This window comes from Myotis myotis, unplaced genomic scaffold (genome assembly GCF_014108235.1).
Source record: "Myotis myotis isolate mMyoMyo1 unplaced genomic scaffold, mMyoMyo1.p scaffold_m19_p_3, whole genome shotgun sequence".
In the NCBI taxonomy this organism is placed as follows: Eukaryota; Metazoa; Chordata; class Mammalia; order Chiroptera; family Vespertilionidae; genus Myotis; species Myotis myotis.
The window spans coordinates 52546756-52618844 of record NW_023416335.1 but is presented as its reverse complement, the minus strand read 5'-3'; positions in this window follow the sequence as shown (position 1 = coordinate 52618844).

The window sequence follows — 72089 nt, the reverse complement described above, 5'->3', positions numbered from 1 at the left end:
AAGAGTAATTTTATTTTATTTTAAATATATTTTTATTGATTTCAGAGAGGAAAGGAGAGAAAGAGAGAGAGAGATAGAAACGTCAAAGAGAAGAGAGAATCATTGATCGGCTGCCTCTTGCACACCCCTACTGAAGATTGAGCCTGCAACCCAAGCATGTGCCCTTGACGGGAATCAAACCTTGGATCCTTCAGTTTGTAGGCCAACGCTCTATCTACTGAGCCAAACCAGACAGGGCCGTTTCTGTCTTTTAATGAAAATGTTTTTTAATGCAGTCCAATTATCAATGTTTTCCTTAATGTTAATAACATTCTATGTCTCAATCAATAAGTTTTTCTACTCTAAGTTTATGAAAATATTCTCTGATCTGAAAGATTTATTGATACTTCAGATTTAGACATAAAATAGTGGTTTGAGGTAGGTATAAATTTTTATTTTTTTACATATGGCTGTCTAATTGACCTAGCAGCATCCTCAGCACTGCAATATACCTTTGTATTAAATGAAATAGGGCTCTTTCTGAGCTAGCTATCCTGATCCATGGGTCTCCTTGCCTATCATTAGGATATAAAATAGAGTACTTTACTAGTGCTATTTTATAACAACATGACATATCTACTAGAGTTAGTACACTTCTCTATTTATCTTTAATTCTCATTATTGTTCTTAGTCCTTGAATCAACTTGATTTACTAAAACAATAAAAATAATAATAATACATCTTTAGTTGTCTGCGTTTATATTGAATTTGTAGATCAACTTAGGTATTTGTATATTTTAACCATTTAAAGAGCTCCAATTCAATGGTAAATGGGGAGAAATGGTAACATATGTAATACTTTCAACAATAAAGATTTTTAAAAAATATATTAATAACTAGAGGCCCAGTGCATGGATTTGTGCACCAGTGGGGTCCCTCTGCCTGGCCTGTGGGAATTGGGCTGAAACTAGCTCTTTGACATCTCCCAAGGGGTCCCGTATTGTTAGGGGGTGCAGGTCGGGCTGACAGACCTCACCGGTGCACAATTGAGGCTGGGGAGGTACAAAGGGAGAGTTCCAGGTTGTGTCCAGCCCATCCCACCCAGTCCCAATAGGCAGGACCCCAGCAGCAAGCTAACCTACTGGTCAGAGTGCCTGCTCCCTGGTGGTCAATGTGCATCATAGCGACTGGTCAATGGGTCCAATGAAAGGTTGAACACTTAGCATATTATGCTTTTATTATATAGCATTACGTAAAGCACTCTATTTCAAGATTATATTTGTATCCCATTTGTTAATACACTCTTCAATTTTACTCAATAATATAGATTTCTTACAAATATTTTTAGATTAATTCTTGGATATTTGAAGTATTTTGATTTTATTCTGTTATTGCAGGTGTTCTTGATCCAGCATCTAGATGGGTTCAGCAATCTGGAGAAGGGCTGTGTGAAACTTAATAAAGAGTCCAGAGACGAAGCATAATTTTGAAAGGCATTTGGCTGTCAGAGGAGCCTAGCTAAAGAAACTAAAATCTGCCCTAACTGGTTCAGCTCAATGGATAGAGCGTCAGCCTGCGGACTCAAGGGTCCCGGGTTCAATTCCAGTCAAGGGCATGTACCTTGGTTGCGTGCACATCCCCAGTGGGGGGTGTGCAGGAGACAGCTGATTGATGTTTCTCTCTCATCAATGTTTCTAACTCTCTATCCCTCTCCCTTCCTCTCTGTAAAAAAATCAATAAAATATATATTTTTTTAAAAAAAGAAAGAAACTAAGATCTCCTTGTCTCAGGACCCCTTGCTATTTATTAACACAATTTGTCCTAAGGCAAGGTGGAGATATACACTTCAAAGGGTAGGGTTTCATACAGAATCCATTGTCAGATTGGAAGAATTTGCCTATGGCTGTTCAGGTGTTTGGCCAGTAGGAGGCAATAACATGTAGATTAAGATGCCCTGAGCTGTCTGGCAGCAAGCAATCATCCCTTTTCAGGTTTGGGGAAATGCCCTTAGCCATTCCCAACAGGTGACAACATATGTGACTCAGCCCTTGTTGAGTCCCCAAGTTCTATCAACCTTTCGATGAAACTCTTGCAATTATGACATGTTGGAATTGGCTTCTGGCATGTTATGTTTTATTTATATTTACAACTGTTTGATGTCATTTATATAAATACAATTGATTTTGCATATTGCAGTTGCATATTGATTTTAGTATATTGATCTTGCATCCAAGTACATTGCTAAATTTACTTACTAGCTCTGATCATTTATTTTCATATTTTATATGGCACATACTAGTACATCATGATGTCATCTGTGAATTATTAACAAAGCTGTATTTATTTATTTAAAATTTTATACTATTTAATATTTTTCTCTTCTTTATTGACTAACAACTTCAATGAAAGTAGTGAATATTTTTTAATCTTTATTGAAAGTATTATATATGTCCCCTTTTTTATCCCATCAAACCCTCCAGCCCATCCCTGCTCCCTGCCAAAGGCTCTTACCACCCCACTGTCTGCATCCATGGGTTATGCATATATGCATAAAAGATAAAAGTAGTGAATATTAATCATTTCTCATTTATGATCTCAGAAAAAAATGAGTTTCATATTTCAGATTAAGTATAATATTTACTATAAATTTTGTGTATATACATTTTATTTTAAAATAAAACTTCTATATTAAAATTTCTAAGTGTTTTAATCACAATGAATGTTGAATGTTTTCAAATAACCTATCTATACTGCTTGAGATATAATATCTAAACTACTAAGTTATTGTTTCTTCTCTCTCCTTATTTTGTTAATACAACATATTTACTGATATTTATTTTAGAGTCTTTTATTGAAGAGCACAAATCCTAGATCTGCAACTCACGGAAATATTTATGCACTTAACAACCCTATGTAATCAGTATTCACATTAAGAACTTAACTAAGCCCCAATACCCTCTAACTTGCTCCAAGTGACTAACTAAACTATGCTTTTAGCTCCATGTATAATTTTGTCTGTTTTTAAACTTTATGTAAATTCAGTCTTAATATGCACTCTTTCATTTTTCCATTTTGTCATTCAAAATTCTTTTCTGGGATTAATTTCCATTGGTGCATGTAGTTGCAATTTGGACCATCAATTTTAGGAATTTTCTGTGTGTGCATACACTTAATTTACTATCTTTCCTACTCTGATGGTTATTTGAGTTGTTTCCAGTCAGAGAGTTATTATAATAGTGCTATTATTACTATATGTAGTGGTGGCTGGAATGATTGGTTGACCTTATCTTCTGTTTATAATTCTTAAAATGGGAGCCTTCCTGAATGGCAGTCATGTCTTCCAGATTAATCAAAATGGACAATGGGGTGAAATGTTCATTGGAAATTTTTTCCAGAAAACATGACAATGTAGAAGTGAAGAGTATGTGTTATTTGTGGACAATTCTCTATAGTATTTCTACATAACTTCAGTAGATTTCAATTCATATTAAAGGAGGTTTACCTACTAGACAACATTGGAAGATAAAGAGTTCCTTCCCATAGGGTAGTAGAAAGATTTGTTTCCTGACAAAGATAAAATAGGTACTACTTTCTCTAGAGCAAAGTTGGGCAGCTTGCTTGCAACTTTCTTTTAAGAATAGGGATTTTCACCTAACCGGTTTGGCTCAGTGGATAGAGCATTGGTTGCGGACTGAAGGGTCCCAGGTTGATTCCGGTCAAGGGCATGTACCTTGGTTGTGGGCACATCCCCAGTAGGGGGCGTGCAGGAGGCAGCTGATGGATGTTTCTCTCTCATTGATGTTTCTAACTCTCTATCCCTCTCCCTTCTTCTCTCTGTAAAAAATCAATAAAATATATTAAAAAAAATAAGAATAGGGATTTTCTAAACTAAGAGTTCCTCAAGGGGTGAAATAAATCCGGTATCTACTTGGATCTACATTAGCACCTACCCCATGGAATTTGTGGGGTGTGGGGAGAATATTGGATAAGAACATAAAGATCACACTGCCTGTTGTGCTCTCTAATAAAATCCGTTGTTTCTGTCTAAAGAACCTAGTGTTTTCCTGACAGCATTTATAAAATCAAGACAGAATAATTTGTTAACTTGCAAGCAAGGTATAATCTCAAATCTCTCACAATTTTTTTTACATATCTCTATTTCATTCTAGGTATTTATTTAGTTATTTTTGGTTTCCATTCTAGTTTAATAACCCCTTTTTCACCACTATCTCATCTTACCTTAAATGCATTTACTGAGTTCTTAATTTCATGTATTATGACTTTTGGTTCTTATTTATTTATTTATTTATTTATTTATTTATTTATTTATTTTAGATTCTGGTTTTCTGACAATATTCTCATTTTAATTTAATTTATTTATTTGTGTGTGTGTGTGTGTTTTAGCTCCTTAAGCATACTAATTACTGCTTATATTAAAAAGGTGACATCTATAATAATTTCAACAATAAAAATATATTTAAAAATAAAAATAATAAAATGATAAATAAATAAAGTCTGTGACTAGTGACTGCATTATCTGTATCCTTTATGCACCAGTGCCTTTGGCCAGTTGCTTCTCTTGGTTTTCATTCACATTTTGTTCCTCATATGCCTGGTTAATTTTGATTGAGTGCTTACCATATTATATTATACCTTCTTAAGATAATTTGAGGCTCTGGATTATGTAATCTTCATCGGAGAGAATTTATCTTTGCTTGTGACAATATTATGAATTTGAGATAGTCTGAACCTGACTTCAATTTTAGCTAAGACTTGTTTGTTTAGTATGCTTTTATTTCTTTACTAGAGGCCCAGTGCATGAAATCATGCATGGGAAGGGGGGGTCCCTCAGCCTGGCCTGCACCCTTTCCAATCCGGGACCCCTTGGGAGATGTCCAACTGCCAGTTTAGGCCCTATCCCATATCTTTAGGCCTGCAGGATCTGGATTAAACCGACAGTTGGACATCCCTCTGGCAATCTGGGACTGCTGGCTTCTAACCACTCACCTGCCTGCCTGCCTGATCACCCCTAACTGCCTCTGCCTGCCGGCCTGATATTCCTACCACTCCCCTGCCAGACTGATTGCCCCCTAACTGCTCCCCTGCCAACCTGATCATCCCTAACTGCTCCCCTGCCAGCCTGATCACCCCCTAACTGCTCCCCTGCTGGCCTGATAACCCCCTAACTGCTCCTCTGCCCACCTGATTGCCCCCATCTGCCCTCCCCTGCTGGTCTGATCGCTCCCAACTTTCCTCTCCTGCTGGCCTAATCACCCCTAACTGCTCTCCCCTGCCGGCCTGATCTTGCCCCTAACTGCTTGCTCCCCTGCCAGCCTGATCACCCCTAACCACCTCTGCCTTGGCCTCCACCACCATGGCTTTGTCCGGAAGGAAGTCAGTTATCCGTAAGATGTCAGGTCAATCCAGTCTAATTAGCATATTACCTTTTATTAGTATAGATGATAGCTATTTGAGGGCCCATTCCAAATTCCATGATTTTTTTTCCCCCAGGTGGCCTTGGAACTCTATGCTTGGCCCTCCAAGGCCTGTGAGTCTACGGGAAGTTTTGCTCAGCTTCCCGACCTCTCAGCTGCTGCTTATAAATCACTGCACCTTTCTAAAAGAGAAAAGGTACCACATGTCCATTTCACTCATTTAGGCTTCTTCTCTCATCCAGACTCTGATTTCACAATTCCTCATTGCCTTGTTTTCCTCTGATGCAATTTTACTTGGTTCAATAAGTAGTTGTTAAAAAATTATTCTTAACAATTACTGGGATCAGATATCTCTTAATCTTTCTTTTAACCCAACTATTTATCCCTCATCTTATTATTTCCTAAGGATGAAATATTGCCCAGTAGATCTCAGTATGTCAATTACTTAAATTTCTTTTGGTTCTCTCTGATCTATTCTAAAGTTATTTTTAGTCATGTCCACATCCTACCATGTATAGTATTTATTTTCAAGCAAGAAAGTCTGCTTTGTTTTAATTGTGAAATACTATATGTGTTAAATATCATAGAGATAAATATATACCAAAAGATATGGTATATATTTGACATAGGTAGATATAGTAAATAATAACAGAAAAAATAAACTACCAAGCTTTTATCAAGACTGCAAAATTATCATTGTACTTTAGCAAGGAAATCAAGCACTGGAAAAGAGAAAAACTAGAAAATATCAGGACTCAGAAAAGAATGCTCTGAGCTACATAACTGAGCAGAGATCTAAAATATCACAGTCATGAATTGTTTGAAATATAGACTTATGGAAGGAAAGGTATATAAATGGAATTTGACTTAAAACTAACACACATTTAACTTACTGAAATTCTGAATCCGTCTAATTGTAACATTAGCAAATTTTAGGTGTAAGATTATAAAAGTTATCAGAAATTGTCACAATGATCTTGTCTTCAGTGATTCCTGTTCTGAAGAGTAAGGATTTTATAGTAAGTTGAGTGCAAGTCTCTGGAGCTCCCTCTCACAACCAAAATAGTTCATCAAAGGCAATTACCTCTCTTTGTGTTGTTAAAATGTAGAGGCTTTTACTATATGACAGTGATGGCGAACCTATGACACCCGTTTCAGAGGTGACACGCGAACTCATTTTTTTGGTTGATTTTTCTTTGTTAAATGGCATTTAAATATATAAAATAAATATCAAAAATATAGGTCTTTGTTTTACTATGGTTGCAAATATCAAAAAATGTCTTTATGTGACACGACACCAGAGTTAAGTTAGGGTTTTTCAAACGCCGAACTCAAAAGGTTCGCCATCACTGCTATATGAGGATAACAATTGTTACTATAAGCCTACTAAAATCACTTGGGTCTGAATTGAAATTTAAGAAGTCTTGGAGAATGATAATGCATTAACAAGTAATTATAGTTTCTATTCTGAATAAGATCATTTCATTTCAATATCAAATCAATTCATTCCCTACAGTTTTTCATTTCATTGTTGATATGGCAATGCCCCCCCCCCCACGTGTCCTTAAAACATAGAATATCACAGTTTGCTTTAACCTAATAGATATATCAATATACCTTACCATCTTTCTCCAAAGCTAGGTCATTTCTCACTCTTGGTACCACTTCTTGATATTCAGAGATCTTTAGTATCTACTCATTTCAAAGGACATTAACACCTGGATTCAGTATGCTTATTTGTCATGCTGATAGGACTATAGAGTTCAAATTAATAAATAATTTACGTGACATGGTAATACATTTGTCAGAGAGTAAACAAATCTATTCCACAAAATATATAGGATTTTCAGTTTAGGGAAGGTTATGTGATTCCCCAGCATTATATAAAGAATTGCTGCACCATTTGCTCACCAACACCAAACGAACACACAATTTGACTCAGTCTGTTTATTTTGTGATCTGAAAAATAGCCAATCTTAAGAGATTTACAGCAAGATAAACTTCTCTAATGAACCATTTATAATAGTGAACTGAGTGTGTGACTTGGTTCTTTGACCCAGCCATTCCACTTCTGGGTACATATCCAAAGAAATCCAAAACAGTAATTTGAAAGAATATATCCACTTTTATGTTCACTGCAGTATTATTTACAGCTAGAGGCCCGGCACAAGGATGCATGCACTAGTGGGGGTCCCTTGGCATGGCCTGCTGGGATCAGGCCAAAACTGGCAGTCCAACATTCCCTCAGGGATGTAGTAGTGCATGAAGTAGCAGACGGCCAGGGAGGAGCCTGAGCTCAGGCTGGGCACCACCCCGCTCCTGCTCATCTTGCCCCCGCTGCGCCTGCTGCTCCGCACGCCCGTCCTAAGGCAATACCAGGGTAACCGAGAAGTGGCCACAGGCTCGTGCCTAGTCAGTCAGTATGTCGGTCCGAATCCCAGTACCGGTCTGGACGGGGGAGGGACACACAGGGGGAGTGTCTGTGGGAGAGGCTCATGCTGCTGCAGTTGGACTCACCAGCTGTGAGCCAGGTGTCTGGCGCCTGTCATTCAGCTGACCAGTGCTCCAACTGTGGGAGCACACTGACCACCAGGGGGCAGCTCCTGCATTGAGCATCTGCCCTCTGGTTGTCAGTGCGCATCATAGCAACCAGTGAAGAATCAAATCATCAAACAGCCACTTAGGCTTTTATATATGTAGGTGAGAAAGATATAGAAGCAACCCAAGTTCCCATCAATAGACAAATGGATAACAAATTGTGGTACATATACACAATGGAATATTACTCAGATATAAAAAAAGAATGAAATCTTACCATTTTGACACCATGATTGGAGGGTATTATGCTAATTGAAAAACTCAGACAAAGAAAGGCAAATACTGTATGATTTCACTTTTATGTAGAATCTAAAGAACAAAATAAAAGAACAAACTAGAAACAGAGCCATATATACATAGTATAGACTGGTGATTGCCAGAGTCCAGGGGGGCTTGGGGGCTGGGTTAAGGGATTAAGAAGTACAAATTGGTAGTTACAAAATAGTCACAGGGAAGTAAAGTGCAGCATAGGAAATAAAGTCAATAATATTGTCATAACTATGTATGGTGACAGGTAGGTATTTGAAGTACCAAGGGCATTACCTTTGTAAAGTATATGATTGTCTGATAACTATGCTGTACACATAAAACTAATACACAATAATATTTAATCTAAAATGTAATTAAAAGGTACAATTTAAAAATACATGCTCTCACCCTGAGCTTTGAATATTGAGGAAATAGCTTAAAAATGAATGGCCAATAGTAACGGTGGTGTATAGATAAAGTAGAGGTGATGTTAGGAGCCAATAAAGTGGGGCTATGGGAAGTATCCGAGAGTCAGTTTCTATGATAAATGCTGTTGTCAAATTTCACATTGCCTGTTTTCCTTTTTCCTGATAATTTGCTAAACTTTGTTCTCTAGTCTTTTTGAGTAACTAGATATCCTTACAAAAATTTCTTTCTGCTTGTTAGCTAAAATTAGTGTATCTTGTTTTCAAACCAGAACACAAACTGATATAGAGGAAAAAGCATGAAGGTTGCCAAGAAACTAAAGTAAATGCCAATATGAGTGTCCAAAATCAATTTTATCTTATATTATACAGCATATTCAAACAAAAATTTAATTTCACAAAGTTTTACCAGCATGCTGAGTATCAGAGAAACAAAAATATTAGAAAAGAAGCACAGTTTAAGGAACAAGAATTTGTATGAAGGACACAGGCAGAGCATGAAGATACTGAAGTAGACTGAGGAACAGATTAATCAAAGGATAGATGTACTTCTGGTCACTAGTCATTGGTTGAAGGCAAAGTGGAGGTAGAAGACATCTGCCTTAATATTATATTAAGACCAAATAAGTGTTTCACAAACTTGCCTGAGTATGATTACTTTGGGGCCTTATTAAAATTTTGGATACAAGACTAGCTACTATAGATTGTGACTGGATTAGAGCTGGAATGGGTCCAAGGATATCTACACTTTTATCTAAATTCCCAGATAATCTCACAATTCCAAATGCCTAGGAAAATTTTGGACTAAAAATGATTTTGTACAAATAAGAGTACAAATTATCAGCAGATGTTAGAAACTCGAATAATTATAATTTAAAGGATAGTTTTGCTTATAATAATAACATAATCATACTTTTGGAAAAGTTTCAAAAATGAGATTTGACAAAGGCACTCAGATTCAAAATGTTGTCTCTGGCACAACAAACTGGAAAGATGTAAGTTATTTTATTATGCTGCTTGTAAGTAGCTTGGACTTAAAAGTGCAGAAAAGGAGAGCTGATTGTCTGCAGCTCACTGAAACCCTCATACATTGCTTTCAAATTCAGTTGGCAAGAGTTCAGTCAAAACATCTGCAAGAATTTAGCACTGAGCCATGTATGCACTGATCTCCCTACCTGTTACTCTAATTGCTACAGTATAAAATTTTTATTTTTATTCTAACTCCCTTTGATGTTGCTGGAAGATAAGAGTAAACAGCAGGGATAAAAAAGCAATGTAAGAAAATAAGGCAGGAAACAGAGAAAATGAACTTGGAAGCTCTGTGTCTTTATGTACGGAATAACAAACAGTCTCTCCACATCCCATGGTTTCCACTTCCAACATAACCTCAAAAATAATAAAAATTGCATTAAAGTCAGCTAATACAGTTGACAGGACACCGTGGCACCCAATAACAAACTGAGTCAGTGCATATATATTAAAAGAGGGGAGATCAGTTTATTATTATACTCCACACTTCCACACATTTCTTTTACTTCCTGCTCATTTGCTTTTTAAACTATATTGCAAGCAGAAGATATTCCAAGGTCTCTCAATATCATATTCAGTTTTTCCTAAATCAGAATGTGTTTGGATCAGCTTCAGTAATAATTCCTTTCAGGATATAACTAGCACTATCAAAGCAGTAGGATATTTTATACACGTATAATTTTGAGGATCTATATTATAATCCTTCAGTAGCAGGAACTGATAAAAGGAATAAAAAAAAGATGGATAGCCCTAACTGGTTTGGCTCAGTGGATAGAGCATCGGCCTGCGGGCTGAAGAGTCCCAGGTTCGATTCAGGTCAGGGGCATGTACCTTGGTTGTGGGCACCTCCCCAGTAGGGGGTGTGCAGGAGGCAGCTGATGGGTGTTTCTCTCCCATCGATGTTTCTAACTCTCCCTCTCCCTTCCTCTCTGTAAAAATATCAATAAAATATATTTCATAAATAAATAAATAAATAAATAAATAAATAAAGGAGGGATAAATGGGAGACAGGACAATGCCCCAAATGATATTTAAACTCATAATCTTATAAGTTTATCTTTTAGTTGTTTATTGGAGTCTGAAGTTTCTGACTGATGGATCCTGTTTGCTGTGTTTAAATACAAGTGAAGCCTGGTCAGGTCGCTCAGTGGTTGAGTGTCCACCTATGAACCAAGAAGTCATGGTTCTGTTCCTGGTTAGGACGCGTGCTTGGGCTGAGGGTTCAATCCTCAGTGTGGGGCGTGCAGAGGCAGCTGATCAATGATTCTCTCTCATCATTGATGTTTCTATCTCTCTCTCCCTCTCCCTTCCTCTCTGAAATCAATAAAAATATATATTTAAATACAAGTGAAAAGAAAGCCCAGTGCAAAGTTATGTAAGAAAAATTAAACTTAGAAGTTATGCTGGTCAAAATCCAGAGTTTAGTGAAACTGGAACTATTTAAAGGAGTTGCTTTTTTATGCTTCAAGTACAAATTTACTGTTTTGATAGTAATAAATGCATCTCAAAATTAAAGCCATTTTTTATTAAAAGAAAGGAAAACGGAGTCTTGTTTAAACTAAAACTAAATATATTGGTATTCTTGTTTGCAAGTAATGGCAATTCTGTTTAAAGTAGCTTCAAAAATAAGAGAAATGTATCAAATCTCAGACTCCAGGGAACATTTTAGAAACCATTTTAAGAACCTTTGACAAAATATGACTTGTATGTTACCATTTCTAAATATTATTTTCTGTTTAAATATGTTTCTTCCTTTACTGTGTTAAGGTTTGCATTATGCATATGTCAAGGGAGATACCAAAAACTCAAGTTTTATCTTTAGTTTATTTTTTCCAGTAAAAATATTACTTTCAGTATTAATCTACTTCCATAATCTGAACCCTGTTGCGTCAAGTACCACCCTTGATCCAATCAAGTTTTCTAACAGGGTTTTTCCCTTATTAAACCTCTGAGAGAACTGCAACAGTACAAGAAAAGATGGTCAGGGTTACATGTTCCAGGTCTTACAGGAATAATTTAAGGTGGCACCCAACTCATTTTTACCACTTTCTATATTATCCTTACTCGTAAATAATATACATGAGAAAGGTGAATGAACCCTTTCAGTTTATCATGGATTTGCTCAGCTATTTCCTAAAATTTGCTTCTGTAGGTTAATTAAAGAGGATTCCAAGTTAAATTTTAATAAAGCCAAACAGAATTAAACCCAATAGCATTTTATTTAACTTTCATTCCCTAAATTATTGCCTATTTTTTCTCTATGATATTTGTCTAATTTGAATATGTAAATTAAACTCTTTTTTGGGGCAAAGAAATCTTTCTCCGGACAAAAATGTCAGAGTGGTAAAGGAAAATATTTAAAGTATTTATTACCTAATTGGGCATACTGGTAATTTTCCCATGCAAAGCTATAAAGTTAGTGTTTTCTGTTTAGCACAGAAAATCGCATTCCCTATGCTTCACATTTATGCTTCATCTAAAAACAGGTGGAAGAAGTCTGAATGCCAAGAAGCCTCCCATGGTGTTCACAGTTTGAGAGCTTGAACATAAAAGAGCATTTGACTTGTAAACAGTTTTGCTTTTCATATTATTGACATGAAACTGGCAATATACTACATAGGTATGCCCTAGAATGTTATCCTTCACACAGTGCAACTTTCTTAAAACTGTTGCTTGTAATCTGAACTTAGAACTTTAAAAAAATAAGACAATACATTGTTAATACCCAAGCATATGCATTTTTTAAATCAGTAAATTCGTATCGTTGCACTGATCACAGCCAAATCTTAATATCATGAATGGTTTTCTTTACATTTCATAATGGTTCTTGGCATTCACTTTACATCAAAGGAATTATTATGATAAAGACTTTAGTGGAATTATCACTTAAAGAAACTATTTCTAAGCCTGTTGTTTCAGTATGAAAGTGTAGATGCAATAGTCTCTTAGTAGAAAATAGGATCAGAATAATCTCTTATGCTCTTTTCTATAACCTGGCCTTAGGTTCCTTATGGAATGTTATTTCCAGAAACAGAGCTGTTGTACCTAGAGCTATGTTGGAAGAGGAAAAATAGTGATAGTCACATGCTCTTTAAAATTTATTTCACTCAACAAAATATTAACTAATTGACTCCAAGAATGTATAAAGAGAATTATATACCATGACTAAGTGAAATTTATCCCAGTCATGCAGAACTGGTTCAACATACGGAGATCATTTAATGTAACCCATCATATCAATCGGCTGAAAAAGATCACATGGCTATATCAATAGATGCAGAAATAGCATTTGACAAAATCTAAAACCCATTAAAGATAAAAATATTTTTCAGTAATATAAGAATAGAAGAAAACGTGCTCAAGAAAATGTTTGCTAGATTTCTTCACAAGAAATCTAGAAAACAAAACAACAAAAACACAAATAATAAAATGCTGCTAAAATCATACAGCATGAGAAAACTCTTCCACTACTTTTCAACATTGTACTGGAAGTTCTAAATAATTCAAAAGACAAGGGAAAAAAGGAATACAGATTGGGGGGAAGAAATAAAACTGTCTTTGTTCACAGATGACATGATCATCTATGTAGAAAAACCCAAAGAACTGATAAAAACAGATTGGAACTAGTAAGCGATTATATCTAGCTTGCAGGTACAAGGTTAATATATAAAAATCAATCACTATATGTTAGCAATAAACAGCTGGAATTTGAAATTAAAAATATAATATCATTTACATTAGCACCCCAAAGTAAAATACTTAGGTCTAAATCAAACAAAATATATACAAAATTTATATGAGAAAAACTATAAAACTCTGAAAGAACTAAATAAATGGAGAAATATAGTATGTCCATGGATAGGAATACTCAATATTGTCAAGAATGTCAGTTCTTCCCAAATTGATCTATAAATTCAATGCAATCCCACTCAAAATCCCAATGTTGTAGATATCAACAAATTGATTATATGAAGAATACAAACTATAATATTGAAGAAGGACAAAGTTTTTGAGGACCAATGCTACCAAACTTCAAGTCTTACAATAAAGAGTAAATGTGATATTGGCAAAAGAATAGGCAAATAAATCAATGGAACAAAATAGAGAGCCTCCCAAGTAGATTATAATTATGTATTTACATTATACACACATATTCTATGTAATAAAAGCGTTGTATGCAAATTGTCCCCTCAACCGAGAGTTTGTCTGGGAGTTCGAGCAGGGGGCAGTGCTGGCAGGGGGAAGGGAGGGAGTACCTTGCCAGCAGCTGGCACGAAATTTGTGCACTGGGCCTCTAGTACATATATAGTTAACTAATCTTTGACGAAATTTCAAAGGTAATACATGGAGTGGAGATATTCTTTTTAACAAATGGTGCTGAAAAACTACACATCTACATGTAAAAAAAAAAAATAGCATTTAGGCACAGACCTTACATCTTTCACAAAGATTCACTCAAAATGAATCACAGACCTGCTATAAAATGTAATATTCTAAAACTCCTAAAAGATAGCTTGGGAGAAAAACTAGATGACCATGGGAATATTGAAGCCTTTTTACTCATTTCAGCTGCTCCCCTATCTGCTCCGGGACAAGGCACGGGACACGTCTGTCTATACTGCCTCCATTTTGTCTCCCTGAAGCCTTTTTATATACAACATCAATGGCATAATCCATGAAAAAAATAACTGATGAGTTAAAGTTCATTAAATTGAAAGACTTTGCTCTGTAAAAAACAATGCCAAGAGAATGAGAAGACAAGCCACAGACTGGGAGAAAATATTTACAAAAAAAACCCGATAAAAGATTGTTATCCAAAATATACTAAGAACTCTTAAAACTCATCAATAAGAAAACAAACAACCTAATTAAAAAATGGAATGAAAGTAACAAATTTATACAGGTGGCAAATAAATATATGTAAAGATGTTCCACATCATATATAAGGGAAATGAAAATTCAAACAACAGTTGGCCAAAATTAGAAACACTGACAATATCAAAAGCTGACAAGGATGTGGAGCAATAGGAGCCATCAGACAATGATGGTGGAAATGCAGCAATTACATTCCTCCATATATACTCAGAAGAGTTGAAAACCATGTCCACACAAAATAGCATGTGGCTGTTTACAAAAGTTTTATTTATAATTGCCAAAACCTGGTGAATGAATAAATTGTGGTACATCCAGACAATGGAATATTGAACCTTGTATCCTGCAACGTAGCTATAATCATTTAAAAGGAATGTTCTATCAAGCTCTTAAAAGACATAGAGGAAAGTTAAATATATAACTAAGTTTAAAAAATCTATAATCTACATACTGTCTGATTCCAAATACATGTCATTCTGAAAAATACAAAACTATGGAAAAAATAAAAAAATCAGTGGTTGCCAGGGTTAGGGTTCAGGGGAGAGTTGACTAGGCAGAGTGTAGAGGATTTTTTGGACAGTGAAAATTGTCTGTAAGAGACTATAATGATGGAAACATGTCATTATTCATTTGTCAGAGCTCACAGAATGTAAAACATCAAAATTGAACCATAATGTAAATTATGAACTTGGGGTAGTTATGATGTGTCACTGTAGGTTCCTCTCTCTATATAAATGCTAATATGCTAAGTGTCCGATCGTCTGATCGGTCACTATGACACACACTGACCACCAGGGGGCAGACGCTCAATGCCGGAGCTGCTATGACACGCATTGGCCATTTACAGAGAAACGGCACCGTGGACCTGACACCACAAAGCAACACTCGGCTTCCCCCAAGTGGGACACAGGCCCCGCCACCACCCCAGAGTGACACCCCACCAAATTTCTGCCGACGCTGCCAAGACCCCATGTCACAAAATGCAGCCCACGGCCCAGCCCAGCCTGGAAATGGTGGCTGTGGGTTCTGGGTAATGATGTCACGTAGCAACACCTGGCTTCCTCCCCCTAGCGACTCGCCCCCTTGGAGTTTTTCCAGCCCAGGAACACAACTTGCTTTATAGCCAGGTGGAAACATTTTAGACTTTAACCAAATATCAGTGAAGCATTTTCTCATGCCTCATCTCATTTGATCTTCACAAAAGTCCTGGAGTAGGTAGATAGGAGACTGGGTGGAATCCTACTTTCTTTTCATTAGATGGGAAATGGAGATTTAGAAAGTTTAGAACTTGGCACAACTGAAAAGAAGTAAGAAATGGTGGACCTTGAAAATGATTTCAGGAATGTAGTCAAACACTGCTGAAGTTAAATATGTTACCCTTTGTTCTCCCTGCATGATCTACAATAATAATCTGTTTCATGTTGATATTTGCTGCTGTGTTGCTGACAATTACCTGAAAGAGAAGTTGGGGTACTTCATTAGACTGAAAAAAGTTTAGCTAAATCAGAAAGCAGGTCTAATTAGGCAAGTTAATTCTATATCTATAAAAGGCTAAGTTGACTTGTGCATGCATGATACATATAAAGCTCTCACTGGTGCCAGTCACGCATATGTGTTTTGATCTATCATTGTCAATCATGAATTTGGATGAAACCTCTATTATAGAGAAAGGGCGAATAGCGATATTAAAATATTTCTTTTAACTAATTTCCTTTCAATATGCATGAATTCATGCACTGGGCCACTAGTCAATTACAACAAGTCTGAGGAAATGTTGATAATGGGTTATCAACCCATTACCAGTGGTCAGCAAACTGCATCCCCGAGTGTGGCTCTTCCACAAAATACCACATGCGGGCATGCACGTACAGTGCAATTGAAACTTCGTGGCCACACTGAAGGGGCCAAAGAGTCACATGTGGTTGGCGAGCCGCAGTTTGCCGACCACGGGGTTAGACAATGCATGCATGGAGGCAGGGAGAATATGGGAAATTTCCATACCTTTCTCTCAATTTTGCTGTGAAACTTAAACTGTTCTAAAAAATAGTCTTAATTAAAAAAAATATTAAAATTCTCACAATGTGTCTTTCAAACAATTTAGGATGCAGAATTGGCAAAAGTATCAGACTTCTCTTTATTTATGGTTGTACCTTTTTGTTGTAATTTTTAAAATGCTCTTTCCTTTCAAATACCCTCTTCATCTTAGAATTCTTGTCGGGCAATAATTTTGGGGTTAAAGATGAGCTTAAGGTAATTAAATTACATCATTTATTATTCTTTTCTGTTTCTTTTAATGTTCTATAACCAAAAATGTATGTTACAATTCAAGTAAGTGGTAAAGTCATTTAAAACAAACAAAATAATAATAATTTGCGCTAATAGTTGTCAATCCTAAACATACACTAGTACCTCAAAGGGGGCTTTATTTAAAAAATGCCAGTGGACAAGTCCCAACAATAAATATTGCTAGACATTGTGTTAGGGCAGGGGCACTGGTGTTAAATAAATTTCTCTGCTGTTTCCGATGTTCAGTAAGCATGAAAAACATTGCATTGCTCCATACTTTTATATAATTCCTAATATAATTTGTTACCAAGACTGTTACTTTCTCTTGAAGGCACAGAACTAGCAGGTGCCGTTAGCACCTGACAACGATTCCTTGACCAAACTTCAGATAGTTTCCTCTGAGCCCTCTTTTTGGCTATACCTATCCCTGGGCCTTGTCCTCAAATCTTCCTAGTCTGGTTGTATCAGGAATCCTCCCAAATCATTTTAAGGAGAATTCCCCACCCTATTAATCTGATTACCCCCTGATCTGATTATATGTTTCATACCCCACCCTGATCTGATCACATTGGCTGTCTTCAGGAAGAATGCTGCTAAGTCTGTTCAGCAATAACTCTCCTGATGTTTTACCTCTTACCTAAATTTCTGTTTCCTGACTCTCCCACCTGGCTCCTTGGCTATAAATCCCCATTTGTCCTTACCATATTCAGAACTGAGCTCATTTAAATACTAAATTCTCTGTTCCTCTATTACAATAGTTTCTTAATAAAGTCCCTCTTTATTGACTTAACTGCTGTCTGGCTCTGGCTCTCTTTGACACTCCCCCAACATCACTCAAAATTTCTTTCTAGTGCTAATAGTTTCATAGTTGTAGCTACAAAAAGAATATACTAGTATATCATAAAGTGGCTTTCTTTGAATAAGAATCAGAGAATCTAAAACTGGTGTCTCAAATAATATGCAGCCCAGAAACCTTATTTTATACTTAAAAAAACACAGAAGGCCTCAAAAAAATATTGATGTTCTCAAGGTCAGATAATATATTTGGAACTAGATCAAGAACATAAGTTAAAAGACCTCCAATGCTATAATATTTTTGCAGCAAGAATAACCCAAAGTAAGAGTTGATAATACAATTTTAGCATATATATTTAAAAATTAATAGCAATTAGCTCAGGATTAATAGTTTAATTCCAGTAAGGGAGAGGTTATAAAATACCACTTCATGCACATTTCAAAAACATAATCGCAAACTCACTGGCACCAGAAGTTCTGTATAAAAGAACATCCAGCCAAATAAGAAAATGATGTAAAAAAGACCCCTCCGTGAGAAGGAGCCTTGTATTTGGGAAGAAAAAGATTGAAAGGTATGCATGTTGCTCTAGACAACCTTTAAGAGGTGATTCAAGCCTGTTCTTCACATACGAGGTGGAGTAAGAGAAAGAGGGAAAGAAAGATAGGATCTGCCAAGAGTAGAGTTCAACTAATAAAATGAAAAAAGAAAAACCGAAAAACCAGTAAAGGTGTCTGTTTCAAAAATTGAGCATTTTTGTTTTAGGTCATATACATTTGACTCACCTTCCTACCTATTCCTAAACATGCAGAAGGAGCTTCTAAAGAGATTATGTTAAAGAAAACAAAGTTATTAGATATTCTATTCTTTTCAGAAAAAAAAGAAAAATCAATGAAATGGCTACATTATGTCAAGAAATAACTCAATATAGAACAAAATGACAAAAATATTGATATAAAATATTAATTAATAACTATGAAACAAAAATAATGTAAGATTAATAAATACTGTACCAGAAGTTCAAAATCTTGGAAAAATTAACTTCTAGAAAGTGCAAACAAGCAAACAAAAAAATGGAAAATTTTCTTAAAATAATCAAAAGAAGTTCCAAGATCTTAAAAAGAATAAAAGCCTTTAAATGGGAAGATACATCAGTTGCCCAAGAGGGTAAGTAAAATGATCTACACTTAGAAAAATCATTTTGATAAACCAGAACACAGAAATATTAATAGCCTAAATTTGTTTTTCACAGAGAAAACAGGTTAACAGATAAAAGTTGCAAGATTCTGAATGATATTAAATTTCTCATTGATGATACTAAAGTCTAGAGGACGGTGGAGACTGGTTTTAAACGATCAGGAGAAACATGATTTTTAGCTTAAAATCTTTCTCCCACTGAATCATATACAAAGTAGTGAGAACAGGTTAAAATATATGTATTTTCAGATTTAAAAAGATTTGGAAATTTAACTTCAATACACCTGTTCTTAAAAAATACATTACAGTAATGTTTATAGAAAACTGAGGGATAAAATGAAGAAAAGGGAGATATGAGACAAAGAAAATCATATAGAAAGCAGTGGGGGAGTGGGGTTCACAGGATGACAAATTTTCAGTAGCCCAATGAACACTGCTTAAATTTGAGCAAAAATTTAAGAGTTCTAGGAGAGAGGTGTCTGTGGGGGAGGGAGATGTGCACAAAGAGAACAGGGTGGTAAGGATGCCCTATACTGGACATTGTCCTTCATCTTTTCATTGACTTCTACTGCTTTCCTCTAGATCAGCGGTTCTCAACCTGTGGGTCGCGACCCATTTGGGGGTCGAATGACCCTTTCACAGGGGTTGCCTAAGACCATTGGAAAACACATATATAATTGCATATTTTTTTGTATGATTAATTACTATGCTTTAATTATGTTCAATTTGTAACAATGAAAATACATCCTGCATATCAGATATTTACATTATGATTCATAACAATAGCAAAATCACAGTTATGAAGTAGCAACAAAAATAATTTTATAGTTGGGGGTCACCACAACATGAGGAACTGTATTAAAGGGTCGCGGCATTAGGAAGGTTGAGAACCACTGCTTTAGATTGAAGGCAGGATCCGTACTGAGTCACACAGTGCTGAGTGTAGTTAAGGCTAAAGATCAACATTCAATAAGTAACTATGGAACGGTAAATATTTTTACCTGGTTTTGAAATTTTAAAATGGTGTTTTGCCTTCTTAATTATTAAGTCGAAGAAAATAATGCGTGTCGCATTCGTGCCTATTTTACCAAATGTCATATTTTTAAAATATTGAAAAAAAGGCATGGTGTCTTTTAGAAAGGTGTTGTTATAAAATAGAACCTGAAGTTACAAACAGAAGGAGACAGTAGCACAGACAGACACTGAGCATAATGGCCCTCCTTTGTAGCAGAAGAGAAGCGCAAAGCTCCCATAACAGAGTGTGATTTGGGAATGAACAACAACAAAAAAGACAGTGGGAGGCTCTTGGATGCGCACAGTGTCTGAGGATGTTAGAAACCTCTCAGTGGGACTGGCTCTCATGTCCCAGTTCTGAGGTGGAAAAACACTATTTTGAACTCTTATATATGCGGGTTGGCCAGCATGGTGGCACGAGAGAGAGATTTCTCCAGCCTAGGAGATGATTTAGGGGAGTTATTTCTCAGCCTCCTGGAAAAAGCAGCAGACAGTCGAAATGCTACAGCCCTGAACGATAAGCCAGTCCTCCATGACAGAACGAACTCAGAAGCAGACTTACTCTTATCTGTAATAGGCAGTGCCAATTGCAGTTTAAAAATTCCCCTGAGGAGAGATCTGAGCCCTGCTAACTTAATTTCCAGGCTTGGATCTTACTTGTTTAGATTTTGTTGCAGTGTGTTTTGCAATGGACTCCTGCCCAAATTTATCTGGTAGTGTTGAAAGAAAAAAGATGGCATTGACTATTTCAATTAAAAACTAACAACAAAAATGGATTTGTACAGCTCAGAGAATATTTTATATTGGAGAGGCCGTTATTTTTTTTTTTGTTTTTGGGGTTTTTTTTTTTTGTATTTTAATTCCCGGATGCTTGTCTGGTCACCCAAGCCAAATGAGGAGAATTGTTGGTAATTAAAAAGTAATTCACTGAAGTGAGTGCAGCTGTTAGCAATGGCTTTATTGCCAGACTCAGTGTAATCTGTAGAAGCAAATCCTAATTGTTTCGACTGAAAAAAAAATCTTTCACTCATGAGGATAAGTCTAAAATAATTTTTTCATTGATAAAAACTTTGGTGAATTGTTAGCAATAAAATTGTAAAGAAGGAAGGAGAATTTGCCAATATTAAAAATATTATTCTCACATATGTGTGCATCTGAATAATTTTTTACAAACTATCCTAAAATAAGCATGTGACCATTGTGCAGCCATTTTTATTCCCTATTTTATCCTTTGGTTTAAATGGCTTGAAAGTAAGGAGTCTGGAAAAGAAAAGAAAAAAAACACTTTAATTATTTATTTTGGCTTTCAAATATTCACAATATTTTAAAACCTGGTATTAAAATATCATCAAATCTTTGAATCTTTTATTTACCATCTTTTGGTATTTTCATTACCAACTATTATTTCCATGCCTTTCAAACCAAAGGTATCTGACTAGTGAATACCTTCCATACCCACTCAGGGTAAATGTTACCTTTAGTTTATTTCTCTCCAAGATTTCTTCAGGCTGTTGCTTGCTTTGTCCTGATAGCACTTTGAATTTTTTTTCTACTTTTGGACTCGCCATAATTTTGAAATTACTTATTTCTATTTCTGTCTTCTTCAAGAAACTGCTATTTTTTGAAGGTCAGAGCACGAAACATTTTCACTTGCATTGTATATGCTGCACATTCACAAATCACGTTCAGTACATCACTGGGCCCTGGCACCCAGTAGGGCATTGGTAAAAGTAAACTGAGTGAAGAAAAAGTAGAAGAATTATATATCTTATATAAATTCCTATAATTCATTTTCAGATTTTTGCTTTAAAGTGTTTTAAAAATCTTTCAGAAAATATACTTATTGAAGTAAATGGAGTAACATTGGTTAATAATATTATATAGGTTTAAGGTGTACAATTTCAATGAGCATATGTTTAATGCCTACTAAATATTCACACATAGGTTATATTTATTGACAAAGTTGGTTACTTGCTGTACTTTAATTTATTAAATAAATAAAGGGTGTTGTTGTTTTTTAATCAGACTTATGGTCAAAGTATACAGTAGATCCATTGGGAAACTACATTAGCCACAATCCACTTTAAAGCAAAATTGTTGGATTGATCTTTTACAGGCACTATCTATTAAACGTTTCAAGGTGGAACTGGACGTGGAAAACCCTTGACTTACTGATGACAAGCATTGAGCTGCCTATGTCTACAGTTCCCATTGTGTTGGATAATAGTGATTCTGAAAGAAAAAAAAATCAGTAGGTAGAAAGGAAAAAGAAATGTGAGAAAGAGAGAGATATTTCTTATTGTTTTCATATCTTCCTTTTTGTTGTTGTTTCATGTTTCAATTGTTATAAGAGCTGAATTCCTTTCCTTGCCTCAGTGAACTGAATTTTGGTCTATTTCACTTGCAACTAAAAGAAGTCTGAGAAATACTGCCCTAGGTGCTGTAAGCCTTCATGGGAAACGAAGCAAAATTGGTTATATACAACACTTGTCAATTCTACCCAAAGATATTAGGTGGCATCTGTTTTCTCCTGATTTTAAAGGATAGCATTGTTTTACTTTGATCTCGTAGTGAACTGGAGTTCATCAGGTTGTCTGCTATTGCAGGAAGAAGCATATTTAAAATTCTGAAAATAGTTTATATTTTAATTAAATAAGAAGACCCAAATGAAAAAGGAATGTTAAATAATTTCTTACTATAATGGTGTCTTTTAAAAATGTATCTATGTCTTATACTATTTGCAGAAACATATATATTTTCCTCAAAAAAAAAAAAAAAAGAAAGGGAAAACAAAAAGTGAAAGAATCCTATCTAATAAGAGAGAAACGTGGTAATTAGCATACTACCGCTACCCTTGCCATTGGCTAATCAGGGCAATATGCAAATTAACTGCCAGCCAAGATGGCGGCTGGCAGCCAGGCAGCTTAAAGCGAATATGAGGCTTGCTTGCTTCAGTGACGGAGGACTCCAACGTTCCCCACCTGCGGCTGCTGGCCTCTGAGCTGCAACTCTAAGCAACTATGTTACAAATATAGAAGCTAAACAAAACCCCAGAAACCTGCTTTAGTCGGCTGGGCTTCAGCCAGCAGGACTGCAACATTGTTTCAAATACAGAAGGTAAACAAAGGCCAGAAACCGGCTTTCAGGAGCGGAGGCCTAAGAGTTGGAGCCAAACCTCAAAGCTAAAGCTGGCCCAGAATAAAAAAAAAAGAAAAAAAGAAAAAAGGAGCAGTTGGGAGCTTCAGTCATGCGCCAGCCTGGAAACAGCCCTCAGCCCCTCACCCAGACTGGCCAGGCACCCCAGTGGGGACCCCCACCCTGAAGGGTGTGTGACCAGCTGCAAACAGCCATCATCCCCTCACCCAGGCTGGCCAGGCACCCCAGTGGGGACCCCCACCCTGATCCAGGACATCCCTCAGGGCAAACCAGCCAGCCCCTACCCATGCACCAGGCCTCTATCCTATATAGTAAAAGGGTAATATGCCTCCCAGCACCGGGATCAACGGAGCCGAGAGGCCTCCCGGCACGGGGATCAGTGTGACAGAGGGCAGCGCCCAAACCCCCTGATCGCCCTGAGGCTCTGTGTGTGACAGGGGGCGGTGCCACAACCTCCCTATCCACCCTGCTCTGTTCATGACAGGGGAAGGCGCCCCAACCCCCTGATCAGCCCTGCTCTGTGCCTGATAGGGGGGAGCTCCCCAACACCCTGATCGCCCTGTGGCTCTGTGTGTGACAGGGTGCGGCGCCTAACCCCCTGATCAGCCCTGCTCTGTGTGTGACAGGGGGCAGCGCCCCAACCCCCTGATCGGCCCTGCTCTTTGTGTGACAGGGTAGAGCCATAACCTCCCCATCAGGCCTGCCCTGATTGTGAGAGTGGCGGCACCCCAACCCCCTGATCGGCCCTGCTCTGTGTGTGATAGAGGGTGGCGCCTCAACCCCCACCCCACGGGCCCTGCTCTGTGTGTGGCGGGGTAGAGCCATAAACTCCCCACTGGCCCTGCCATGAGTGTGAGAGTGGCGGCACCCCAACCCCCTGATCGGCCCTGCTCTGTGGGTGATAGAGGGCGGTGCCCCAAACCCCTGATCCACCCTGCTCTGTGTGTGACAGGGGGCGGTGCCCAAACTCCCCTATCGGCCCTACTCTGTGAGTGACAGAGGGGAGCTCCTCAATCACCTGATCGGCCCTGCTCTGTGCGTGACAGGGGGGAGCTCCCCAACCCCTGATGGGCCCTGCTCTGTGTGTGACAGGGTACGGAGCCCCAACCCCCCTGATGGGCCCTGCTCTGTGCGTGACGGGGGGGCAGCGCCCCAACCCCCTGATTGGCCCTGCTCTGTGTGTGACTGAGGGTGGCATCACAATCTCCCAATCCACCCTTCTCTGTGCATGACAGGGGGTGGCGTCCCAACTCCCCAATCGGCCCTGCTCTGAGCCCGACCAGGGGTTGCACCTAGGGATTGGGCCTGCCCTCTGCCACCCAGGAGCAGGCCTAAGCCAGCAGGTCGTTATCTCCCGAGGGGTCCCAGACTGCGAGAGGGCACAGGCCTGGCTGAGGGACCCCCCTCCCACCCGAGTGCACAAATTTTTGTGCACCGGGCCTCTAGTTTAAGTATAAATGTATATATGAGAAAACTTTATGTATCTTAATTTTAAAGAACTATCTCCTGAACTGTTCATAAATTTAATGTTGGATGATACGTTAAGTTGTAAAATAAATGTCTTCTCTATTTAAAAATACAAAATTCTTAAAAGTAGAACTTAAGGTTTTTGATAATTTAATACCTAGTATAGTTTAAAAGTTATTAAAAAGAATAAAACATAAAACTGTACATGAAAATACTCAATAGTTATTGTAGGTATAAAGAGGTTACAAAAAGGCACATGATAATCCTAAATTAAAAATGAAAACATTTTTGCTTATTCAACAAATATGTCTTGGGTCATTCTGTGTACAAGTTACTAAAAATCCAAAACATTCACCATTTCCTTTCACAGTTTCTTGTGCAGTGGGGCAAGAGACCATAAACATGAATGAATGAATGAATGAATGAATGAATGAATGAATGAATGAATGAATGAATGTTATCAGGCATGTGAAATGAAAGGAAACACAGATGACAATGTGGTGTTGGCCAGAGGGAAGGGGGGCAAGGGCTGGGTGGAAGCAGGCAAAGGGGGGATGGGGACATTTGTAGTATGGTAAACAATAAAATTAAGTTATAAAACAAAACAGTATTTTTGAATATAAATGTATGAAGGAATTAGGAAAATAATTCTTATTGCTTTATTAAGAATAAACTAGAGATATACAAAGATTGAAGCAGTGTGGCTGGAAAAGGGGCTTTCATGAGCAGAGTTTTATATTTAGCTAGAATATGCTAAGGTGACAATACTTGCTGTATATTAAATTTTCTTTTAATACTTTAAAAATATAAATGCATAACAATTCTGATTTATTTGAATGTATCTTTCATATTTTTTTATGAAACTGCCTTTATTTTATTCTATTTTTATACTATTTATTAATTACCATCTTCTTACACAATCAACATGGAAATTAACACAAGTGCATGTAGCTTTCATTTAATATCACATGTACTATGTGTTATGAGTTGTACATAAGCCATAACAATCCTTTGAGGCAGGAGTTATCATGCCTTACTTAATGGATGAATAAAGCACCTAGAGGTTAATCAACTTATAGATCTGACATCAGTCAAAGACTTACAGTGATTCTGAAATTTCCAAAATAAAAATGATTTAAGAATCCCAAAGTGATGGATTTGGATCAATTTACTTAAAATTCATATCTATATCACTCAATAGTTTTCTAGCATAATGATATCAATAAAGCACATTCATGAAAATTTGATAAAATCTAGTCTACTCCATAACTTTCTGACTGGTAAACTGGATATTATAATTGGTCACATTATTTATTCTTTTTTAAAAATATATTTTTATTGATATCAGAGAGGAAGAGAGAAGTAGAAACATCACTGATGGCAGAGAATCATTGATTGGCTGCCTCCTGCACGCCCCCTACTGAGGAACTGAGCCTGCAACCCAAGCTTGTGTCCTGACCAGGAATTGAACCGTGACCTTCTGGTTCACAGGTCAATGCTCAACCACTGAGACAAACTGGCCAGGCCAAATTATTATTATTTTTAATATATTTTTATTGATTTCCGAGAGGAAGGGAGGGGGAGATAGAAACATCAATGATAAGAGAGAATCACTGATCAGCTGCCTCCAACACGCCCCCTACTGGGGATCAAGTCCGCAACCCGGGATGTGCCCTTGAAGACCAGAATGAAATCAGGACCCTTCAGTCCCCAGACTGATGCTCTATCCACCAAGCAAAACTGGCTAGGGCATATTACTGATGATTTAAAATATTGACATATTACTGGCACAGTTCATATATAAAATTCCCCCAAACAAAAAGTGTTGCTTATTCCTTATGTTTTCCATTTCAATGAGTCACCTGTCATAGATTATGCATTAAAAGAACACTTTCAAACCTGTATACTGTGTCAATATTTTCTCTTGATAGTAATTGCTGCTACTCAAAATTATTTTTGAGATAGTGCAGTCTTCTCTTTCATATAGCAATATTTATATATATATATATATATATATATATATATATATATATCCAGTTTCTGGCATTTAATGAGATAGAAATTTAAGATTAACAAATTATTTTCATGTGCAGTTTATTTTTATGAAGAATAGTGTGTAAAGCCTTGCAAATCCACAAACATAAAATGAAATACTAGTAATTTATCCACCTACCGCACATTTCTGAAACACTTGAAGGAGCTGATACATTTAAAACTACAAGATATATTTTTCAATTTGTTCATTGCAAAGTGTTGCTGGACATCTAATGGAATTACCTTGTATTTTTAAAGAAATTAATCAGTGAGCGTTAAAAGATATGTAATTGCAATCAAATATGATATTTTTCCTCTAAGGAAAAAAATCACCTTTTTAATATTAGTATAGTAGGCTGGCATTAATACAAATAACTGTATAGGAAATATGAGTTGACCAAGAAGTAGTCAATAAGAGAAGTGGTCCCTTTGGGAAGTTCAGAAAAAAACATCTCTTCTAAAATTTGGTGCCTGCTGTTGATATATACCTTGGAATTTTCCTGTAGCTTTTTATTTTATTTGGTAACTTTTTAAAATGCTGTACATTCTCTGACTGTACAATATGTAATCACAATTCCTGAGAATTGTTAAAACATTTTTTTAGATACCTCTCTATTTTTTCTGAGAATGTATTCAAAATATATGCTAAAGGGCATTTTCCTAAGAAATCAACAGATACATTATAAGATGTTTAAAGAGCCTTTCTTTTTTTCTAAAAAAGAAACAGCATTTCACTAAATAATTACAATTAAAATAGTTTTCTAAATGAAAACATCCTAAACTCCAAAATATATTTAATAAATGAAATGCATATTAAGTTAACACACCTATAGTCATTCAAGTTTTCAAGTGTCCCTATATAGTATCCATGGAGATATAAGGAATAAGAATATCCCAGATTCTGGCAACATGTAAGTGTTGGTGCAGTTTTTAAATCCAGTTTGAACCCACTTCCATTTAGTAAACAAATAGATACAAAATTACAAATCTGTTTTTCCCCCCCGAAAGCACAAATGACTTTAAGAGATTTAATTTTTTTCAAAAGTAAAAGAAATATTTGAACAAAGAACTTCCATCTCAACAATTTACAACTGTGATATTAATAGGTTTCCCTTCTACCTCTCATACCCAACACAGACTGTTTGACTATAGTCTACTTTTCAGATCACTAACCTGTTACTTTGTACATTTTGTGACCCAAGAATCAAAGTCTTGCCTGGCCTGCATGGCTCAATGGTTGAGTGTTGACCTATGAAACAGAAGGTCACGGTCCGATTCCAGGTTAGGGCATATGCCTGGGTTGTGGGCTCGGTCCCTAGTGGGGGGTGTGCAGGAGGTAGCCAATCGATGATCCTTTCTTATCATTGATGATTTTATCTCTCTCCCTCTCTGACATCAATAAAGATATATTTTTAAAAAGAATCAAAATCTTATGAATACATTCATCAATTATTTCATGTACAATACTTTAATAGTATTGGTTTTTGAAAATATGGAAAAATATAAGATTTTTATATTTTCAGGGTTCTCTTAGAAAAGCAGAGATATTGTGTAGAATTGAAAATGACACAAGAAGCTTTCCATTCATTCATTCATTCATTCATTCACTTAATAAATACTTATTGAGAGTATATATAGTGAATATTTTTGAGGAAGTTGAATACTTTGGTGAAATATGCAGGCTTATTCCTATTCTCATTCTGTTTATGGTCTACCAGTGGTCGGCAAACTCATTAGTCAACAGAGCCAAATATCAACAGTACAATGATTGAAATTTCTTTTGAGAACCAAATTTTTTAAACTTAAACTATATAGGTAGGTACATTGTTATTAACTTAATTAGGGTACTCCTAAGGCTTAGGAAAAGCCACACTCAAGGGGCCAAAGAGTCGCATGTGGCTCGCGAGCCGCAGTTTGCCGACCACGGGGCTAGACAATACATTTAACTCTTGGTTCATGAAGAGGGACCAAGAGATGTTGAACACATCTAATAAGAGACTGATGTTAGACAAAATAAGTATATTGGAAATAATTGAAATCAAGGGCTTATGAGACCACTTGGAATAATATAGTAAATTTTAAGTAGTACTGCAAATGCTAAAATAGTATTTTCTCTTAATCTCTGTGTATGCGTGTGTGTGTGGTGTACGTGTGCATTTGTATAATTTTGCATATGGGGAAAAGGCCAATTTAACAAGTTCCATTCAACTTAAATTATGTTCTATAAATAAGATTTAAATTTTACTTAATTTTTACATCCTATGTATTCAACAAAAGTGTTAAAATAGGATTGATGGTTAAAGAGGCAAAGAAGACAAAGTCTATTCAGAGAAGTGTTGATTATTTGGTTATAACAGCTAGATTTTTCACTGCTTCTGAAGAAAATAAATCAGTTGATTTCCAAACTTACATTTCCTAAATATCTAGTAATCTCCAGACTGCTTAGAAGTTGGGATTCTCAAGCCAGGACTATTGACAGTTGGGGCTGGATAACTCTTTGTCTTGAGGGTTTATTCATGTATTGTAGGATGGTTAGTAATACCCAGTTCCTTTCTCCAATTTGTGACAACTAAATATGTCTCCACACATTGCAAATGAATGCTGGTGAGGGGTGAAAATTGCCTTAGCTGATAGCAATGTTTTAGAAAAACTGTCTCAGCATAGTTTTGATAAAGATTATTTTGTCTTATTTTATCTTTTATTTTCATAATCTGAATAAAATTTGCATATCATTTTTAGAAGTCAATTTCAATGTGTATAAACTCATTCCATATTGTAAAATGGTATTTTATTATTATGAATTTGGTATTTTAAATTATATTCAATGCTAGAGGCCCAGTGCACGAATTCATGCATGGATGGAGTCCAGCCAGTCCGCCCCAATTGGACTGATCAGGCTGGGCCAGCCAGGGGCAGGGGCCATGGGACGTTGGCCATTGGCCCTGCCCCTGATTGGGATGATGGGGGCTAATCGGGGGCAGGGCCATCCAGGGGGAAGGGCCTAGAGAAGACCCACTGAGCTGGAGCTGAGCATGGGCCCCAGGCTTCTCAGGGAGGACAGCCTCAGCAAGGAACCAGAAGCCACCAGAAGGCTCTGCAAACAGGCCCTGAGCTCCCTTTGGCCAGGTGGACTCAGAGCTGGTGTACATTAGACGCAGCCTGACACTCACCTTTATCTGTTGGTCAAATCCATTGCATCGAAAAACTTGTTCCCCTTCTTCTCTTTGGGCCCTTACAACAAATACAGGCCAATTAGAAGACAGGGAGCCCTGTGGCAGAGCCAGGCCCCACAATCACCCTGAATTTAGGCCTAAGACAACTGGGTAGCAATCTCCAGGGAACAGAACACACTGTTTTAGAGTCTTAATTCTCCCCTAAAATGTGCCCAGCTGCTCTTTAGCTGGGATAGACTGAACTAAAGAACCAAAGACCAAGTTTCCTTTGAGGTGGGATCCACCAGGAGCCGGCTGGTGGCAAGGCCCCTCACAAGTGGCTGCCTTCTCCCCAAGCTCGGTGTGCTCTGAGATGGTCTGTTTCTGGCAGTGCCAGGTCCTGGGCTGCTGGTCAGGCAGCAGGTCCACAGGATTTCTCTCTGCCACCTTCCTGGCCTCCCAAGTACCCTCCAACCCTGCATGCCAGGCGGCTATCAATACAGCCAGGACTCGGAGAGCGAAGGAGCTGGCCCATGCCGAAAGGACCGGCAGATGGCCAGGCCATGTCCCCCACCCCACTTCTGCATCTCCCTAGTGTGGATCGGGCCAAAGCCCTCTGCCTAAGACTGGTGCCATGTGGGGAGGGTCATAGCGGTAGAGGGGTGCCCTGACCTGCCAGCATTGGTGATGATCATCTTGGTGCCCAGCAGATTGAATTCATCCAATAGAGCCTTCATCTCAAGCTGCACACTCACGCTGGCCACCTTCGTGTTCTTCTTTACCAGCACTTGGTAGCAGCTGCACAACTGGCCCCAGGATCCTCAGGCTTGGCAACAGCACTGGTAGTGGCCCCTGTGGTCAGCACATTATAGTGACTGGTTGTTCTGGTCGTTCCGCCGTAACGGTGGCTGGGGTTTTATTGAATAGACTAGAGGCCCGGTGCACAAAAATTTGTGCACTGGCGGGGAGGGGGGGAGGTGATGTCCCTCAGCCCCACTTGTGCCCTCTCACAGTCTGGGACCCATCGGGAGATAATGACCTGCTGGCTTAGACCCACTCCCGGGTGGCAGAGGGCAGGCCCAATCCCTAGGTGCCTGCCCTGCAGCCCCTGGTTGGGCTCAGAGCAGGGCCGATTGGGGAGTTGGGGTGCCGCCCCCTGTCACACACAAGGCAGGGTCAATGGGGAGGTTGCGGCACCACCCCCTGTCACGCACAGAGCAGGGCGGATCAGGGGGTTGTGGTGCCACCCGTCACATACAGAGCCGGCCGATCAGGGGTTTGGGGCTCTGCCCCCTGTCACACACAGAGCAGGGCCCATGGGGGGGTTAGGGGGCCGCACCCTGTCACCCACAGAGCTGTAGGGCGATGAGGGGGTTGGGGATCTCCCCCCTATCAGGCACAGAGCAGGGCTGATCAGGGGGTTGGGGTGCCTTCCCCTGTCATGAACAGAGCAGGGTGGATAGGGAGGTTGTGGCCCCACCCCCTGTCACACACAGAGCCTCAGGGTGATCAGGGGGTTTGGGCGCTACCCCCTGTCACACTGATCCCGGTGCCGGAAGGCCTCTCAGCTCCACTGATCCTGGTGCTGGGAGGCGTATTACCCTTTTACTATATAGGATAGAGGCCTGGTGCACGGGTGGGGGCCAGCTGGTTTGCCCTGAAGGGTGTCCTGGATCAGGGTGGGGGTCCCACTTGGAAGCCTGGCCAGCCTGGGTGAGGGGATGATGGCTGTTTGCAGCTGGTCACACACCCTTCAGGGTGGGGGTCCCCACTGGGGTGCCTGGCCAGTCTGGGTGAGGGGCTGAGGGCAGTTTTCAGGCTGGCGGGTGACTGAAGCTCCCAACCGCTCCTTTTTTTTTTTTTTTCTTGGATTTATGGCTGTCACTGGAGCTGAGAGCTGGCTTTAGCTGTGAGACCTCACGGCTGAAAGCAGGTTTCTGGACTTTGTTTAACTTCTGTATTTGAAACTTTGTTGCGACTCCAGCTCTGAGATCCTGGCTGACTGAAAACAGGTTTCTGGGGTTTTGTTTAGCTTCTATATTTGTAACAATGTTTCTTAGCAGCTCAGAGCCCAGCAGCGGCTGGAGGGGAACGTTGGAGTCCTCCGTCACTGAAGCAAGCAAGCCTTCTGTTCTTGTCAGTAGCCTGGCTGCTGGCCGCCATCTTGGCTGGCAGTTAATTTGCATATCTCCCTGATTAGCCAATGGGAAGGGTAGCGAATGTATGCCTAATTACCATGTTTCTCTTTTATTAGATAGGATAAATTGAAAAATCATGTTTGGCTTTATTAAATGGGTAAGATTGATTAACCTACATGAGAAATATGTAATTGCTTCATCTGCCAAATGAAGATGCTGCTTTTAAACTAAGTAGCCATGGGAGAGCCTTTTTATAGTTAACTAGAGGTCTGGTTCATGAAATTCGTGCATGGGAGGGGGGGTGTCCCTCAGCCCGATCTGCACCCTCTCCAATTCTGGAGCCCTCAGGGGATGTCCTATTGATGACTTGGGCCTGCTCCCTATGGTTCTCTGCTCTCTTCGGGGCCTGCCTGCTCCACACCATGGCGATGGACAAGCAGGCCCTGCTGGGTGCTGCCTGCGGGCCGCGCTTCACTGCTGGCGGGTTGCCGCAGTGACGGCCAAACCGGCCCTGCTGGGTGCTGCCAGTAGGCCTTGCTTGCCTGCTGGGCTTACATTGCTGGGTGATGCTGCCAGCTTCCTGCCCCAACTGCTATGGGCACCGTCATCTTTGTCATGGAATGAAGGTTAATTTGCATATTACTATTTTATTAGATAGGATAATGTTTTAAATAAAGCTAACTGAAATATTTTGCAGGCATCAAAACTTACTTGAATACATTAATATGTGCCTGTGACTTTAATATTGTCTCATTCAGATATTTCTATGTTAATAAAACATAATAATGGGCTTAATGGCTCCAAGAAGTCCATCAAATGTGATATTTCATATGTTTATCCTTCTACATCTTTTTATGTTGTGATGCTTTTTATTGTCACATAGAGGAATATGGGTAGTGTTAGAACTTATTAAATTAAAAAGAATAATTTATTACATTGTGCAATTTATTATGGTGGCTTATCATATTATCCTATATAATAAAAGCCTAATATAAAAATCGACCAAACAGCAGAACGAAGGGTCGCTATAATGTGCACTGACCACCAGGGGGCAGGCGCTCAATGCAGGAGCTGGCCCAAGCCCTCAGGCCCTAGGCCAGCCAAGGCAGGTGCCAACAGGGGCCCCCCCATTACCCCGCCGGTTGCCCCACAGATCAGGCCAGGCCAGGCCTAGGGACTCTACCCATGCATGAATTTCATGCACCGGGCCTCTAGTATCTAATAATGAGTAATTCAGTTTATATCTGGGAACTTATCTACTAAGTAATATTTTTCTGTAAAATAGTCATGGTGATTTTCTTATAAATATATGTATTTTTAAAACAAAAAGGTAAAGCTAATGAAGACCATTTTATATTTTATAGTATGTTTAGGCTTTTTCTCATGTATCCCTCAATAATTTTCATTTCCTTAATGATTTTCATTTCCTTTAGTTGATTATCCCTCATCCCATAAAGGTTATCTCTTATTCGGATTTTCAGTGTTAATTTATTTGGAAACTAGGACATAATTTTGTTATTACTTTGAAAATGATGAATCAAATTTTATATTTTGCATTAATTTACCTTCTCTTAATGAGTTAATAATTGACTCAATATCATTTTTGCCAGGCTTTTCTAAACTGTCTCTGGTTTCTTTGTACTGAACAGGTAATTAAAGTTTTCACATTAAACACAGTATTCCATGTGCAGCCTTACTAATCTTTTGGAATTTATGTGTTTATTTCTTACTACTAGAAACCATATATTTACTATGTTTTTGGTTTCTCTGCTTAACTTATAACACCTACTAAACATCTTGGCAACATCTCATATAGACTTTTTAATCATCTCAACATCCCATTCTGAAAGGAGAATACCAAAACATGACTGAAGCTTTTTTTTAATCTATTTTTATTGATTTCAGAGAGGAAGGGTGATGGAGAGAGAGATAGAAACATCAATGATAAGAGAGAATCATTGATTGGCTGCCTCCTTCACGTTCTGCATTAGGGATCAAGACTGCAACCCAGGCATGCACCCTAACGTGGAATTGAACCATGACCTCCTGGTTCATGGGTTGATGCTCAACCACTGAGCAACACCAGCCTGGCATGATTGAAGCATTTTGAATTATAGCATTAGCTTCCAGGCAATTAAAAAAATAAATAAATAAAATTGTGTGGAAAGGGGTGCTAATCTTACAAAGTTGCCCTTACTGAAAGAGGGAGATGAGTTGAAACAAAAGTTATCCCTTGACATCTTGATGCTAAAAAATACAAGTAAACAAATTGCAGATCTCAAGAGTCGAAACAACAATCCTTGAACAGAAGAAATAATACTCCCTGGTTGTGGACTCAATCCCCAGTGTGGGACTTGCAGGAGGCAGCTGACCAATGATTCTCATCTTTCTCATCATTGATGTTTCTATCTCTCTCTCTCCCTCTCCCTTCCTCTTTGAAATCAATAAAAATATATTTTAAAAAAAAAAAAAAAGAACCCATGATAAACACTAGTTACTTTAGTTCCAGAACATTGTAATTCTACTGCTCACTTATCAAACAGGTAAAAATACAAAAACACGTCAAAACACTCAGTGAGGCCTAACTGGTTTGGCTCAGTGGATAGAGTGTCAGCCTGCGGACTGAAGGGTCCCAGGTTCTATTCTATTCAAGGGCATGTATCTTGGTGGTGAGCACATCCCCAGCGGGGAGTGTGCAGGAGGCAGCTGGTTGATGTTTCTCTCTCATCGATGTTTCTAACTCTCTATCCCTCTCCCTTCCTCTCTGTAAAAAAATCAATAAAATATATTTTTTAAAGAAAACACTAAGTGAATCTGTAAGAATTTCTCATTTATTGTAGTTGATAAGTATACATTGAATGAGTCTTTGCAAATATTCATTGAGTACCTCTTGACTTTCTTGTCATAAAGTAGATGAGATAATGAAAAATAAATGAAGGCCCTGTTTTCATGGAGCTGAATCTTTAGTTGACATCAGAAAAGTTAGAAAGGCATCCTTTATATTTTCTGGCAGGTATATATTTTCTCTAAGCTCCATGTAAATGAAATTTAAGGTCATGGAAATAATGTTCACTGTGATTATGGCCCAATAGTGTTACAAAGTCGATCACAGGCAATTTAATGCTGTAAACAAAGGAAAAAATGGCAACTATTGTCTGTTTCTTTTTGACACTCCTGACCCCAAAGACCTATATATTATCTTAGGATCGATATACTCAAAATAAATAGAATGCTAATAAATCTTCTCGATTAAAAGATTGTGCTTGGTATCTGCCAATACTTCCACCTTAAGTCAAAACGTTCATGTGGGGCTTGAGGCATCAATGAAATATGAAGGAATTGATATATAACAAGGGTTGCCTTCCTGCTTTATGACCAGCCCTTGGTCCTTTTATAGTTTGTCTTTTCCTATCATCTGGGTCATCTATTCCAGTATCTACCTTCAAATTTTGTTCAATAAAGCTACTAATTACCATTAACTATTATCCATTAAATTGTTTTACACTTTTTCTACAGTTATAGATTATTATCCCTAAATATTAAGAAATTTAAAAGAGCAGGGCCTTTATAATCTATAATGGATAGTCATTTTTATAATCTCATTAAAAAAAACTTTTAGCATATAAATATCAGAAAATTTACTTCCCTTAATATTGCATGGTAAAACAATCAGAAAAAATATTTAGAAATACTCTTATTAAATTAAGTTTAAACTAGCCAAACTATAGTTGTAATTAATAAGATGCAACATTTCTGTCTATTGAAGGGTTCCTTTTATTTAGAGGCTCATTAATGAAATATTGGAGGACTACCCACTTAGAACTCCTGCCATTTTATGTTCCTCTCATCTGTAAAAATCAGTTTTAAAATATGAGTTCTAACCACAGAAAGCAACATAGGACAAATGAACATTGGTCTACAGTGTTTGAGAAACTGTAAAACTAATTCCAAAAGTCTATTAACCTGGTTTGACAGATAAATATAATTTTAGTCATAAATTTCAGTCTTATTTTCTCATACCATCTTTTCAGATTCTTATAGAGAGATACTGGGTTTCTTATAATCTGCAAAAATTCCAGAGAAGTCTTATATTTTTCTCTTGGACTATTTATTCTTTCCTTGAAAGCCACTGGTGACTTTGCATCTTCTGTGCTCTTCTTGAGAGAATAAGCCCAGTATCCAGTCTCATTAGGCAGCAAGAAGGTAGAGTCCTTCTTAGGATGTACCACCGACTCAGAAGGAAATGCTTACCTGATGAGAGGCCAAATGTCTGGTGAACCTTCTGTAATAAAATCTCAGCAGCCTGGAGGATGATTTACCATGTGGTCAGGTCATTAAACTGACAAATGTACCTCTTTATCAAATATTATATCATAAAAATTTGTAAAATATACAATTTATATAGAATGTTATGGCTTTAGCAACTTCTGAGTCTTTCTCCTGCATTGCAATTGATTGGTTCAGAATTACAGTTTAATGTAATGTTAATTTTAACTTCTTTTATATTTGCCTACAGCAATTTTACCGGACCAATTTCACTGTGAGCAAAGTACAGTATACTAAGGGTTTTTCTAGACTTTGGGCTTGTGACATTTGGAAATACATTCCTTGTAAGTTTTGATTTATGAGTGTTTGCAAAGTTTGAATGTCAATACATTTATAAATCATAAAATTTTCTCAATTTTAAAACATTTCCAAGTCAGAAATATAGCTGATTTCATCAAATGTATACTTTGTGTACATTAAAATAACATGAGATGTTCCATGTGTGAAATATGAGTATATACACACTGGAATTCAACTCAGCTAACCCTCAAAACCACAGCTAACTGACCAAATCAAAAGCCTAAAATTAAAAAAAAAAATAACACATTAAAATTAAAACTGAACTGAACTAAAACTTCAAAAATATCAAAGGTTGTTGAAGTCATCCTATGTTGTAAAATATCCTCATAATATTGTAAAACTTTAACAGGGCAGGTTTGTGATAACATGTAATTTGGCAAGCATAGTAAGTTACTTTTAGTGAATTTATTATAGGAAATTATTTCTGTCTTATAAGGCACTTCCCCCATAGCACACCTAGCAAAGTTTCATAAATAAGCATAGACTTTCACAATCACACAAAAATAAGGCTTGTTTCCAAGAGTTTCCCTTACCTGTCTTGCAAAAAATTTTTAGGCAAGGATATATAAAAGATCCATTCTTCCTTTGAAATGTAAGATAAGAGATAAGTGTTTAATAAATATGGAAAAAAATGTAAATTGAAATTTTGAGTCAGTTTGTTATATAAGACTATAATAAGATTATAAATAATGCACTTATTACAAGTTATGCAGCCATGATAATTATTTTCTCATAAAGTGATTAATGTCATGCCCTTTACCCACACTGTAAAAGTATTTTAAATGCTTTGGGGATAAAGAAATCAGTGTATATTAGTTCATTACCCATTCTAAGAAATTAAAACATTTTATACCTTCTATAAAATTAAAGCAGACCTATACCTTCTCAATATTTAATTGTTGCCAACGTATGTATATCTGCTTGATATTTTTTTTAATTAAATCTTTATTGTTCAGATTATTACATTTGTTCCTCTTTTTTTCCCCCCATAACTCCCCTCCTCCCAGTTCCCGCCCCACCCTCCGCCCTCACTCCCCACCCACTGTCCTCATCCATAGGTGCACGATTTTTGTCCAGTCTCTCCCCGAATCTCCCACACCCCTTTCCCCCCCAGGAATAGTCAGTCCATTCCCTTTCTATGTCCCTGATTCTATTATAATCAACAATTCATTCTGTTCATCAGATTATTTATTCACTTGATTCTTAGATTCACTTGTTGATAGATGCATATTTGTTGTTCATAATTTGTATCTTTACCTTTTTCTTCCTCTTCCTCTTCTTAAAGGATACCTTTCAGCATTTCATATAATCCTGGTTTGGTGTTGATGAACTCCTTTAGCTTTTCCTTATCTGTGAAGCTCTTTATCTGACCTTCAATTCTGAATGATAGCTTTGCTGGATAAAGTAATCTTGGTTGTAGGTTCTTGGTATTCATCACTTTGAATATTTCTTGCCACTCCCTTCTGGCCTGCAAAGTTTTTGTGGAGAAATCAGCTGACAGTCCTATGGGTATTCCCTTGTAGGTAACTGAGTTTCTTTCTCTTGCTGTTTTTAAGATTCTCTCTTTATCTTTTGCTCTTGGCATTTTAATTATGATGTGTCTTGGTGTGGTCCTCTTTGGATTCCTTTTGTTTGGGGTTCTCCGCGCTTCTTGGACCTGTAAGTCCATTTCTTTCACCAGGTGGGGGAAGTTTTCTGTCATTATTTCTTCAAATAGGTTTTCAATATCTTGCTCTCTCTCATCTTCTGGCACCCCTATAATTCTGATGTTGGTACGCTTGAAGCTGTCCCAGTGGCTCCTTACACTATCCTCGCATTTTTGGATTCTTTTTTCATTTTGCTTTTCCGGTTTGGTGTTTTTTGCTTCCTCGCATTTCAAATCATTGACTTGATTCTTGCGCTCCTCTGGTCTGCTGTCGGGAGTCTGTATAATATTCGTTATTTCAGTCTGTGTATGCTTAATTTCTAGTTGGTTCCCCAATATAAGATGGAGGGTCTCATTAGTTTTCTTGTAGATCTCATTAAGTTTATCGGCGGCTTCTAAACAGTTCTTGAGAGACCTTAAAAGTGTGGTTCTGAACTCTATATCTTCCATTGACAATTTTGTCCTGTTTCTTTGTCTCCGCATTTTGTTATGCTTCCTTGGTGCACCCCCTAGTGGTCTTTGTTCGCAGTCTTATAGTTAAATCTTGATTGTTGTAGCTAATTCCAGGGAGGGTTTGACCTCCAGGCCAAGTGGCTATGAGAATCAGCTGTGTCAGCAGTGAGAGAACTTCTGTCCTCTAGGGAGGTGCTAATCTAACCTTTGCCTGAGGCTATCCGGCAAATGCCTCTGTGCAGGGCTTGGGCGGGGCGGGTCGCACAGGATCAACAGGGTGGGCCGGAGAGAGCAGTTATGGCGGCTCTCAGTCCTGTCCCCAGGGGCTCTGCCTCTCTGAGTCCCAGCACCCGCTGCAAAGCTCGGAGAGAAAGCTGCACTCGCTCTGACCGAAGCCAGACAGTCCCGCTTCTCCCGTTTGAGTCTGGGTCCCTAAAGACTCGCCCGGATCTGGAGCTCAGAGTCTGCGACTCCCTCCCGATTGAAAACGCCAACCGCGCCCTCCGCCGCCAGCCCGCTCCGCGCACTCCGCACCTCAGAATTTGACTTCAGCACTGCGCCTCCTCTGAGTGTCCGTATGCGTTTCTCTTTCCTCCTAGTTGTAGGACTTCCACTCAGCCAGCGTTCCTGTGGTTCTGGGTGATGTCCCTTCCGTTTTTTGGTTTCACTTTTGGAGTAGTTGTTCAAAGCAGCAAACTCCAGCATTAACCCATGCCGCCATCTTGGTTCTCTCCTGCTTGATATTTTTAATGAAATGTTATATATATTCTCCTTGCCAAAGGTAAAAGGCAAAGGACACCTTTTGATTATGATAAAAGAACTAATCAAACATGTATTTTATATTTTTATTTTTCAAACATGCATTTTAAATTAAACTTGTGGCTTGCTTTCTCTACTATTTTACCATTTGAGGAAGTGGGTGAACTTACCATTTTGTATTTTTCAGAAAACTTTTATTAGAGACCATTGAAATAATTTTCTTGCTTCTCTAAGATTACAACACACTTTTAACCCAAATCCAATAAATCACTCATATTTTCAAGCTTATTTGCAATTTTAATTTAAGCACAGTTTAAACATCATCAATAAGGTTACTGTGTAGCTTTATAGCATGCTTAACAAGAATGCAAATTTGCTGCTCAATATTATTGCTAATGAATTTTCTTTCTTTAGTTCTCCCCCTAATGCTTTTGTTATGTATTTTCTAAATCAATGGCTGCTAAAACTGTCAGGGAAGTGGTCCCTGGCTACATTGACGTGACCTTATTGTAAACCTGTACGCCCTTTGCCTGCCGCCCACACCTCTGACTTCATTGTGCATTCTGCTCCCGCGCCTTGGTTCTGTCACACTAGCTGTAACGCCATCCCTGATGTGCAGCAACCATTTCTACACTCTAGATGCTTTTGTTATCAGTCTTCTCTGTAGATTCCTTGGAAATGTTCTTCTAATAGTTCAGCATAACTGTTCAGCTGATTTAGAGATTGATTTAAGAATTTGCTTAAATTTTATCCTATCTGGATCCCAAATATTTAAAAAGGAATCCATGCATTGGGTTGGAGGCTAGATAAAAATAACAGTAAAGGGAGAACATATTTGCCAATGTTATATCTGATAAGGGCCTAATCTCCAAAATTTATAGTGAACTCATACATCTTAACAAAAGGAAGATAAACAATCCAATCAAAAATGGGCAAAGGACTTAGACACTTTTTGAAAGAGGACATTCAGAAAGCCAAGAGACATATGAAAACATGCTCAAAGTCACTAATCATCCGAGAGATGAAACTCAAAACAACAACGAGGTACCATCTCACACCTGTCAGAATGGCTATCACCAACAAATCAACAAAACACAAGTGCTGGAGAGGATGTGGAGAAAAAGGAACACTCGTGCCCTGCTGGTGGGAATGCAGACTGGTGCAGCCACTATGGAAGACAGTATGGAGTTTCCTCAAAAACCTGAAAATGGAACTCCCATTTGACCCAGTAATCCCACTTCTAGAAATATTCCCCAAGAAATCAGAAACACCAATCAGAAAGGACATATTGCACCCCTATGTTCATAGCAGCACAATTTACAACAGCTAAGGTTTGAAAACCACCTAAGTGCCCATTGGCAGATGAGTGGATTACAAAACTGTGGTACATCTAAACAATGGAATACTACGCTTCTGTAAAACAGGAAGAACTCTTACCATTCAAAACATCATGGATGGACCTGGATAGCATTATACTAAGCAAAATAAGCCAGCCAAAGAAAGGCAAATATCACATGATCTCACTCATTTGTGGAATATAATGAACAACCTAACTGATGAACAAAAATAGAACCAGAGACCAGAGAAGCATCTAACAGACCATCAAACTTCAGAGGGAAGGCAGAGGAGGGGTGGTAAGAGATCAATCAAAGGACTTGTATGCATGCATATAAGCATATAAGCATAACCAATGGACACAGACACTAGGGGAGTGAACTAATACTAGGGGAGTGAACTAATGTTGCAGGGGAGAGGGGAGTGGCCGGGGAGAGGTCAATGGGGGAAAAAGGAGACATACTTGAGGGTAATACTTTAAACAATAGTATATATATATATATATATATGTATATATGTATATGTATATGTATATATGTATATATATATATGTATATGTATATATGTATATATATATATATATATATACATATATATATACTATAAAATGACAGTAAAGACTGCTTCCAATTGAGAACTTTTATAATTCTGATTAATCATTACCTTTTAGGACTTATGTTTTCTTCTCTGTATCAAAGTAGAATCGGTAGGGGAGCATCCCTGTTGTTAAAATGACATATTGTTAACATTGTGTCTATTGATCTATAGTATATTTTCCAAAATGATTTAGTCAGCACATATGTTTATGTTATTTACATTTTTCTGAAAAATATTTTGAGCTTTATAAAATACCCACCATTTGGAGTATATATCTTCATTGATATAAATACTGAAATTTGAAGAAAACAAGTGATTCCATATTAAAGCCAATCTGCCATTTTGACATCTGGATGAACTGAGATTTTTGACTCCTCCCCTTCAACCAGGTGATCTCTGAAATATGACACTGGCAATTTACTTCCACATGGAGAAGGGTGATCTGTGTTCTGGATACATGTGGACTGCCACTTAAGCAGGTAAGTATGGGGATGCCCCAAAACACCAGGGGTCTCACGCACTTGTTTGAAGAACTGCACTGCAGCAAGGCAGGAAAACATGGCCCAAGCTAAGACTGGTCCCACTTAGGACTGTTCGACTGACCATTGATGCCCAGCTTGATGCCAAAGCCAAGGTTGAAAAATTAAAGAAACAACTGAAACTAAAAACGATATTAGAATGTCTACACATTTTAACATCAAAATTAGCTGATTAAGGAGAGGGGTGTTCTCCTCTTTTTGGGGTACCCATGTCTTTGGATGAAACTATAAGCCTGGAGGAAACTAATGGGACTCTACGGCAAGTTTAACAAGGGAAAGGTGTCCCCCTTGGGTTCTTGTCCTAATTATGGAAGGATACTGAGACCTGCTACTCCCTCATTGAATAACAGGTGTTTGGAGCATATAAAGCATTGCAACAAATAGAATCCATTGCTACTGCCCTGCCAGTGACTGTGTGGTCAGGCCTCTCAATCAAAGGGTGGATAGAAGGGTTACTTGCAAGGCCCACTTCCACTGTTGCCCAAACCTCCACCTTACAGAAATGACATGCATACTTACAGCACAGCAACTCCCTTCCCACAAGCCCTTTGGGCAATGAGTTGCATGCCATTTGGGAGCCAATGTATTATGAAACCTCTTCAGCCCCTACTGTAGAGCTCCTACAAGAAATGTCCTCATCAGTGAATAAAGGCATGGCTTCCACCCCTGAAGAAGCATAGTACACAAATGGGGCTAGCCAAGTAGTATGGACAATGTGGCCACACAATCCCAGACAGATAGTAAATAGAAACAGGAGTACAACCGAGTAGCCAGAGGGCAGAGCTAAGGCCCTCATGGCTGGCATGTGCTATGGTCTTCAGTCCTCTGTACAGACAGTTAAACTATATATAAGGACTTCACAACCTGGCTAGCACAATAGGCATGAGGCAGCTGACAAATATTGAAGAAGCGATTGTGGGGGACGACAATGTGGAAGAAAATCTGTGAAAGGTTACAGGAGCCAACCACTGGCCTGATAGTCTATCGTGTCTCTGGTCACCGATCTGACTCACCTCCCAAAAATACGGAGGCTGATATACTAATAAATACCAGGATACTGGCTCCCTCTAGCAGAGTGGGTGCCGCAGTGCCGGGAGGGATGGCAAATAGCAAAGGGGGCTGGATTGGCCCTGTGTTGTGCTGAACTAATGGCAGCAGTAACCAATTGTCTGCTGTGTTCTCACTTGCTCCTCGCCACATCCCACATATACACAAAGGATCTGTCCCTGTACAAGACTGGAAGATAGATTACACTGGGCCTCTGCCAATGAGCTAAGGACAGAAATATGCATTAATGTGTAAATACTGCAACAGGGCTATATTAAACCTCTCCTTGCAAAGAGCAAACCAAGCAGCCACAATAAAGGGGTCAGAACAACCTAGTATTGTTAATGCCTACCCTTGTTGCATTGACAGTGACTGGGGCACATGTCACTGGAAATGATGTCCAAGATTGAGCCGATGAGAGGGACATAGTAAGGAGAAATTTTTTACTCTATAACCCACAGGCTGCTGGGTTAATTTTTAAAAATGGTATTTTAAAGGCATAGCTGTGAGTGCTTTTACAAACATCTACCTTGCAAGGGGGGTGAAGGTCCTGACTGAGACAGTTAGAAAAATAAATTTCACTGGTAGCAGCACGGGGTGGCTGCCTACCAACGCTTGGGAACTGCCACAAAGGAAGCTCCGCTGATCATGTCTGCTAGAAAGCTGTGGCCGATGGCTGAGTGCCAGGGCTGACACATGGCCAGCGCCAACTGCTGTTCAGAGCTCCTCGAGGTGTCACGCCAGGGAAAGGGACACTTGAATGGGTGTTAGACTGGAAACTTCCCCCAGTTGCATAGGCTACTTCTTGCCAGGGAGCGAGGACTGTCTTGGCCAGCTAACACGGTTACCACCCATCCTGCTGGAGTCTGGGCCCAAACGCTCTGTGTTCCAGTTGCAATGGACAGAAACCAATATCAAAGGGTTCTAAAATAGGCCGTTTAGCATGGTCTTTTGCTACCCTGCTCACCATGCAAATAATCCCCACACCCTCACCCCTCAGGCAACACACCTGGTATGCACCACCTGGCCGTCATCCACAAGCTGCTCACTTGAACCAATAATGATGAAACCACTGTTGTCATGACAGCAGGGCCGGACCTTCCCTGCCAAGTACCTACTAAATATTTGTTTTTCTGACCCGACTGGCATCATATTGTTCCTAAGTGAGATAACTCCCACACGCGTCAATGCATTTGTCACCTGGGCACAGACATATGCCGAAACGCAAAACCACTCCAGCTGCTGGGTCTGCAGCCTGCGGCCCTTCTGCAGTGCCCAAGCCACACCATGGATGCTCATTCCCTTCAACCTCACAGAATGGGGGAGTGGTGGGGGGCAGCAATCTCCTCCTCTGTAGCAAATGTAACTGTAACAAATTCATCCAGATGTGGTTTCAATGAGACTGAAACATGCATTTCCAATTCATACAAGGTAGACAAAACCATCCCTATGTATATAATGACTACAGAGTTTGGGATGGATGAGGTTGCCTATTGGCAGAACACAGGATGCTCCACCACAAGGAGCATCCCCTACACATACAATGAACTGATTGTACTCACTCCCTACACAGACAGGTGGGGTGGCTGCCTCTCAGTGCTTGCAAGCTACACACACTGTAGTTTTCACTGAATGGACAGAAAAGGGAAATCCTAATTATACCTATGGAATGTTCCCAGCTCTAAAAGAATATGCTTGGCTGTGTAGAACTAACTTATAGCCCTATGTCCCCTATGCGTGGACTGGCAATGTACTTTAGGGTATGCAGCTACAGCTGGAAATCTATATTCACAATTGTCGACCATCCCTCATAATTTGCTGGCCATGATGGACCTGTTGGACATGTAGCATGTCCTGCTGGGAATGGCCAGTCTCTTTGTTTCTACCTACTTACGCTGGAATGAAAGGTGAACTAGAAATCACTGCATTAGCCAGATTCACTGCTAACACCCTTAATGGTTCCCACCGAAGCATGCTGCTTCTAAACCAAGGAACTACACAAAGGTGCAGTTATACAAGATACAATGAGCTTAGATACGCCAACAGCTGCCCAGAGCAGAACATGCAGCCTAATAGGCAAAGAATGTTATACATATATAACAGACCCCGAAGCTAATATAGCTGATTTAGTGCCCCACAAGGAAAAGACTATTGCACAGGTAGAAAAACTTTCCTTTGTAGACTACTTCACTACCTGGCTAAACTTTCTGCTGGGGGAATGAGGAACAATATTGCTATTGCACTATTTGTCATTTTAGGACTATTGTTATTTTGCTGCTGTTTGTAATGTTGCTCTGGGTTATGTCTACAATGTAATTGATGTTTTGCTTAACACAGTTTATCCAAAAACAATCCCTCCTAAAATCCCTCAGGGAACATTTCTGGAAGAGAAGGGCGTGTAAGATTGTCAGAGCCGGATTGGAGGGGTGAAGAGTGTGCAGAACATGAGTGACTCCATCTTAAATCTCATCTGCCATCTTGAGACCTGAGTGAACCCAGACCACTGATGCCCTCAATTTATCCTGGGTGAGCTCTGAATATGGACTCAAAACTCTGGGCTGATCAGAGGATTTCCATTAGTTCTCTCTCACCTATTCACCCTTGATATTATCCGTCCCTTAACTCACTCTGGCACTAGAGTCTCGCAGCACCTGATCTCTTTGATCATCTACAAATTCTCACTGCTTAAGAGATATAAGCACATGGGAGAGGGGATGGACGGTCCATTTCATCTTATGCCACCAGGACTGCGTTTCCATGTGTAAGTTCTTTGTTAAACCAACAAGCTAGACTTATCTTCCTCGTTCTTTGGTCTCTCTGCTAATTCGACACTGGGCGCCTATTTGCATATAGGGGCCTCTTTGGAAACAAGAAGGGATAATTTCTCAGCCATGAGACAAACACATGAAGAATACGTTTGCAATACAATTTTATTAAACAGATATAGGATAACTCATTTGTAGCATCAGTTCCAAATCTAGAAAATCAGAGCCCTTGCCAGTGATGTGACACTCCTGGAATTATGTGTAACACTTGTTACATTGGTAAAACATTATATAAGTTTTCCTGTGGAAAGATAAGTTAAATATCTGGTCATGATAATGATAATAATAGTGATAGTCAGAGGGAGCTATATTACCTAGGAAAGGGGCAGGATCCATTTTTGAGCAAGGATTGAAATATATATATATATATATATATATATATATATATATATATATATATATAACAAGTGAAAACTGGAATTAAAGGGAACTTTGAGATCATAGAAAAGAAGATGAATAATATTCCAATAATGTAAAGAACTTTGAAAAGATGTCAACTCTCTGAAATTAGGGCTTAGATATTATAGCTACTGTTTAAAGCTTTTAGTGAGAAATCTTTTGTGCAAAGGACACACACACACACACACGCATATGGGGCATCTGCCATTTAAAATGCATAGATAAATAAACGGCATTGTAACCAGAGAAATGAACCTGTGTCTAAATTTAAGGGATATTTGGCAGATGTCTCTACAGATTAACAAAACAAAACACTTTGTTGTCCTGGCCGGTGTGGCTCAGTTGGTTAAGCATCATCCATGCACCAAAAGGTCCCTGGGGTTTGATTCCCAGTCAGGGCACATGCCAGGATTTGGGACTCGATTCCTAGTAGAGGGCATGCATGAAGCAGCTGATCAATGTTTCTCTCTCTCTCTAACAATCAATCAAAAACATATTAAAAGCACCTTTCTGTGTGTATATATGTATATACTTTTTTTCTAATATTATGATTGAAAGTTCAAACTTAACCTGTCTCGCAGCAAATGGGAACTAGCAATCTAAACACGGTCCCTCGCTCCTGTAACCATCTTCAGTTCCATGCGCACGTCTGTGTTCCCCAAGCACATGTCCCTCAGAGGCCTTCACTTCAATGTGTGCAGTGGATGTGCCTGTGTGTGTGTCTGAAACATATATCATTTCATGAATGTAGCTGTGTATAATTTTCATTAGGTATATTTTTCTGTAAATATCATTGCATCTTAATATTTGCTGCTCAACAATATGTTTTAAGAGTTAGGCATGTATGGAATGTAAAAATGCCAGCAAATAGTGTATTTTATTTCTTCTTAACTAATTATTAGAAGTATCATATTTGAGGGACAGCATCCCAATTCCACAGAAACTAAAACTACCCAGACAAACAAAATCTGTTGAAGTCATTGAATAAAAAAAAATATATACCAATCTATGGGCAACTTCTTCATAAAGATACCACACTTGGAATTCCTCTTTTTGTGAAATCTAGAGGTTGTGTTGCAATTTCAAAAAAAGAATGGAACTTCATATCTTAGCTGCTGACTATGCTATCCTTGCTTAACATGTACATTTTTATTATTCTTTATATAAAACTTTTCTTGTTTTGTAAGTGATCAGAATTGTTACCATTTTTTCATCTTGAAAATGCCATCAAAGGAAATTTGAACCCATGTATATTTGTAAAAAATTACTTTTATTAGATTTAGCTGCCATCCTAAAGAAAATGCAAAGCAATATTGGCTTAAACAAGAGAGTTCAGTTTTATCTTATGAAGCTCTTCCTATCTGATCTGCCGCTCTGGCATTGCATCTGAATCTCAAGCAGGAGGAAGGGGCAAGGAGAAAGGGGACTACTGAAACTCCTGAATCATCTTTTAAAGTTTCCAGGAAGTTCAGCTTACATCTGAAGTCAGCACTTCTTCATGTGGCCACGCACTATGACTAAAGGAAGACTTCTCTTTATTCTAGGCAGCTGTGTGCTCACATAAACAGTGGGAGACTATTTCTCGCCACAAAGGAAGGCTGGTTCCTGAAAATATGGCCCATCTTTGTCATTCTTTGTAGTAAGTCTGTGTCCTTTGCTTCTTTGCATCAAACAGCTACTTTATCCAGTATTGCTTTTGACTTCAGAATGAGCATTTCAACTGTAATTTTTTTTTTTTGTCTGTGCTTTTTTGAACTACATCAAGGATAGCGCTCTCATCATTCATTGTGCTTCTGTCTTCAATTATATTCAGATAACTTCTGCTCAGCCTCAGCTGCTTTTTGGCAGCTCCAACATGTATATTTGAGTTTGGGGGTTATACCTATCTCCAAGATTCTTTAAAAAGACAAAAGGAATTTTCAAATTCTTTAGAAAATTATAAAATACCTCTCTTTTGTTTTGTAGGTAATACAAGAGGATATGGAGAAAATGCTGAAATACAGTCTTGTTTAAAACAGATGTTTTTATAAGTATTTTAAGTTCTATTTCAGTGGAGGAAATAAAGGAATAGTAAAGGTGAGTTCAGTTCAACTTGGAAAGAAAGAATAATTAACAAGAAGTTGTATACATTTTCTTATGGAAGTATATATATACCTAGATAATAATGTACCTATAATCCTGGTTAAAAGGGAAGGTGTATAGTGACTTGGAAAGAGAATGTGCTTTGAATATCAACATGACTGAGTTCCATATCCATCTGTGGTGGCTGACTTGATGTGTCATCTTGACTAGTCACAGGGTGGCCCAATATTTGGTTAATCTGTTTCTGGATGTGTCTCTGAGGATGTTTCTGGATGAGAATAACATTTGAATTGGTAGACTATATGAAGCATTTTCCCTCCCTCGTGTGGGTGGACGTTATCCAATCAGGTGAAGGCCTAAGTAGAATGAAAAGGCAGAGGAAGGGAGAATTCACTCTCTGCCTGACTGAATGAGTCAGAACATGGTCACCTTCTGCCTTCAGACTAGAAGTTACACCATCAGCATTCCCAGTTCATAGGCTTTCAGAGTCAGATTGGAACTTGTATCTTTGGTTCTTCTGGTTCTCAGGTCTCTGATTTCAACTGAAACTATATGTTCACCTCCCCTGGCTCTCCAGCTCACACATAGCAGATGATGGGAGTTCTCAACCTTCATACAGATGTGAGGCAATTCATATATGTTCCAATTTCAAAGTATTGTATCTAATAAAAGGGAAACATGGTAATTGGCGTACGACCGCTACCCTTCCCATTGGCTAATCAGCGAGATATGCAAATTAACTGCCAGCCAAGATGGCGGCCGGCAGCCAGGCAACTTGAAACTAACATGAGGCTTGCTTGCTTCAGTGACGGAGGACTCCAACGTTCCCCGCCTGCTGCTGCAGGCCTCTGAGCTGGCAGTTTGAAACATAGTTACAAAAATAGAAACTAAACAAAACCCCAGAAACCAGCTTTCAGCTAGCCGGGATCTCAGACCTGGAGTTAATACAGAGTTTCGATTGTAGAACCTAAACAAACCAGATACCTGCTTTCAGGGGCGGAGGCCTAACAGCTAGAGCCTCAGAGCTAAAGCTGGCTCAGAATAAAAAAAAAAAAAAAAAAAAAAAAAGGAGCAGTTGGGAGCTTCAGTCCCAGCCTGAAAACAGCCCTCAGCCCCTCACCCAGACTGGCCAGGCACCCCAGTGGGGACCCCCACCCTGAAGGGTGGTGTGACCAGCTGCAAACAGCCATCATCCCCTCATCCAGGCTGGCCAGGCATCCCAGTGGGGACCCCCACCCTGATCCGGGACACCCTTCAGGGCAAACCAGCCAGACCCCACCCATGCACCAGGCCTCTATTCTATATAGTAAAAGGGTAATATGTCTCCCAGCACCGGATCAGTGGAGCCTCGAGGTCTCCTGAAACCGGGATCAGCATGACAGGGGGAAGCGCCCAAACCCCCTGATCTCCCTGTGGATCTGTGTATGACAGGGGGCGGTGCCACAACCTCCCTATCGGCCCTGCTCTGTTCCTGACAGGGGAAGGCGCCCCGACCCCCTGATCGGCTCTGCTCTGTGCCTGATGGGGGGAGCTCCCCAACCTCCTGATCGCCCTGCGGCTCTGTGTGTGACAGGGTGTGGCGCCCCAACCCCCTCACCCCACGGGCCCTGCTCTGTGTGTGACAGAGTAGAGCCATAACCTCCCCATCGGCCCTGTCCTGAGTGTGACAGTGGCGGCGCCCCAACCCCCTGATCGGCCCTGCTCTGTGGGTGACAGGGGGGAGCTCCCCAACCCCCTGATGGGCCCTGCTCTGTGCATGACGGGGGGTGGCGCCGCAACCTCCCCATCGACCCTGCCTTGAGTGTGACAGGGGGCGGTGCCCCAACCCCCCAATCGGCCCTATCCTAAGCGTGACTGAGGGTGGCATTGCAACCTCCCAGTCCTCCCTGCTCTGTGCATGACAGGGGGCGGCGCCCCAATTCCCCAATTGGCCCTGCTCTGAGTCCAACCAGGGGCTGCACCTAGGGATTAGGCCTGCCCTCTGCCACCCTGGAGCAGGCCTAAGCCAGCAGGTCATTATCTCCTGAGGGGTCCCAGACTGCGAGAGGGCAGAGGCTGGGCTGAGGGACCCCCCCCCCCCCGCCTAGTGCACAAATTTTTGTGCACCGGGCCTCTAGTCCATATATATAAAAGTCTAAGCGACTGGTCAACCGAACAACCGAAAGACTGGTCGAGTGGTTGACCAGTTGCTATGACATGCACTGACCACCAGGGAGTCAATGCTCAATGCAGGAGCTGCCCCCTGGTGGTTGGTGCACTCCCACTCAGCTAACCAATGGGCACCAGACGCCGGGCTCACAGCTGGCAAGCGCCGCTGCAGCTACACAAGCCTCTCCCCATCTGGAATGACTGGGCACAAGGCCGAGGTAGACACAGTGGGGCCACGATGAGTGGGAGCAGAATTCAGGAGCAGCAATCCAACATTCCCTGAGGGGTCCCAGATTGCAAGATGGCGTAGGCCAAGCCAAGGGACCCCATAGTGCATGAATCAGTGTACCAGGCCTCTAGTATCCTATACAATAAAAGTCTAATATACTAAGTGTCTGGTCGTCCAGTTATCCATTCAACCAATCAAAGCATAATATGCTAATGATATGCTAAGGCCACTTAACTGCTGACTATGACGTGCACTGACCACCAGGGGGCAGACGCTCCAACCAGTAGGTTAGCATGCTTCTGGGATTCCAGCTTATCAGGACTGAGCGAGATGGGCCAGACATGCCCTGGAGCCCTCTTGCAGTCCCTCCCTGGCTGATCAACCTCTTGTATCCCTCCCTGGCCCCCTCATGGGATGTTGGAGAGCCGTGTTTGGCCGATCCATCAAGCCAGGCCGAGGGACCACACTGGTGCACAAATCCGTGCACTGGGCCTCTAGTATGTGTGTGTATATATATATATATATGTTGTTGTTGTTGTTGTTCTGTTCTGATTCCTTAGAGAACCCTGACTTCAGATTAATAGCTATTTGGCTGGTAGAAAATTCTTAATTTAGATTTTTGGGGGTGTTTTTCTTTTAGTTTCTCAATTTTTAAAAATCAACATTATCCTCCTTTTTTGCTGAGTTCTTCATGCCCAATTCATGGCAGCCATGAATGTTTTAAAGGTCATAACATCACTGAAGCCAGGGTACATGGAAAGGCCAACAAATTCTATGAACATGAGTCCTTTGCTGTTCTTCAATTGCTCTGAATGAGTTTCTTGGAATACTATGTTAGTAAATAAGGCATTCTTAAAATGTATCAATGGTGTTTTAGACATAATTAATGGGGACAAGAAAGGCAAACCTATATGTAATATAAGGGTCTATTTCAATGAGAATAAAATGCTACCCGTTCCATGACTGGGGAAATCTCATTTAATTAATCATTTAATTTACCAGGTAATTGACTAGCAAATCCAGGTTATGGTGCCAGGACAGGGGTGAGTATTTATAGCTCTACCTAGAACAACTCTGTTGATCAAAGTCAAGACTGCTGGCCTTTTCCATTATTATCATCACTGCTGCTACCAGCTCTTAGTCCACTGGCCCAATGGTCAAGGGAGGATGCAGCTAAGAAAATCTGTCCAGCTGATTATTGTGATTCTCCTTGAACTATGTTGGGTTTTAATGCAGGGTACAAATATTTTCTGATCCAGTTCTCATTCAGAAATATTTTTCCATGTACCACTTATCCAGACTATCTTGTAAAAAATTCCTTCTTTTTTTTTTTTTTCTAAATTCATAACCATTAGCCAAATCATTAGCCACTGTCCATGAATCAAAGGAAGTCTATGCCTCTAGCCATTTCTCTTTCCACACAAAATTACCAACCAAGTATATTGTTTAAAGTTCTTGATATTCTTTTATTATGGTATAAAAACATTTGGTGTGCTTTTCTTTAGGGTGAGTCCAGAGTAACCCCAGCATAGTATTGCATCTGTGCATTTTCAAATAGTACCAGTGCACTGTACAAAAACATCAACAAACAAACCACTTTTTTTGTCATCAGCTACTACTCATGAAATTTCTGCAAAGTCCATAAATCTGGCTTGAGAGAGAGGAGGAGGCAATATAATATCAGTCTACCCTAGATAATGTAAACACCATCTGATCTGCCTATGCACGGACTATGTGTCATAGGCTGGACCTTTGCAAAGCATCCTCTTGTTTGAGAGCCACTAAAAAATATCAGCTGGTAAGGTTACTCGGTAGACAATCCACTTTAGTATGTACAAGTAGAGCTTCTAATTCCAAAGAGGTCCTCTCAGCCTGTGTCTCTTTCTTAGTCATTTGAGAGGCTTGAGGAAGTAAAGTATCATTCAACTTGAAAGTAATCTTTCAACATTTCCTAGGTGCATGAGTTTTGGAAAAAAAAAAATTATTTCCATAATTTTCCATGTATTTGTTTTAACTAGATATCCAGAATACCTGCTACATCCTAAGAACTGGGATATTATCTAATCAGCATGATGCCATCAATGTAATTAATCAATGTAATAGATCATTTGTGTAGAATGGAAAGATGACCAAGGTTACTCCAGACTTGTCTATGTATAAGATTAGTGTGCTCCATGTCTATAAGGTGGGGAAGTAATGACTTATTACTGGTAAGCTCGGTTGAAGAAAAGTGCTTTTGATGGTCTTTACTAACAAATAGAGAGAAAGAAAGCATTTCCCAGATTAATAGCTGCATATCAGGTGCTGGCTTAGGGATATTTTAATTTATTCCAGTATGAAACTTCATCTGTAATAGCAGCTGCAACTCAAGTCAACATGTTTTTGAGATGAAGATAATCCCTTATTATTCTCCAAGATCCATTTGGATTGTGTATGACCCAAATAGGCAAGTTGAATGAGAATGTAGCACAAATCACCTTCCTCACACTTTTCAAGTATGTAGATTGTCACTAATCTCTGCAGAATCCTCAAGATTGACTTGAATTACTCTTTTGGTTGACAGAACTAGTTCTAGTGGCTTCTACTTGACCTTTCTTATTACAAGACCCCAGTAAATCACTGTGTAAATCTTGCCAGTTGCTAAGTATGACAATTCCAAATTACAGGAAATAACCACAGGACAGATTCAAGGATCCACTAGACCCTCTGTGAAATGAGAACAAGCCAAAAGTCCATTTCTCATTTGACTTTCATAAGCCTCCAGTCTGACTGGTGAATCACGGTGACATTACAGGTCTCTAGGATTAAGATCATTTCAGAGATAGGGTCCAGTAATTCCTCAAAAATATGACTATTTCCTCTTTGCCAACACAGTCAACCTGATAATCATCACATGATATTTAGGAGAAGGTAAGAAAAAAAAGAGTATTTATTATGTGGCTTTATGGAAGGATCCTTCCTTAAGGGGACATGGCCTTCTCTTTAATTAAAGACTATCTCTAACAAACTACAGAAATGATCCCTGAACCTTATATGTGGAATCTAAAATTTAAAATAAATGAATTTAAAAAATCAGACAAAAACTCATAGATACAGAGAAGAAATTGATGGTCATCAGGTAACAGGGGTTGTGGAGGTAATTGGAGAAATAAATGAAGGTATTAAGAATTGCAAATTGTCAGTTTTCAAAACAGTCATGGAGATGTAAAGTACAGCATAGAGAATATAGTCAATAGCATTGAAATAACTATGTATGGTGCCAGATGGGTACTAGGCTTATTGGGGTGATCACTTTGTAAGATATATAAATGTGTAATCAATATTACCATATGTACACCTGACATTAATACAATATTGTATGTCAATTATAATTAAAAATAAAAGGACCACCTGTGAATCAGCTAAAGTCTGAGGCTGTGATTCTCTGTTATGGTGATTTAACACTTTTGTTAACCAAACTTGGAGTTTAGTTACTAATACAAGTTCAGTAGGCTACCTACACATTTCAGTTTACTGATACAATGTTCAACTAGCCAATGCCCACAATCTCTACAGGTCAGAGTATTGACTTGGTCACCCATTATAGTAAATATGTGTGCTTTGTCTTTGGCAATGAAGAGTCACAACTTCACCCAGATCTGATTATCTTCACTAAATTTGGAGAACTCATTTCAATGGCAGTAGTTGCCACTATCATTCCTGGCTTACAAAGAATAGCCATGACAGAACTATTCAAGCACGGAAGGGTTTCACTCATGAATGCATTTCCTATACTCAGAAAAGACTATCTATTGTAACCTCTATGGGACACAGTCAGCAAGTTTTACATGATAAATCCATTCAAGCATCCCAATCTCCTTCAGCATTTGGATACCTTAATCTACAGCATACTTAAAAAGGTCTGGTATTTCCCCTTCATTTAGTATAGTGCACATTTGGGTCCAAATCAATCAACAAAGCAAAATATTAGAGGTTTTCTTATATGCTTGACCTAAGTGATTGAATGCTAATGCCTGTTGAATATTGATATGAATACTAAATGTTGAATGTCTATTTAGGGAACCTACATTCAGCCTGATCTAACCTTATACTTCTTAAACCTGACCTAACACCTTTAGAATTACTTGCGACACATGCTTCCCAGGTTTCTATCTACATACATTTGCAAAATCTTGGTAATGCTTTTGTGTGCATCAGACCTTCTATGGATCCTACTTTGTACCTTGCTCTCTGGCCTTGTTGGAATTTGTCTAGTTACAGATCTAGAAGTAATGAGTTGTGGGGAGTTAGAGCTGGGAGAGGATTAGAAGTCCCTAACAACAGTGCCACAGTGAAGGCCACTAAAATTCCCTCAGGCAGAATTAGACCAGACAAGGAAGAGATACTGCTCCTACTAGCAAGGGAGGCTTAGCAAAATATTAGAAAATCAAGGTCCCCAGCTACTGAAATCTGCCCATTATAATTTTCAGTGTCCCATTCCTTCCTAAATATAACATAACAGGGACGCTTCATCCTTCAGTTTACAATTATGTGTTCCTCATTTCCTTTGAGCCCTCACTGGCACCATTGTGCAAGTCCATATTTCTACTAGCAGTCTGTTCAAGGAAATTTAGTCTTTCTGTATCATACTCCTCAAAATTCTTCCAGACTCTGCCTACTCCCTGATTCCAAAGCCACTCTCACATTTTTAGGTATTTGTCACAGAGGCACTCCACTTCTAGGTAACAAAACCCATCCTAATTTTCTATTGTTTCCCCCCAAAATTACCACAAATTGATGGCTTAACACAAATTTATTCAGTTTCTGCAGATCAGGAGTCTGAGCACAGATTATCTGGGTCCTCTCCTCAGGATCTCACCTGGCTGAAATCAAGTCTTCAATTGGACCTGTAGACTCATCTGAAATGTAGGATTCTCTTCTAAGTTTATTTGGATTGTTGGCAAAGTCCATTTCCCTATGGTGGTAGAACTGAACTCCCTGCTTTTTCAACTGCTAGGGGCTGGCTGTCCACCAAGGGCTGTTCTGAGCTTCTAGAGACTGTCCGCAGTTCCCTACCCTGTGGTGTCTTCTGCAATCTTGCAGTTTGCTTTTTCAAAACCAGCAAGCAGAGTCTGTCTCACCTTGTTTTAAGGACTCATCGAACTAGGTAAAGCCCACCCAATATAATCTCCTTTTCATTACATACAGGCCAACTCATTTGTAAATTAATAATGGGAATGATAACCTGTCGCATTCACAACTTCTATATACACACAAGGGGAGGAATATACAAGGCTAAACACCAGGGGGCAGGAATCTTGTAGACCCTCAGAATTTTGCCTATGACACTTAGTGAACTTAAAAAACATCCAATAAAACAAAACTTTATACATGTTATTTTCATGAAACTGCTTTATGATAGCAGCTTATTGATCCTCCAACATTTTATCTCTGACAGATACGGGATACAAGTCTTTACAAGTAATAATTTAAGTAACTCCTTTGCCACTTTATGCCGTGGACTACCATTAACCACATTGGAAATAGTGTCTTTAATGTTTTTAATTATAAATGCATTATATAAAGATTCCATTAACATTCTGTTCCTGTGGAATCTTAGAGTATATTTATTTTTCTAACAATTAGGGTTTATTCAGAGAGAAGCAAAACTACCCTGAGTGAAGTCGAATAGGGGATTTATCACAATGTCTGGGCCCTCTGCAGTTTGGGAGTTAGTAGAGAAGTATATGCCTTTCTTTATCCTGGCCCAAGACCAAAGAAGATGAAGGAGCAGATCTGGAGGGAGCTGGAGAAACTGCAGGCTCAGATGATGACCATGTGCCAATAAGATGACCAACACATTAGTGACAAAATGTGCAAGTTACCATGGTTCCTGATATCTTCCTTTATTCCTCACAGTATAAAGTTATGGCTGCTGCTTCATTCCTGCCTTTGAAGTCTTACAGAAATTTGTCTTGTGTCTATCACTAACCTGGGGCCATATAGTAAACAAATTCTAAGCAATGTAGTTGTAACCTAAATAAACCAACACAGTAATAAACCCTCCAATTTACAACATTATAACTACTTGATATTCAAATAAAATTAAAACATTACATTCTGTTAGAAATATTCATAAATATTTACACATGTTGCATTTCAAAGTATTTTTATACCATAAATATGAAATCATAGGCATTTGGAGATTTCTTTAGCTCACTCACTTTTTTAAAAATATATATATTTTATTGATTTCAGAGAGAAAGGGAGAGGGAGAGAAAGAGAGATAGAAACATCAATGATGAGAGAGAATCACTGATCGACTGCCTCCAGCACACCACCTACTGGGGATCGAGCCCAAAACCCAGGCATGTGCCATTGACCAGAATCGAACCTGGGACCCTTCAGTCCACAGGCCAATATTCTATCCACTAAGAAAAACCGGCTAGAGTGCTGTCTCACTTTTTAAGGAAGAAAATAGATTATCAAAGTATGTAGTTTTGCAGTTCATTTTACTGGTATAGAGCCACTTTCATGTTGCTATTTTTTATGATTCTTTTTTTTTTTCTATATGTTTTAATAGGGCAGTTGAATTTTGATTTGACATGTCAAAATCTCTGATTGCTAAATTATAGAAAATCATGATAAAGGAAATTAACCTTAATTATAAGAAATTAAAGTCCATCTCTTTTTTTTAAAAAAAATATATTTTATTGATTTTTTACAGAGAGGAAGGGAGAGAGATAGAGAGCTAGAAACATCGATCAGCCACCTCCTGCACATCTCCTACTGGGGATGTGCCTGCAACCCAGTTACATGCCCTTGACTGGAATCAAACCTAGGACCTTTGAGTCCGCAGGCCGATGCTCTATCCACTGAGCCAAACCGGTTTTGGCAAGTCCATCTCTTCTATGGCAGTACTTGGTTCTTTGTTAGAGCAACAGCTTTCCTATCCTTTAACAGTTTATAAGCTTCTCAGAATAGTGCCCCAAAGTACTATGAGTGCTTTTAACTCTATGGATGCAATCTAAACTTCACCAATTTTACATACTGCTTCGCTTCTTCAGAGTTATTTTTTTTTTCTTAGTTAACTTTTTGTTGGCATCTTTCTTTTTTCTTTCTAATACATTATACATTTTCCTTTTGTATGCTCCCCTTTTTAAAGTTTCCATATACTTCCTGTTTCTCCCATCCCCACCCTGGCCTAAAGTAGTGATTGAAATCTACTAAGATCTTAAAAAACCTTTCATTGATATTCTAGCAATGATTTTATATTTGCAAAAAACTGTAGCATTCAGTCTGATATTGTACATACATTTGAGAAAAAATACTTATTGACTTTAAAGTAACCTCTCTCTCCACACAGCATTTATGTAATGAGGGCTCTCAAAGACTACTAATCAAACTACATGGAGAAGAATCATAAATATTCATGAATTGTTAAATACTGTTGTTGTTAATAAGTGCACTGCTCATTTTGTATCAAATTCAACCTTTTTTCCTATGTATCATTTGGTAAAGCTCTTTACCGACTGAACAGAATGTGAATGATTATCAATTCTTTTCTTGCTTTGATGTACAGTCTTGCCTGAAGGAGGAGAAAGCGAAGCATGCATACATCCCCAAAGCTGTGATGCTTGTTCAGAAATGATATGAATTTGAAAGATTATGCAGATAGCTTTATTTAAGTAGTTTGGGCTTCTATTTTCTGAACTTTCCTCCCCTCCTTTGCATTAGTAAGTCTTTATAAATTCTACAAACTCTTGAATTGTCCACAATTATTCACCAGCTATGCACGAATACCCATGTATTCAGGCTGAATACTATAATTATCAGAACTGATTTTCATTGTGAATTTATAACCAATTCATCTCTTCCTAATGTGGATCAGGCTTATAAGAAATGCTATGTGCTTTGTAAATGATAATTAGGTAAACATGAATAAAAAAGAATGACTTTAAAGGGGAGGCTGTAATGGTTTTCTGGCTGAGAAAATTAGAAGGGTGGCTGGTTACAACTGTTTATTGCAGATGTCTTTTTGAAAACATCAAATATTTTAACAGTCTTTATTGCTCCCTGGGTGAAAATTGGATTGTTCAACTTTTAAATGTCAAGGCCTTAACCTCTTCCCATCTTATACTTAAGTACCTTTCATAGGAGATACGTAAACATAAATATAGGTATGAATCTATGCTTGAAAAGTAAAGAATGTAAATGAATGTATGGTAGCTGAATAAACATGTTGTAGACATTTCAGAAGATTTAAAAAGAAAGCAGAAAGGAAAAGGCTGGGGGAAGAAAATTCTAATTGAAATTTATAAGTTCTATGATTCCTTCTTTCTGAACATTTTTTACATGTCTTACCTTGTTCTTCAAAGATGCCCCATGTCTGATAAGTATGGTTTTAAATATTTTTAAAACAGTCATAAAGTCATACTACCATAAGATTGTAGTTTTTTGAATTATCCTTCTAGTGTAGAAATATTACACCTGTCTTGCCTTATTTTTAATAGGAAATGACTCTCATTTTCAAATAAAATGTAATAAATTGCTGTTTGTTATTTATAGCATATTCTTTTAACCAACCAGTCCTTCATTCTTTTAAAATCTTTTGAACAAGCCCCTACCCTGTACTAAGCATTGGGTGATGTTCCCAGAACTTAGTGTAGAACAAAGTTGCTGTTCTCTTCTTTCATAGAGCTTATAGTTTGGTGACCCTGGACTTAATCAGATACTCATACACAAAGTCATGCTGTAAAAATTAATACATAAATTACCAACCTTTGTATGCTTAAAATAAAAGCTTCCATCCAAACAGGTCTTTTCAATTTCAGTTTATAAGGGCAATGACTCTGTTTAGGGCACTATAATCTATCGTCATCATGTTTGGTGTCAGAAGCAAATATAATTTTTTTAAAAAAATTAGGCAATTAATATTTTGGCTCCAGGTGTTTTCATTTCATCTGTAACTGGTTTATTCTATTATGCTCAGCGTGAATGTTGGAATATATCTGTCTCTGGATGTTCCTACTTTGCTCTCGGTGGTTACTGATCATTTATCTTTAGAGGTAGGAGGTGGGAATGTTATTTCTGGAAGTCTGTCTTAGTTCAACAGTGGAAATACCTGATAATGTATGATGATGCACCCACTGTATACTCTAAGAGTTCTTAGAAGTGGAAATAACGAGTAAACATAAGCATAGCTAGATAGTATTGAGTACTTATTATAATGTGCTGAGTACTAAGCATATTATTTTCAAATTTAGTTTTAAGAAAACTCAAGGAGACATTATATATGTCTCATTTTGAAAGAGACATATGTAATATTTAAATCATTACTGATGATCACACAGAACTAGGATACAAAGTTTCTTACCCCTAGACATTTTGTCCAAGGAATGATTGGAATTACATACATCACAACACTACTTTATATTTGTTTTTTATTTATTTTTTAATTAATTAATTAAGTTAGTTATTTTTGTTAATCCTCACCTGAGGATATTTCCCTATTGCTTTTTTTTTGGGGGGGGGGGGAGGGGGGTGGAAGAAAGAGGAAAAGAAAGAGAAACATCAATGTGAGAGAAACGCATCAATCAGTTGCCTCCTGCATGAGCTCTGACCAGGGCCCAGGCAGGGAGGAGCCTGCAACCAAGACACTCGCCCTTGACAGGAATTGGTCTATAGGTGATGCTCTATCCACTGAGCCAAACTGGCTAGGGCACAACACTATATTTTACATAAAAATTTATCAATGAAAACCTGCCTGACAATATAACCTTTTGCCTATATAATTAAAGTTGGGAGAATTCTTGTTCATGTGGCCAAGGAGTATATTAGCATCCTATTATCTTTGCGAGGTTAATTTAATGAGCTGCTAATGCATATCGAAGAACACTTCTGAGTTCACTCAAAGTCATAGAATTAGAATTTTTGAATGTTCATCATCCATTTACATAATGGAAGTGATCTACAGTTAATGAATTTCTGGTATAACTATTTCCAAACCTAATCTTGAAATTACATATGCTTATACAGTATAAATAAAGATTGTTTAATAAAAGTAGAAATATATGAATAAAACACCACATTAAAATATGCCAAAGTTATTAAGTTCATTAATGGTTATTATTGTAATAAAATATTTAATCATAAAATTGTCCTTCTGTCATATCTCTAAAGATTCAAGTTTAGAAATGTCTTATTTAAAATGCAAGAAATTTCCAGTAAGTGTCCAGGCTCCAGAGAGAAATTATTTATGTTAACAAACTGGAAAGAGTTCCTTTGCTTTAATATTTATAAGGAAGATCAATGAGACATACAATACAGTAGTACTAAGCTCTAAAACCACTACAAAGCATAGATGCAACTAATATAATGTTAACCAAAGCATATAGTCAGCAATTCATAAATAAATAATTCTTATAAATGTTCAGATTGTTCAGACTCTTTGGAATATCCTACTGAAGTCAGCCATTAAGTGATGTATTCCGCTACCTCAATCCATTAAAAAATGCAATTTTAGGAAAAATTAGATTCAGTCTTGCTCAGAGCAGATTGCATAGTTTGAAACTATATTGGTTTTTAAGCCTTTGAAGATAATGAGGATAAACTATTACCTTAGAATTTCTTGAATTATTGAATAAGCTCAAAATAATCTGATGCAGAGGTTTAACTGGCATGAGCCATGCCATGCCTTTATTTTATTTTATTTTTTTAAAATATATTTTTATTGATTTCAGAGAGGAAACGAGAGGGAGAGAGCGAGAGGTAGGAACATCAATGATGAGAGAGGATCATTGATTGGCTGCCTCCTGCATGCCCCACACTGGGGATTGAGCCTGCAACCTGCATGCTATATCTTTAAATTAAATATTTTGGCCGAAACCGGTTTGGCTCAGTGGATAGAGCGTCGGCCTGTGGACTGAAAGGTCCCAGGTTCCGGTCAAGGGCATGTACCTTGGTTGTGGGCACATCCCCGGTGGGAGATGTGCAGGAGGCAGCTGATCGATGCTTCTCTCTCATCAATGTTTCTAACTCTCTATCTCTCTCCCTTCCTCTCTGTAAAAAATCAATAAAATATATTTTTAAAAAAATTAAATATTTTGTGAGATATTCATTAAAATACTTATTACCAGCAGTTTTTTAATAGTTAAGTGAGAAATTGCATTACAAAAATGATTGTTAATTGAACATCTGAATTAAATAAAATTTTAAAACTAAGGGATTTGGAAAGATAAGAAACACAATTTACCTCATTCATATATAACCTTAATATTATTGGTATGAAATAACATTTTGTTTTCCCTTCAGTATGAGATGTGAATTAGGAATGTACCAAGCAATAATAAGCAATTAGTAAGAATTTGGGGAAAATAATCTAAAAACATGTAAACACTTTCTCTTAAGATTTTTATTTTTAAAATGATACAACAGTAAAGCTATAATCAATAGTACTCTGATTTACATGCAGTGACTTTGTAAGGCAGGAAGCAGCAGTCTACAGCTATTCATTTCAAATGACTTGCAGCCTCTTATCAAGAACAAAAGTTGCCAATCAGCAGTCACTTCATAATTGACACAAGTTTTAATTTCATTTATTAAAACACTGTATTAGAACATTGCAAATGAATTAGCTCATATATTGAAGTGCATGTACCAGTCAACTGCAAAGGACTTTCAAGCTTCATCAAATACTTTGATCTTGATCACATTGAAAATCTTTTCAGCAATTTATGAAATATTCATGAATTCTTGGATGAAGCCCAAAATAGGTTTTCTAAGTTAACTTATATTTGGGAATTTTTTAAATGGCTCATATAAACAGATTTTTGCCATAAATATTATTATTAATTTTTAAATTGCCATTTAAAATGCTAGTAAAAATTATGTGTAATATTTAGATGAGATTCACCAAATTTCTAGAGATCAGTGAGAAATATATATATGATATATATATGTGTATATATATATCATATATATATTTCACAATTGATCCAATCAAGTGTTATTTTTCTCTTTAACATGTGAATTTGTAGAATAGAGTTTTCATTGTCCTTTTTGACTATAAGATAGTGTCAAAATTGGGAATTAAGGTTTTTGTTGCTGTTAATAATCTTTACTGGTCCTTAATTATTCCAAGTGGCAAAATTATTTTCAGTGGTTTACTGACTCAGAAAAGCTCAGTTTATAGTTCCAATCACAAAGCAAATTGTTTTTGTGAATTGAATAAAGTAAGAAGCTATGCACTAGAGACGGTTTTATCTGCAGTCTCCAAAAATGACATTTGTATGCCTATGGAAACACTGATTAAGTGGTCCAGCTCTGTTCCAACTGGGTACATAAAATGAATGTAAATACTGTTACCATATGAAAACTTATTTTTGCTGGTAATAGTTGAAAGAAAAAGTAAAACACAGCAGACTTAATTTTTTTTTTTAAGAATTCACTGAGGAAGGTTTATTTTTATCTTCATTCAATTGCTCTTGTCAACCATTCCTATCTGCCAGAAGGCTGTACACTGAACACATCTGTTATCTCTTAATATCAGACACCAGGGAGACTCTGTGTCTAGGAAGCTTTCATGTTGCACTATAAAGCATTCAATGTTTGTTATCTATTTACTGTTTTGCATTTCAATCTGTATCATGGTTTCACAATCAGATTACTAACATTTTTTGTTGGTTTTTTTTTGGGGGGGAACACACTGTAAGTCTCAAAATTCCCATCATCAGAAAAAAAGGTTAGAGGGGCACACACCTTTTTAAGTGAAAGATAACACACATTTGTTAAAATAAATTAGTTTAGTGAAAACTGTTTTTATTCAGTCTTTTGGTTCTCCAGATAGGTGATTTGATAGGTCTCTTGCAATTGGAAGAGTAATTTACGAATTTGGAGGTTTGACCAATTTGGATGGAAATAAGTCTTGAATCTGGGGTTAGCAAGTAAGAATAACCAGTCAATGAAAGTCTAGAGAAAAATTCAACAATAAAATAAAAAAAATAAATAAAGTAGATTTCTGAAATTAACAGAATGTGTAAAAGCTTCAAGGATAAAATTTAATTCACACAGTGCATGAAACTTAAGGGGATACACTAATGTTTTGTTTCTCTCTAGACAACTTATGTTAATGAGTAATAAAACTACTTAATACAATTTCTCTTAGCTTAAATATTTTGACATATTTCTTAGGTTGGTGTTATTATATAAGAAAATATCTATTACAATTGCAAAGAGATTAACAAATAACTAAAGTGTGCCAGTCAAACTCATTATGTAGTCTATTTTCACATTAGACATATGATTTACTTGAATATGTATATGCACACACAGAATCATATAGAAAATCAGGAATCACCATAATAATAACCTTGTATAATTGAGAAGTTAACTGATAATATATATTGACAATTAATAATACAATTTTTCTATTCAAGAAGATTTCTCATGATTCATGGTACAGAACTTGGAGATAAAGTATTTATATTAATCGTTTGTACAAATTTAAAACAATGCTAAAATGTGAAATTTGTCCCCAATAAACTACTTCTATAGATGAACTCTATTATGTGTTTGGCTATATGATGTGAAATGTAATCTCTTTTTTTATTATTATTAAAAAACAAACAGAAAGATAGCTTTTTTATCTTTATGTTTGGACTAGAAACCATATATATCTCAATTTCCAGGCGACATAATGTCAAGTCACCTTTTCAAGTTCCTGCCAAAAGCTCCATTTTCAAAATTATATTTGGTAGTCAATGAAATATGCTAAAAATTCATTGTTGTAGGTTTAAAGCTTTGTCCTTCATAGTTTAGGTTTGATTCCCAAGGTCATCATACACTTATAGAGAAGGTTTTCAAACTCTTTTACAAAACAAATCCAAATCTATCATGGTCTGATATAGGAAGAATTTTTTTTTTAATCACTACACATTGTTTATGTTTTTTGTCTTTTAGTTTCCTTTGTTTTAAAAATACATTTTTACTGATTTCCGAGAGGAAGGGAGAGGGAGAGGAAGATAGAAACCTCAATAATGAGAGAGAGTCATAGATTGGCTGCCTCTTACATCTCCCACACCGAGCCCCGAACCCTGGCATGTGCTCTGACCAGGAATCAAACCATCACACTCTGGTTCATAGGTTGATTGCTCAACCACGAGTCATGCTAGCTGGGCCACTATACATTGTTTTAAAAATAGCTTCATCATCATAATTAAAGGTACTGTCCATTATCAGATGTAACTGGTAGAATATGTATATAGAAGTTTATGAGCTGGAAGAGGTAGCTGGGGCTTGGAGGAAGTATGTGTGAGATGTGACAAACAAAATAGACAATGGAGGTGGCAGACTCCTATGTGAGGAGGAAAAATTTAGAGCCCTCTAGGATGTGGTCAAACTGGTGGTATAATACCTAGGTGAAGGAGCCTTATAGCTTAAAGATAACTTTTTTTAAAAAAAAATGTGTTAATTGTTTTCTCTTGTTTGAATTCATTTCTAAAAGCAAGACAAGAACTGGGGGTGTAGAAGGGAGGGGGAGAGACACAGAGAGGGAAACATTAATGTCAGAGAGACACATTGATTGGTTGCCTCCCGCACGCACCCTCCCAGGGCTGGAGATAGAGCTTGCAACAGAGGTACATGCCCTTGACAGGAATCAAGCTCAGGACTTCTCAGTCCTTAGGCCAACACTTCATCCACTGAGCAATACCAGCTAGGACTAGATTTGTGTAATCTTTTAATCATCACTTAGATCATCCAGATATTTTTGTTGTGAGTAAAACTTAAATTATGACAGTACCATTTTAGTATGTCTCTATAAATTAAGCTTTATGAAAAGTATTCAAGTAGTATTAAATTGTCAGTGAATACAGCAAAGGCCACTACCAGTTCATCAAAAATTCATTTTCTCTTCTTCAGCATACAGCTATTTTTACATTTCCCAGCCGCCCTTGCATTTAGATGGAATCATATAACTATCTTCTAGACGGTGGAAAAATCAGATAAGTGATTGATTCTATTTCCAGATGAAATGTATCGAGTGTTTTCCTCCCCAGAATGCCTCTCTTTATACTTGCCGGATTCCTGAAATAACAAGGGCTTGGGGGGTAAGAGCCAAATAATTTAAAGGCCTTGGGCTTCTGACTCATTATATGAAGGAGAGCTACCAACTGATGAGGAAAATTACACTGGACACTTTATGAATAGGGAATAAACTTGTGTTATATTTACACTATTGACATTTTGGGATATTTATCATTATGGCCTAGTTATCCTACCTACAGTTGTTATATAAGGTTCTGATTTTTCGTACTCTTTTCTTAAAAATATTTTTTATTGTGTTTTTTTTTTTTACAGAGAGGAAGGGAGAGGGATAGAGAGTTAGAAACATTGATGAGAAAGAAACATTGATCAGCTGCCTCCTGCACACCTCCTACTGGGGATGTGCCTGCAACCAAGGTTCATGCCCTTGACCAGAATCAAAACTGGGATCTTTCAGTCCACAGGCCGACACTCTATCCACTGAGCCAAACCAGTTAGGGCCATATTCTTGATTTGAAATAAAATTTTAAAATTACAAATACAATAGAAAATCTATAATTTTGATTTTTGTCTTTCCTGATTGCCAATTTACACATGAAATAAAGACATCACTGACAATTCAGCTAATATTGAATTTTGCAAAAATAATTGAGTGTGCTGACACAGTAAAACTGCCAAAAACCATTTTGTCTCTAATATTCCTATATGTGTTAATATGCTCCTGCCACTGTGTTTATAATTAACACAAGCTTTCTTTTATTTCTGTTTTATCATCTCCATAACGCAACATAAATCAAAGTAATTTTGCTCATTATTACTAAGCTCTTCTGAGAAATACAGTGATGTTCCAGTTACCCATTCTTGAAACTGCCTAGAAAGTAAAATTTACTGTGAGGAACCCATGAAAGGACAGAGGAATCTTAACAACTGGTTCTTGGCATAACAAAGAAGTTCTTGAAATATGCAGACTTGAATAATCTATAATTTCCTCAGGAGCTTTTTGGTCCCTTAATTGCTTGTCTGCTGCAACTGAATTTTAATTACTATAGATGTTTGTACTTCAGAAATTCAGAGATTGAATTATATTTCATAGATTCTAGAGACCAAAAGAAAAAAGAATAATTCAATGAGCTTAGAATTTTAATAAAGACATTTGAAAATGTTGGCATTATGTTAGAACTTCTTTGTTATCCCAAAATACTTTTATACAATTGCTTGAAGATCGAGGTCAAATGAACTAGTCAGTTGACTTAAACGTTCAAAAAGTTCAAACTCTAACCAAAGGCAATGTTTGGGAAATTAGCATGGTAGCTGAGTTATTTGTTTTTTAAATTTTAAACAAATGATCAAATAGCCCCATGGAGACAGAGTAGAAGTATTTTTCAAGTTATAGCTTTTATTTCTAAAAAAATACAATTTTTAGAGGATTTTTCTGAGAAGGTAATGTTTATTATACTTTAACTCTTCAAGATTACCAAGCAGGAAATATGGTGAGGCTGTTTAATAGCAATTATCCTGGTTTGTTTGATGGTTGACTTTTTACAACTATTTTATTATGATACGATTGGTATATAAAAACTGTACATATCTAATGTATGATTGTAACATATTTAACTTGAATTTGGAAATAGTGCACATCTGTGAATCTGCCTTTTAACTTGTCTACTTTTTAAAGCATTGTTCAGGAAATGTTAATTCAGGAAAATCACCTTTCACCATCCCTGACAGCATGTAGTATCTCTCTGTCAGGAAGTAACTAAATGTCTTAAAATCAATGGTTTCCAGTCTTAAGTGTGTCTCACAACCATCTGCTGAGCTCACAATATGATAGGTGCCAACTCTTGAGTTTCCAACTCAGTATTTCTAGAATGATTACCAAGGGTGTGCATATCTGATAATTCCCAGATGATGTGCTGCTGCTGGTCCAGACTGCTCTTTCTGAAAACCACTGACTTAAGCATTTAAACTTAACACTTGAACTTTATGTACATGGTGAATTTTTTAAAAATATCAGATAGGTTTAGAAAAACCTATATTTTATTATATTAAACTAAAAGCTTCTAAACAAAAATAACAATAAAAAGGCAACCTATGGAACTGGAAAAAAGATTTCAAACTATATATTTGGTAAGAGGTTTATATCCAAAATATGTAAGAAACTCCTACAACTCAATAGCATAAAACCAAATAACTCATTTAAAAAAAAAATGAACAAAAGCCTTGAATAAACCTTTCTGAAGCAGACATGAAAATGACAGTAGGTACATGAAAAGGTGATCAACATGATTAATTATCAGTGAAATGCAAAGAAATATGAGATATCAACTCACACCTTTTAGAATGGCTATTATCAAAAAGATAAGCAATAACAAGTGCTGGCAAGGATGTGAAGAAAAGGGACCGTGGTGCACAATTGATAAGAATGTAAATTGGTGTATCCACAATGTAAAAGGTATGAAGATTTCTTAAAAAATAAATGGAAAACTGCTATATAATCCAACAAACCCACCTCTGTGTTGATGGGAATGTGGAAGCATTTAGCATATATATATACATATATATATACATATATATACACATATATTTTTAATATATTTTTATTGATTTCAGAGAGGAAGGGAGAGGGAGAGAGAGATAGAAGCATCAATGATGATAGAGAATCATTGATTGGTCACCTCCTGCACACCCCACACTGGGGATAGAACCTGCAACCCGGACGTGTGCCCCAACCAGGAATCCAACCATGACCTCCTAGTTGATAGTTCTAGGTTCAACCACTGAGCCAAGACGGCAGGGCCCTATTTTTTTAATACTCAACTTGCTTCCTCCATATTTTTTTACTATAATTCTTTTTGTATAGTTTTAGTATTTGCTCTAAAGTTTGTAATATGCATCTTTGCACTTTCAACAAGTATGGGAAATTTGAAATCACTACCATTTGTTAGCACCTTTCTCTTTTTCTTTCTAAGATTCCAGATACGTTTTTACTATAGTACTAGAAACTTTCTCATGATTCCTAATATTTTTACATAACTCACTAAAACTCTATCATTTTTAGTTTTAAATGTCTTTTTCTCTTGGTGTTTCTGTTTAGATAGTTTCTGTTGCTAAATTCTTCATCTTTACTGACCTTTCCTTTTTCAGTGCCTAATCTATAATAACAAAGGTGTAATATGCTAATTAGACCAGACGTCCTTCCTTCTGGCCAAAGCTGCAGTGGGCAGGGGCCAGGCAGAGGCAACAGAGGCCCCCAGCCCCAGCCACGGGTGGGGGCTTTGTGGTGGCAGGCGGGGGCCAGGGCCAAGGCCCTGCTTAAATTTCATGCATCGGGCCTCTAGCATCCTAATAAATGCATCGGATAAAATTTTTATTTTAAATATTGTCCTGTTCATTTATATTCCCTTAGGCTCTTTTTACACTTCCATTTTTCTCTTATGAGTCCTCATCTTTCCTTCTTAAGACCATCCATTCTATGAAGTCCTTAAATATATTTATAAGGCTTTTTTCAAACTTTTTGCTATTTCTAATTCTTGGGTTTGAATGAGGTTTTCTTTCTTTAAAGAGTGTTTATTTTTGTTTTAACAAGCAATTAATATATGAGAACTTTTTCTGTTCATTTAGAGGCTTCAATTAATATTTTGGAGGGTTTAGAGAAGTGCTTTGTGACATGGTATTTCATTTTAAGATGTGGTCTGCCTCTTGTTTCAAAAGATCATTTTAGTATCCCTGGCATTTCTTCTCTCAAATGGATCAGAATGTCAAAGTCTCCTGCCAATGTGACCTCTTCATTCTGCAGCAGCCGCTTTCTCTTCGGCCTTGTGAAGTTCCACTCTGAGTGTGAAGAGAGACGTCCCTTGCCCAGGACCCTTCGAGAAACCCAAGCCCACACTGCTCCTTCCTTCCCCTGTATTGTCCTGCAAGTCCTCCCTGTACTAGAACCCTTGATCTCTCCCTCTGCCTCCTCCACTGCATTGTAACACTGTACCCCTCTTGGGCTTCACCTCCCTGAGTCAAATTTGAGAGATTGTCTCTAGGTTGAGAGATAAGTAAATTCGGGGCTTATAGTACATATTTTTCTTTCATTTTTTTGCATGTCATTTTCTTCTGTGATATCTCTGAATGCCGGGGTCCAACCCCAGCAGGTCCAGGGGTTCCCAAAGGTATAGACGGAGTCGGCGAAGAAGGAAGGACACGGAGACAGTGTTCAGTTGATCAGCAGCCTAGCCAGGATCTCCAGCCAAGTTCTGGGCTGGACCTCCAGCGAAGTTCTGGTTAGGATCTCCAGCCAGGTTCTGTATCTATGTTCTCCAGCCAGGTTCAGTCACCAGGTTCTAGTCAGTTTCTCTTGCCAATTTCTGTAGTCAGGTTCAGTCCAGGATCTTTTGCCATGTTCTCTCGCTAGGTTCTGTCTCTAGGTTCTGAGGCCAGTTTCTGTCCAGGATCTTTTGCCATGTTCTCTCCAGCGAAGTTCTTCTGTCTCTAGAGAACGTTCTGTGTAGGTTCTGTGCCTAGGTTCTGTCTCTCTTGGTTCTGTCTTCTAAGTTCTGTATTCTAAGCTCTGTATTCTAAGTTCTATGTTGTTACATCTGTATTTATACCAGTTGATTCCAATCCTATCAATCTCTATTCCAAAGGTTAGGGCGTTTCTTATCTCCATTCCAGGGAGTAAAGATTATGTAGCTTAAGCATGATTGTTCGTAGTTAAAGTGATTAATTACCCGCCTGGCACTTAGTTAAGAGGTTTTATTCCCTCCCTAACTTCAGGGGAAAATCCCTATCTGGGGAAACAACCTTTCTCAGAGACCTTGGTTAAAACACATAGTGCCAAGAAGGTGAGCAAACATATTAAGAACAGTATGCCATATATGCCAGGTCCCTTGAAACAGCAAGGATGGACTGGCTCCTGGCATGTCATTTTCTTCTGTGATATCTCTGAATATCCTCCCAAAATACAGATAAGAATTCAAGTTCATGGACAATGTTTCTAAAGGCATCTTTACAATCAAGGAAAACTCTGCCACAACATTTACTCTAGCCATAATTACTCTCTGTTTATTTAATTTATGCCATTATATTGTCATTATAATTTATATCATTAACAATAATTCTCTAGTTAAAATGTGGCTTTGGTGTTCATAATGTAATTTCTTTTTAAAACATATTCTAGACACCGATTTCTTCTTTTATTTTCTCTTTTGGCCTTATATTTTGTGTTCTTAAACTTACATGTTTACTTTTATTTCTGTTATTACTATTCCATCAATAGTAATAGCTATGGACAGCAATAAGTATCAAGAAGTAATTATAACCCAGATACCAATTTATTAATATTATGTATATGTTTTTAATACACACAAAGCACATTTAGATTATCACTGTATTTTGAAGGTTAGGACTGAATAAAAGACTACATATAAATGTTATTTTAATGTGTAGAGGTTTCTGTAAATTAAGTTGCTTTAAATGCAAAATAAGTATTTATTAAATTTATAGTTTTATTAAAGTTTCAAACATACGTTTGAATATTTAGCCTCATTTGAAATGGTTTGGGAAGATAGAGTACAATAAAATAAAAATAAATGAGGAAATCAGACATTCAGAAAATTAGAATTATAAAAGAAAGCTGAACATGTTTCATAGATTTCTTCCTGGCTCTATTTATATTTTAAAGCTGTGCTTAAGTTTGATGTGATCTTTCTGTGCATTTGTGCCTCTAGTGTGAGGGATAAAAGGGAAATTTTACTTAGACAAGAGATAGCACAGATGTTTATTTTAAAGGTAACTAATTCTACATGAATATTTATTTGGTGGTTTGCTACTCCTCCAATATGAAAATTCTTCCTAATTTGTAGCATTGGGCACTTCCCTTGTTTAATCAGTCAAATAAACCAAGATTGGGTTTTCATTCCATTAAATTTACCCTAGATCAGGATGACTTTTTAATGATAAACTTGCTTAGTAATTATTCCTTTTACTCATGCATAATTGATTATTTTTTGTTCATAATTTTAGTCCATGTTTCAGAATACCCTGCACCATGCTGAGAAATATCATTAACCATATAAAAATTTATGTTTCTGCAGAAATGCAGTTGTATAAATCACCTAATTGGAAAAAAAATAAGACTATTAGATTCCAGCATAAAAGATTCTCTTTTAAAAACTGTGTTGATGCCTGGCTGGTGTTGTTCAGTGGTTAAGTATCGACCTATGAACCAGGAAGTCATAGTTTGATTCCCAGATGGACACATGCCTGGATTAAGGGCTTGATCCCCAGCAGGGGTGTGCAGCAGGCAGGTGATCAATGATTCTCTCTCATCATTGATGTTTCTCTCCCTCTCTCTCTCTCTCTCTCTCTCTCTCTCTCTCTCTCTCTCTCTCTCCCTGTCTTTCCTCTCTTTGACATGAATAAAAACACATTAAAAAATAAAAGTTATGTTATTTTTCTTTGTAAAATAAATATATATTTTGTCTTGGAGTAACTACTCTAATAGTAAAGGATATTGATCACCATATGCTTACTGCAGTGTAGAAAGGCTACATATTAAACAAAGGATGAGT